Below are 72,089 nucleotides of genomic sequence, written 5' to 3' on the forward strand. Positions count from 1 at the left end.
TCTAGGTCTTCTTTTCCATCTTTCCTTCTTCTTCTACATCCCCTCCTAAGATGCCTTAGTTTGCCCAGTTATATACCTCATTAACCATTTTTCCGTATACAAGCATGGCAATCCTATCACTCTTGATATGATATCTCATTTTCTAATACATGGTATTACATTTGGATGTGGACATACAGGACTCTCAGGCTTGAATGACAGCTGACATCTGTTAACCTAAGAATATAACAAAATGGTGGAGAAGGTCTCGTCCTAGTACTGCAGTTCCTTTGTATCTAGTTAGTCATATTTGTGCTCAGTGAACCTCCAAAATTTGAAGCTATGTTTTCAGTTATAGTTTATCCTTGGTCACAACTCTTTGGGGAGTGGGTTCTCTCCTTCCTCTTACTATATTATCCAGATTGTATGATTAATAACTGAAACAATGCTGTTTTAGTTTGTACCATGTTATGACATCTCAATCTTGAAATGACTGACTGATTGACTTTACTGGACATTACAGGGGAAATGCAGTTGCTCGACAGATACAACGCGATACAGATACAGTGAGATACCAACCTGAGAACATGACTAAGTTGCCTAGATATCAGTATCTAGTGCCACTTGAGAATTTTCAGGGCATCATATATAGCCTCTATCAACCACTACAGAAGAGTACAGGTCTTCTGTAGGTCTTCTGTCATATCTGCCAGCCATAGTTAGATGTCTCAGATATCTGAAGATGTGTTAGATAATGTTAATTACCTATATTTAGACAACTTAATTGTGTTGAAGGTGTCAACATATGAGGTAGTATCTAAATTCCCATTGTGGTCAGTGGAGATCTAGAACTTTTCTTGATTTCATTAATATAGGCCTCCAGAGATATCTGCATGGAGTTGGCAGATACGAAACAGGACTAAAAGAAGTCTTGTCGTTTTCTGATATGGTAACTGAAGGCCAGGAAAAGTACATCATGTCATCTTAAATATAGCTGGACATCTATCTTAGACAACCAAATTGCTTCCTTAGTCAATGCAATCAATTCAGCTAAGAAGATTTACCTCACCCTAAAGAAAATATCTGGTGACCAGTCAACTCAGCATCACTCTACTCTTCACTGACAGTACTGAGTGTATCTCCGCTGACTATTATGGGAGCCCTATTATGGGAGCCCTTAGACTGTGATGTCATCTAACTTACCCCTAGACATTCAAATGTAGGTGTGAAAGTTTAGGTGTGAGAATCTTAAAATGAATCCCACCACATATCACTTTCTTAGATTTTGAAAACTAGATTTTTAAACACTATGTGTAATATTTTTAGATTTCAGAATCTGTTGTGGATTTGAACACCTGTGACTTTAATGCTGTGTGACAGAAAATGTACTTTATCTGATGTGTTTTAAGACAGAATTAATATTGAGTTAAGAATGGATCACTGGTATAGGGAGAGGTGCAAAAATGTACTGAACCTTTTGTCATAACAGTATCTAACTCATGTTCCCTGTGGTGCAGTGCATAAAACCAGAACAAAACAGAACATCTAGCACATCTTTATCTTTTTGTGACTAGATATTTGGCTAGGAATAAACTTACACTGTTTACCCTGATACAACAAATTCAATACTTTCCCTCTTTATATAAGAATCTTATGCTACATTTTATACTACTGGGCTACTAAATTCTTCAACATCTCCCGAATTTTATGCACGAGTGATCTTAGTAACTCCAACTGACTGCACTTATATGGAAAATCAAACATGTAGGGTCGGTTTTGGGTTCATTTCACCTAATTTTTCCATGCCAATATCTGTAGCTGCCCCAGAAGGGCCCCAAATCTGTAAACCGGCATGACTGCAATTCCTCTCACCAACTTCTGACCCACAGTAATTATCTACATTTGAGCTACTCATCCTTTATAGTCTCTGAAGAAGTATAAAAATGTATTGGCAATTCATCTGATGTGTTTTAAATTGTAGTTTTATAATAAGATGTATTCTACTAAGTAAGCGTTCATACCTCTCTGCTGCTTCTAAAGGAAATTGTCAGTGAGTAGTTCAGACTAAGACACTGGTATTACACGTGTATAGACACATGTACGAACGCGTTCCATTAGATTCCACCTATGCAATCCTACTCGATAAAGGCTGTTTAGTAACTCTAAAGTGACAACTTCAGTTTCTGTTATGAATAGTTACTTGATAAATAATGCAACAATACCTTTCCTGTTTGATGGTATCCTAAAGCAAAAGTCAACATCTCTATGATAGAGAACATACTTCATATCTCTATGACAACTAAAATGTTTCATGCCAGTATCTCTGCATCTAAATGTTCGTTTCACTAAATAAACTTTAAATTATTTTGACATAACTTATCTTGGCATTCTGTGCTCTTTCATACCAGTGTTTGAACATGCAAACTTGTACTCACGGAAAGCAAATGAATGCCTGGTTACTTTCTTTCGTGGAATCCAGATAGACTTTACAGATCACAGTTTGGATGAGTCAAGTACAGGAAGTGTTTATAAATGGTGAGAGATCTAGAATAAGAATATCACTATAGATTGTAAACTCCAAAACAGTAAAACAGAACTGAAATAAATAGTAGTTGATATTATCAAGATCTCAGTATAAAAATAGGACACTGTGTATCTCAAATTTTTTTTCATAGTTCATGTTACTATTAAGACATGCTCTGAAAGCAAGGGTTTGTTAATTTCTTGTGCTTCAGTACAGTAGGGTGTTCTCATGGATGATCATGAAAGGTGGAATATATATATAGTTTCTTAGGAGTACAGTTGCCATTCATTCAATGGTATAGAATAAAAAAAAAAAGAGACTTGAGAATTATAGAAAATGTGTTATCTGTAAATGTGAATATGTTAGTCCCTTTCCACTATTCATGTAATATATTTATGGGAAGAAACTAATTAAGGTTACATATCAAAAACCCCTCACATTCTGATTATCTACAGGGCATTACAGTAGATCATGTAGAGATGTCATGTTGTTAATCACATGATTTCTGTAAACGAAAACAGCCAGTCAGTTGGTACCTGATACCCTTCCTCTTGGAAAACAAATTCAGCAGCATCTGAATGTAGCATAACATAAAAATCATTGAATGATACCTGCGGGGCATAAGTCTACTTGAGGTCCAATGGGATTATCTCTTCCTAGGTTGCTGGAGGAAATAAGGGTGCAGAGTATCCTAAGGCATCTCATGATTTAGTCTTAGAGACACCAATTTATCCATATTGTGGGGCAATGAACCAGAATATACCTTAGAACATCATTCTGATGCAAATTCCAGGGTATTTTGTGCTTGGAACTGACAACATTTCGACATAAAGGGTATTCTTAGAGCAACATAACATGGCATTTTAAAATGATTGATTATATTCTTTATCTACCTCTTCTTTTCCCCAACAGACATAACAAAGTTTATGCTGGTATATCATTTCAAAGCATGTGACCAACTGTAACAGACAAAGAAGCTGCGAAGAAATTTTTTCCGAAGTCATTCTATACATCTTTTTGTTCCCACTGGAGTAAATCTTGTTTTAGCTACTGACATCCATGAGAGACTTTCCAGAGATTTTGCTGAGTTTAGATAAGACTGCACATGATTAATGTCACTCTTCAGCTGGATACTCAGCGTAGGGGTATACTGCCTGTATCAGATTCCAAGCCCACACATAGAATTTTTCTCCAGTCTTCTCTGCTGTCATCTGCAAAGAAGAACTACTTCTGTTAACTCCCTCCCTGATGGCAAATAAGATCTTTTGCTTGTAATCATAGCCTAACGAATTAGAAAATGCATCTCAAGGAGTGGAAACAGAAAGCAGGACCTGAATATGGAAATATTTGCACTGGATCTGATCCGAGCTCCATCTAGCTGTGTGTTCTGACAAACACTGCACATCTCAAGGGAAGGTATAAGAAGAAGCAGCACTATTATAAGTAAAAATTTACTACAATTCTGAGTGATAACCTTGTATCTAAAAATAAGAAATTGTATTGAATTCTAAATAAGTAGTTTAGTTGGCTTTCTTTCACTATTTTCAGTTCTTTCAATACCTTTTTTTAGACTTTCCCGTGGTTACCACTTTCTGCGACCTATGACACATGGGTCTCAGTTGTTTAATGCCATTTCTAACACCCTAGTATACTGAAGACAGACATTTGGAACTGGGATCCACAAAAGGGGTGCACTCTTCTGGAGAAACAGCTAGAGGTCAGGAAAGATGTGCTCAGCCATTTCAAAGGGCATAACATCTCCATGAGGCAAATGAATGTTATCTGCTATGTGAAGAAGTGCTTTATTAATACACACTTCTAATTTTCCTATCCATGATTCTGTTTGAAGCAGCTGGGATGAACAGCAAGATTTTTTTCTTCTCCATATAGTTATTTTGCATACTTTTAACATGACTCTTCCTAAACTTTTTTAAAGTTTAGTTTCTCTCCCCAGAAGTTTCTCCAGTATTCATGGAGAAGTTCATGTTATATATATCATACAATATTTTACGTATTTCATACATATTAAAATGTCATACTGATTCATATTAAAATACTGTCCATATTATTTTCCATCCCATTTGCTACTCACTCTAAATTCTTTTTCATCTTTTGGCCATAGCTGGGTGGAGGATGTTTGCAATGAGCCTAAGAATAAGTATGTAAAAGCATTCATGAATGTATTGTTCCTGTTGATATTAGCAGCAAAGGTAAACCTTAGGACTCCAGCTTAAGACTAGCCCTGGTACATATCTGTTTCATGAAGTTTCCATGAATTCCAGTCACTATGTTGATGGCATTAATCTTTGATAAGTCTATTACTGGGTGTTTTTAAACCATAAGATTTAGCTGGCTTTGCTTTATAATTTTGCTGTTGTTCTTAAATGTTATGCAAAGCCACAAAGAATAAGTAAGCATGCACACTTCTAAGAAAAATAAGGACATAAATCCTTCAGTATGGGGTAAAACTATTGCAGTGTGGTGTGACTTTCTTTCCATAAAATTGGTCATACAAATGTCAATACATTAATAGATTATTTAGTTTATATTTCAAATGTAATTTGTTAGGTAAGAACAAGTAATAGATACACAATGTAATCTTTCTAGATCTTTCAGTAACTTTTCCAGCACCCTGGAGCACGTTGCCTGGTTCAGGATGGTCTGGGCAATGCTGGCTGCATGCAGCACCTCAGCACCTCTTCCTCCTCTTAACTCCAGCCACACCGACCCCACGGTGGCAATTTAGGGTTTCGTAGGGTGCCGCGCTGTCACCCGACACTGAGGAGACAGACAGGGTCTTTTAGGGATCCTTGACAGAATGATGATGGTACTAGATTGCAGTTACAATTAAAGCTTTATTTTCTTAACAGGGTATTATGATTAGTATAGCAGAGAATTTATTATTAGAATGGCACAGGTTTTCTACAAGCAGAGTCAATGTAGTACATTCTATAATCAGCATAATACAGAATTTATAATACAATTTAACTTATAATTTCTAATCACCTGGACCCATTGCAGATCGGGTCAAATCTCACTACATGGTTTGCTGTATCAGTATAACAATCATAATCTAGACTCAAAAATCATATAAAAGAATACAAGTCACTCCCTCAATCCTTGGAAGAAGCAGAGGATGGTGGGGGCATTCCTGGTCACCTGGGGGGTCCCAGGTCTCACTGCCCAGCAGCAGCTCCAGTCAAAGTTCCCCACATAGATCTTGTAACTGCTTGATTTTATGGACACGTCTGGGTGCTGTTAGGCTTCCCTCTTCTATGACAGGGTCATCACCACCACCTGGTGGGATGGGTGCCTGGGACCAGAGAGTGGTGGTCAATGGGACAGAGTCCAGTTGGAGGCCTGTGTCTAGCGGAGTCCCTCAAGGGTTGGTACTGGGACCAGTACTATTCAATATATTCATTAATGACTTGGATGAGGGAATAGAGTGCACTGTCAGCAAGTTCGCTGATGACACAACACTGGGAGGAGTGGCTGACGCGCTGGAAGGCTGCGCAGCCATTCAGAGAGACCTGGACAGGCTGGAGAGTTGGGCGGGGAGAAATTTAATGAAATATAACAAGGGCAAGTGTAGAGTCCTGCATCTGGGCAAGAACAACCCCATGTACCAGTACAAGTTGGGGGCAGACCTGTTGGAGAGCAGCGTAAGGGAAAGGGACCTGGGGGTCCTAGTGGACAACAGGATGACCATGAGCCAGCAGTGTGCCCTTGTGGCCAAGAAGGCCAATGTCATCCTGGGGTGTATTAGAAGGGGTGTGGTTAGCAGGTCGAGAGAGGTTCTCCTCCCCCTCTACTCTGCCCTGGTGAGGCCGCATCTGGAATATTGTGTCCAGTTCTGGGCCCCTCAGTTCAAGAAGGACAGAGAACTGCTAGAGAGAGTCCAGCGCAGAGCCACGAAGATGATTAAGGGGGTGGAACATCTCCCTTATGAGGAGAGGCTGAGGGAGCTGGGTCTCTTTAGCTTAGAGAAGAGGAGACTGAGGGGTGACCTCATTCATGTTTATAAATATGTAAAGGGCAAGTGTCATGAGGATGGAGCCAGGCTCTTCTCTGTGACATCCCTTGACAGGACAAGGGGCAATGGGTGCAAGCTGGAACACAGGAGGTTCCACATAAATATGAGGAAAAACTTCTTTACGGTGAGGGTGACCGAACACTGGAACAGGCTGCCCAGAGAGGTTGTGGAGTCTCCTTCTCTGGAGACATTCAAAGCCCACCTGGACATGTTCCTGTGTGATATGGTCTAAGCAATCCTGCTCCGGCAGGGGGATTGGACTAGATGATCTTTTGAGGTCCCTTCCAATCCCTAACATTCTGTGATTCTGTGATTCTGTGATAATACAGAATTCAACGATACATGTGGTTCCAAAGTAAGCTGTATTTCCCCCAAAACAAGCATATTTAGAGAAACTAGTAAAAATAAGTGGACATGTGATGATTTATGGCACTGAAATATTCAATATACACGAACTCCTACTTCCGTTGAGTACATTTACAGGTGGAGACTTTGAAAAAGATGGACTTGGAACAACAAAGTCATAGATAAACAAATGATGTAGCTGTATGGTCTTGGATCAGACTTCTGTGAGCAAGAGCTGTAGAAGGCACAAGTTCCCTACTTTTGTTCAGGAGCTGTCTTGAATCCTAGCCCTTGTGTGAGCTATGATATAGCTATGCATATGCCTAACTGTGTACCTGCTGATCTGGACTTGATCTGTAGACTTGACTTCCCAGCATGATCCCAGACCTACCAGGAGATCCCTGGGCTGGCTGTGCTCTGCTGCTCTGTGTGCTGTGCAACTGTACCCTGGTCAGTGCAGGCACTGCCCCTGTCAGCCTTGCTCTCAGAAGAGTGCTGTAAGGAGCAGCTTTTCCTTGCTGCTCCCTTATGCAATGTCATAGAATCATAGAATCGTAGAATCATAGAATGGTTTGGGTTAGAACAGACCTTAAAGATCATCTGGTTCCACACACACCCCCCCATATCACTGAAATAGGATTTTTATTTTTATTTGATAGGTAACGAAAATGAAATTTTGAGGACATACTGACTTTTTACGTGAAAGAAACAACCACACTTAATATATCCTTTAAAGCTTATGACTTTTAAAAGAATAAACTCAAGTCTTTAGACCACAGCTTTATTACTAGTATTGTTTGCTGAAGATATCAGGTAAATTTTGTCACAAGAAAAATAAATTTGGCTGAGAAATTTCAGTGGTGATATTCAGAAGGGACAACTGGCAACATGAATTAGAAAGAAAGGTTATGCTAAATCTTTTGTTTTTCTCCTACTTGGCTATGATGCAAGCAGAAAGACAATACAGAACATGAGAGAAAAGTAATTAAATGGCATTAGGGTTTTGTTGTTGTTTTATCTTTTTTTTGTTGGGCTTTTTTTTGGAACCTACCCTGGAGAAAGGTAATTGTGCAATTAATTTTCATTTGTGTTATAAAGCTCTTTTGGTTTTATAGACAAATTAAAGGCCATAAAGATATTTATGCTCTTGGTATTTTCATGCGATGGGGGTGGCAATGACTATGGTCCTGGCCAATATTTCAGCTCATAAAGTTTGCAGGAAGCTAGGCTGATCAGCCACTGTATATAATAATCAGCTGGGACTGACCATGGCATTTGGATCTGGATTTTGAACAGCTGTGCAAGTGTTCAGATTCTTCTTTGATTAATCCTTAATTAAATCTGGAGACTGCTTCCCAGTTCTGAATGTAGTTCAGGGTTTCAGTTTTGAATTTTTTCTTCCTCTTAAGGTTTGGGCTTATTCATTTTCTTATTTGTACCTATCTTCCCTTTCACTTAGAAATATGGTGTGAAAACTATATGCTATCTTTCTGGTCTTCACCTATTTCAAACATGTGTTTTTGGGGTGGGTCCAAACAGCTCTTCCTAGCATGTAATTGAGGTGAACACAGAAAACAGTCATTGGGTGTGCAGCAGCAGCTTGGCCTTTGTTGGCTTTTCATTTGTTTTCCTCTTACCAAGGGTTATGGGGAGGGATGTAGAGAGAATAAACTTGCAGGCTGGAAAGTGTGTGTTACATATTCAAGAGGGAGACACCTTTGTCACTAATGCACAGGCTCATTTACAGTGAGGTGAAGTACTTAAAGTGCTAGTTGTGATCTTTTTTATTTTTTTTTCTTCTTTCACCTGTAAATCAGACTCAAGATTTGGAGAAAGAAGAATTATTGCCTACCCGTCTCATTTACGTAATGGGGAAATTTCTGAACACCCTGGATACAGATGTTAAGCTTCATGTACATATGTGTTCATCTCAAATCTCACATTAATCTTGATGAATATTTCTTGATGATCATTCCTGATGCATGCTTCTAAGAACACCGTTGCAATGAAAATAGATTAGGAGAAAGAATATAAATAATTTTGGACTTGTATCTAGCTTGGTGCAAGACTAAAGGAGGGTGACAGTGTCTTTATCCTGGTTTTCTTCCTTTCTGTATTTAATTTGATAGAATGCTACCTCCATCACCCTGCTACAGGTTAAACAACCTCAGAACAAAACACAGAAAATAGTCTGGCTGCAGTGCCAATAAGCAGCATGTAGAAACCTCCTGGCTATTCTGCTTGCCATAAGGAACACATTGCTTGTTTTACCACTTAACATTACGTATATTATCTTTCTACCCTTAGGGTATTTTATGCTGTGAATCTTACAAGACCTTCTTGACTAGATAGCCTTGGGCACTGCTAAATCTAGCCCTTATGACAAAAGGATTGCACAATTAGAAGGTCAAATCTTTTAACAAGAGGGCTCCATGCTCCCTTTTTCATCTCATTGCTGGCTCATGATGTAACTCCTACAACCGTGCCTCTGTCAGAAGTCCTCAGTTTAATTGTATTGATATGTCAGGCAGAAATACATGTGCTGAATACTTCTCGTATGTGGAAGTTAAATCTTTAATGAGATTTGAATGTCTTCAATATTTAAAGATACTCCTGAAATAATCAGTGAATTCTCAGGGCAGGGACTGCCCATGGGGTAGGCAAGGCAGGTCCTCCTTTGCTGGGTCCAGGGGGTGGTGGGACAGGGGGGACCTGCCCTGTCTACCCCCAACCAGGGACTGATGGCCCCAGGCTGGGCTGAAATGGGGTTCTGGGCCATGGGCAAGGATGGAGGGACACCCCAGGGCAGGGCTGTAAATAAACCTCTCAAAAATGCAGTAAATTCTAAAATAAGGTTAGATTTACTCCTACTTGTGATTTTCTTTGTGCAGTGCTCCAGGTCCTGTTGAATAAGTGTGTTCAAGTATTTTTACCTTACTTCTGTACGTAATTGAATTAATGCAGTAAGTGCTTTGCTCCTTTGTTTTAATGGGTGATTTCTTTGTTTGGGTTGATTTTTTTTGTTTTTTTAACATGAGGCGTACTGCAGTGAGATCAAAACTATCATCATAAATGCCACCATAGAAATGAAGTACGGATTACATTTCTAGGATACGTTAGGCAATTAGTTTATCCAGATTCCTTCCTGTAAGAGACAGACAATGTATATATTTTTAGATTCTTAGCTAAATTACTATTAGAAAACCAAAACCATCAGATTTAATATTTTATAATCTTATTTTAGCTGGAGAAAGAGACAATGGTCTTTTTCCTTCATGAAAATCTAGATTTTTCTTGGAATTGTAACCCACTGCTTTGAATCTATTGTCACATGAACGATTAATTACAAAAAATTAACACTACTTTACTGAGTACTATTTTATATTTTTTATCCTGTTTTTATTGGCAGATTGAAAAATCAAATTGGAGAAGTTTGGAAACCTATTTAAATGTGTGATAAAACTTAAGGGAAGAGAAAGGAGATCACATTTTTTCTCTTACAGTTAAAACAAATACTTTAGCATCAACCACTTTTGAAAAAACTGAAAGAATAAAATATCTCTGATCAAACTAGTAAAACAAGTTTAGTGAGCCTATAAGCCATGATAAACTTGCCATCAAATTAGAGGTTTCCTAATAGAGGGTCTCACAAAGTCAGATTCTGCCTATGTGTGAGTGCCAGCTACTACCTCTTTCCTCACCACCACTGCCTTGAGTAGTAAGGGCAGAGGTGGTGGGGCACAGAGAAGATAAGCATGAGAACTACAGCTTACAGGATGAGAAGGTTGGTGATCATTTAGGAAACAAGAATATACACACCAATGCATGTAGCTCACAATGAACTGAATTGGAGACAGAGACTACCAGAAACATTGCTCCATAACACAGCTAAAGAAAATATGATAAACTGGACATTTGAAGTTATTGGAAGATACTGTGTTTTTATTTAAAATCAAGTATGATTAGTTCTTTGTTATTTATTATTGAATGTTATTAGTAATCTTCTTTAATTTTTCTGAAAGAGAAATTAAAGCCAGAAAAGATGAAGAATTAATTTCTCATCTGGAGATACAAAGTGAGTCTTGGAAAAAGGAAAATAGTTCTGAAAGTAAAAAGAACTGTTCAAAAAATGTACAAAGTCATTACTAAAAATGAGTGCTTTAAAGGCACAGCAAAACAGACCGAGGACAAAAGGGTAGTTAAGAGTTCCAGTTGCCAGGTGTTCAATACCAAGGCTGGCTGGATGTAGCAGAATGAAAGAGCTGAACCATCCCACTGTCTCACAGAGCTACAAACAGGGTGAGGTGTGTGCTGCATAGTGCCACATATTTTCTCTTACTCTGTCAATGGCAGACAGTGCTAAGGAGTTGGCTAGCAGCCACAGGCTATATGGAGAATCCATGAGTTCCCAGTGCTGCAGCAGGGAAGCAGCAGATGGTGGTGCATGGGGAAGAGTCAAGCCCTCTTAGCTCTTTGCTTAACCACCAGATCCAGGTCTGATTTTAAAGTACTTAGTGCAGCTGTCCAGTTACTTAGGAGATCCAGATTTGATAAATGTGTCTGGTTTGATAAATGTTAGTAGAGCTGGAAATTGCATTTAACTTAATAAATTCACTCAAAGCTGAACATCCTGTCTGATGGGAAGAGATGTACTTTGTCATTCAGTTTTATAGAAACACTCTGTTAAATAGCTTTTTTAGGCTTCTGTTGCTGCATAATATTTCTAAAAAAAAGAGAAAGAAAGGGGGAGAGAGAGAAAATTCTGAAAATTCTTTAAGATAATAAAGAAGTGAGAAAACAGGTGATAAGATCTATAATATGAAAGAGGAACCTAAACAGGGAAATAAAGTATCATTCCTCTTGCTTTCTTCACAGACGTCTATACTAGGAAAACCCTAGGAAGCCTAAAGTTGCACCTAAAGGAGGCTTTATTGTAATGTCGATGCACCTAGCTACTCGCACAGCTATGTGTTCAACATGCAACTGAAGCTTCTTTTGTTTTCATTATAAGAATAAAAAGAATAATGCATTGAATAATTCTTCTAATATTTTAAAAGTCTAGTGAAAATCATAACTTGAAATCAGTGTTCTGTATTTCATTATGGTACAAAACCCTAAAAGCAGATTTTTTTGTGTATGTGAGTACTGGGACTATCTGTTAGTAATCTGATTGTTTCTAAACTTGAAAACTCATCTTTGATGGAACATAAAAAGAAACTGTTGCTTGTTCTATCACCTTAATTTTCATAGTACTGCAAGTTCTAACACTACTATGAATATTTCAGAACAGTTTATGTTCTTTCCATTACAGTTTGCAAACTTCTTAATGAAGGATACTGATCAGCGTTAATTAGCAGCAGAGCAAAATACAGCACACAACATCACATCATTGCCTTTTTTCCTACTGTTTAATTGCTTACATGCTGAAAAGAGATCCCTTCTTCTACAAAGACGAAAAGATGATGTAGTATAGGACAACAAATTCAAGGGTTATTTCTTTAGATCTTGTGATTTAGTGGCCCCTTATAAGGTTAAATGTTTATTCTTTTACATTAGATGATTATTTGAAAATACGTCTTGTTATTTCCATTAGCCATTTAGATACTGCTGTGTTTATTTGAATTCGTTAAACTTCACTGTATTTTCTCAAAAAAACAACCATATTCCACTATATAGGTTTACAAAGACAAGAAGAAGTATTCTGCTATAGTTACTTAAATTCTTCTCAGGTATGGGGATAATGAATTACAGACGACTGATATAAAAATCCTGATTTTATTTAAACATGTATGTTGAAAATGTAACTTTATGGCATGATTTACATTCAAATGAAATTTTTGTGAATGGACAAACACCAGATAAAAAGCTGTTTTTCAGGATTAGGCTTTTTTTCTAATATGTGATTATAACACCTATAAGCAAAGAACTTAGCAAGTTTCCCTCTCCTTGCAAAAATGACTTTGGAGTGTAAGGATTGCTCTGTGCTTACCTGCATGTCACATTTATTTCAAAGCTCAGTTTACACATCCAAAAAAAAGGTGTTTTACTCCTTCTGAATGAAAAGGTTCTACTTATCTTTATAACTCTAACCAGTACAGCTTTTGAGGATCTTTTAAACAACATTACAATACCTATATGGTCTAACTATAATAATTTTTATGTAGGAAAACTTCCTTGTTTTTCAGTTTTATATTTCTACTTCCCTTTTCCTCTCCTTTGCAACAGAATATTCTGTGAGTTTAGGTACCTAATCATAGCACAGATGACATCAGAGAATTTAAAGACTATGTCAAGCTTTGAGCCAAATTCAAATGAGAGATTACAAGGAAATCTGTCTTCCAATTGATCCTCTGTTCAATTAAAAAGAGGGTTACCAAGATAAATGTGTGTTTGTTTCTGTGTATATGTATATATCAGAACATATATGCATAGTTTGTTATTTAAAACACAGTAATGAACAACTAACTGGGTTGCTTTACAGTTTCTTAGTACTAACTGGGGTTCAAAGCCAAAAAAATATTTTAGGAGTGTCTAAGCCTTGTGAAGAAGCCAAATATTTTTCTGGTGCTTTGGTTGCCTTAATGAACTGGAAGTTACTGAGGCTTATTTTAATCATTTGTGACCTGCAGCTGCAGTTATTAACCAGAATAAAATGTGCATAATGCAAGTTTCAAGAGACTGAGGCTGTCTGAAATGGAAAGGAAATTTTGTTACTTAAAATTTTGGCTCAGTGATGCTTAAAATATATTTATCTCTGCACACAGATATTAAATGACCCATGAATGGAGTTTGATTTTCGTACGGGAGGTGGGAGGAGGATCTTGCTGTGCCAGTCATGAACTCCACACTATCTTGTGTTGCCTGAGGAGATTGGTCTCAGTTGCATACACATTCCTGCATATCCAGCTATGAGAGTTGAGATGATCAGAAGGATAAACGTCACCGTTAAATGCCTCATGACTCAAGACTTCGTTAAAGCGAATAAATATTTAAAATACTTTCTCTAGGGATTCTCTCACTTTTTTGGCCTAAGTATTTAACAGATCCACTGAACGGTAGATCAGGTAAATTGGAGAGCAGTTTCTACTTGCCAGGATGGCATCAGACCTCAGTTTTCTCAAGGAACTGACAGGTGTGGTTGAGTGGTGGCAGCTCTGAGGGACAAAAGAGGTCAGCACAACAGACAGATCTTAAAAAGCAACCTTCTCCAAGGACAGATACTGTCCACCCCAATATACAGGAAAAGAAGTGACCAAAGTCTGATGCAAAGAGACTATATAGAGAAGGTGGAAGCAGGATGGGCTTGACACTAATCACTTGATACTTTACTTGATGCTTGCATTTGGAATACTTTGTCCAGGTTTGAGCCCACAATTCAAGAAAGATACCAACAAACAAGCAATTTCAGTGGAGGGCCCCAAGATGTTTGGGAGCTGGAGCACTCACCCTGAGAGGAGAGGCTTTATTTCTAGTCCTGTTCAGCACAGAAAGACGCAGCAGCTTCAGGGATACTAACAGCAGTCTGCCAGTACGTATGGGGAGGTTATTAAGAAGACAGGACCAGACACCACAGACCTACTGAAGCAGGGAAACAAGGTACTGGTCATAAATTACAACAGCAAAGGTTCCAACAGGCTAGTTAAAAAAAAAAAAAAAAAGAAAAAGGATAATTAACAGAGTGCCCTGGGAAATTGTGCGGTATCTGTTCTTGGAGGTTTTCAAAACCTGACTAGAGAAAGTCCTAAGCAATCTGGTCTGAATTCAGTGTTCATCCTGCTTTGATCAGGAGGTTGTACTAGAGACGTCCTGTGTTGCCTTCCAACTAGAATGACTCTGTGGTTTTATAACTGAAAAGTATTTTTGTACACAATGTAAAAGTAATCCATGAAATGGGTGGCAGATTTGAAGATTCATTTAGAAAATCAGCAGATTAGGTTCCATGTAAGTCATCACCTATTCATTTATGTCGTGCTTCCTTTTAATGACATTCTGTACTACTTCTGTCCTTGTTATCTTGGTTACTGCTTTGAGAAAAGGAATCAAGGTTTCCTAATGCTACAGGCATGAATTCCAAACAAATGTGTTCACTAAGCAGAGAGTGCTTGGCAGTGGTTAGCAGCAGGCAACACAATTTTAATACTGCTCATTGATATCCATATGCTGTCCTACCTCAGTTATCCTCAATTAAGAAGGCAAAAGAGTTGAGTTTGTCTTTGCTGGGTTTCTGAAATATTCTTTCTTGAGGAAAAAAAAAAGGAAAAGGGGGAATGAGAAGAACTAGCTATTTTTCTTCTGCCCCTACAAAATGGCAGGATCTCATTCCTTTATTTGTGCAGAGATGTAAGGAAGGAGAGAGAGTTGAGACCTCATCTAGACTGGGTTAGAAGTTTTGAGGATGGCCTGAATTAGCCAATATTTTGAACAGAAGTTACGTTTCAATCTATAGTTAAGCTTTCAGCTAGGACAGAGCCCAAATGGTTGGGGTTTTTGTTGGTTAGTTGGTTGGTTTGGTTCATTTTTTTTAAGCCTCTGGAACTATTTTTGGGTTTATTTCAAGTTCAAACAAGATTAACATGATGGGTATATAGTTTCACATCTATACGCTGTTTAATTTGGGCTAGAAATTAGCTTTTTGAATGTAAAGACAAAAGTGAATTCACCCAAGAACTGACAGACTTCTAAACTTGTTCACACAACAATGGCAATGAAGAACACCTCAGCACAAGCTAAAAATGGACATGAGGGTGCATAATTACTGACAACATAATAACACGGTTTGTTACAGGAATGCTTGATAAGGAGCTGAGCTATTCTGCATTTCAGTGTCAAATGTCAATGACCCAGACTACCTATGCAATGAAGTTGAGTGTAGATAACATAAAATCATTAACAAAAAAACATTAACAGATGCTAAACTGTTCAAGCTAAATCCTACTGGATAAATGCAAGCTTGAAACTGAACAGAGTCCTGGCTTTCCATTTTTAACTGTCTTCACTATTTCTGAGATGACAAAGTAAATTGTATGGACACAACTAATCTAACCCTCCCAGCCTGGATATCAGGAAAAAATTCTCCACTGATAGGATCATCAAGCAGTGGAACAGGCTGCCCAGGGAAGTGGAGGTATTTAGAAGGTGAGTAGATGTGGTGCTTAAGAACATGGTTTAGTGGTGGACTTGGTAGTGTTAGGTTAATGGTTGGACTCGATCTTAAAGATTCTATGATTCTGTGATACTATAACTTCCCAAAATACATAATAACACAGTCAAAGAAGCAGTGAATTCCTTGGGTGAAGCAAATTATTATAAACTGGTAAGTGGGAAATAAGAGCCTTCAGCAAAGAGACCACGGATTTACATGAGAGTATTTGCAGTTTCTGTGTCACTCATTCTCAGTTCTTTGCTTGACTAACAAGTTTTCATGCAGAAGTCCTAATGTATGATTTGATAAGTCTGGGGGGAATTTAAGGATTTATTCATTTCAGATCTCTTTGAAATTCTCATCAAATCGTTGTACTAAACTCAGTACTATGAAGTCCATCTTCCATAATCTCATAAGCATACGAAATGCACCTGTGGCACAGTGTAATGGAAGTCTGTGAGAAGTGCAGATCTTATCCATCTATGTGTTGTCACATCTGGATGAATAGTTCTGGAGAGCTGTGGTAAGTCCTTTCCACCCTGTGTCTGAAGCAGCTGATGAGATGCTACTATTTAAAGCCCATCCCCACAGATGTATTTAACAAGTCTTTCCAATAAAACATATTAGTGTTCATAAAGGCCAAGCTTTTATTATTCACATTAATGTACCTTTCCAGCTGGAGATTACTATAATAATTACTATATTCTACTTTCTTATCTAGCTTTACAGTACAAAATGAGAGGTCTGGTACAAAATCGGATTTTAACAGACAAACTCTCAACCAAAAAGCTACACTCATGGTTTTTATTTCAGGTATGCTATGCAGAAGAGTTTTAGGACAACATGAAGAGTGTTTTTCTTCTGAACTTTATGATTAGTTTTTATCTGAAGATTAAGACTTGTATTATAAGATCTGTGGCATTATGAAATGAAATAATCTAAACTTTGACATTCTTGCCCTCAGTTAATGAGTCTTTCACAAAGATTATCATGTTCAATTTAGAAGGCTTTAGTGGGAGTTGATAATTTTTTGCTCTTTTAAATTTTACAAGCCTTTTCAAATTCAACACAGAGAAGCTATTTGACTCATCTCAATTGAGTAACCTTCAGCAAGCAATTGTGGCAAAATCTAGATATTTTAGTTAAAATGTTGTTCCTCTTTATTTTGACAACTTTTGAAAAGCATTAAAAATACTGTTTCCAGGTAAGTGAGCAGCATGCTGAGATGTCTGGTGTAAGCAGATAGGATTATAGGTTGAAACAGAAACAAAAATAAAACAAAAGAAAACTTTTCCTGCAGGCAATGAAATGTAAGGAGAACTTCTGTATAGTCACCCCTTCAGTAGCAACTATTTTTCCTCTGTACAAAACAGATAATGGCTTTTACAGTGACATTTATTTCTCTGCCACCTTTTCCCTGAATATTTCTATCCATTTTTTTTCTCAGCCTAAGAAGTTGCATTTTGTCGTGCTCTGTTGTCACTAGGGACTCTAACTGGCTGTGCAGGTCCAGTTAATCTTCGCTACTGTTGGATGACAACAGTTTCATCACATTTATCGCGCTTAATTCACACAAGTCAGCTTTGGATTTTGGTTAATGACATTTCTTAAATTTTGTGAACATTTTCATGGACTACTGAAATACTGTCTCTGGAAAAGGAAAAAAAAAACGTGCTGTTGTTTCCAAACATTTTTGCATTCATTGGTTGCTATACCAAAATATTTGTAAGATTGCAGTCTCTGTAGAAAACCTGTGATTAAAAGACAAATCAACAATAGTTTCTCAAGTAGTTGAAACCTTTAATCTTCAAATGGCTACTTCTAGAGTCTTGCCAAGAGTCACCTGGAAAGGATAAAGCTAAAAATATAAGTACAGGAAAAAGCAAACTTAGGGTTGTTTTACTGTTAATAGAGAAGATGGTGTTAAGTTGTGTTACCAATCAGACTGAAGATGTGGCAGCTTGGGGAACAGCTGGTTTAAGAAATGAGGAAAATTGTTTATCACAAAGAAGAAGATTAAGGGATGTGGGCTTTGAAGTGGGAATCCAAGTCTCAAACTCAAGTCCTTAACAGTATTTATACGCAGTAATAAAAGGTACATTAAATGGCTCTCAACATACAGTCTGGTGACTAACTACTTGGCAGATACTAGTAGTAGATTAGTGGTGAGCCAGTATTCCAGTACCTGAAGGGGGCCTACAGGAAAGCTGGAGAGGGACTTTTTACAGGGGCATGTAGTGATAGGACGAGGGGTAACCATTTTAAACTGAAAGAGGGTAGATTTAGACTAGATATTAGGAAGAAATTCTATACTGTGAGGGTGGTGAGACACTGGAACAGGTTGCCCAGAGATGTTGTGGATGCCCCCTCCCTGGAAGTGTTTAAGGCCAGGTTGGATGGGGCTTTGAGCAACTTGGTCTAGTGGAAGGTGTCCTTGCCTGTGGCAGGAGGGTTGGAACTAGAAGATCTTTAATGTCCCTTCCAACCCAAACCATTATATGATTCTATTATTCTATGACAGCAGATGAAGAGGTTGTAGGCTTTTTTGAAAGGCTTCAGAGGCACTAAAAGAAGTGGCAGAGAGAGACCCATGGAGCATGTAAAACCAGCTATATTAGTTTAGGTCAAAGATACAAGTGGCTTGTCTGTATTAGTACCTAAGAAATTACAAAGGTAGGAGACTAGATTCAGCATGTACAGAAGTTTTCGTGCATAGTCAATCCACAACCATTTGTGTCTTGGAGGCTTTCTGAGCTGTACATCACTTCTGGGTATCGTTGGAGTTCTCTTCCTGAAACACATCTAGTCCATCCTTGAACTACTTTAAACTCTTAGCTTACCAAAGTGGTCAAGCACTCCAAATGCTTACTGCATGTTGTAGGAGGAATCATTCTTTTTTATTTTTAATTATTTCTGATAACATCATTTGATGACCTTACTTTTTGACTTTGTTCACTCTTCTACCACCCCCTTGACTTTGTAGACCTGTATCACATCTCCCTTGATTGCTTTTTTTTTTTTCAGAATGAATAGTTCTAGTTTATTTAGTTGTTTCTTGGATGCAAGAAGGTCCACCCTTGCGATTGATGTAGAGACCTTCTTGAACCTTACCTTTCAATCTGCCATTATATCCCTGAGATAGTGAACCAGTATTTAAGTAGCAGGTGAACCATAAATTTATTCAATGACACAGTAATTTTCTATGATGTTTTGCACTTCATTTCTCTCTTAATAATTCCTGACATACAATTTACATTTTTGTTTTACTCATTTTGCTTTCTCTAGGACCTCTTGGAGAAAGGCTGACAAAGAATAAAGTTACTGAAAAGATTTGGAAGAGAAGAAAATGAGGTCTTTGCTGCCTAACAAAGTTATTTTTGGCTGGAAGACAGTGAGATGTATAAATCTTGAGGTTTTAGGTTTCCTGGCAGAAAAGGAACCGGTGGTTCTGAAGACATCAGATCATATTTGAACTTCCAGATTATGGGTTGTAACTATGTTTCATATTGTTGTAGAAATGATGAGTTGCTGCAGCATTTGAATGAAGAAACAAAAAGACTGCTGTATCTGGCCTGACCACGACAGTCCCATGGATCAGTTGTAGATCAGGACCCTTAATGTTTACTTACCTATTCCACCCTAACAAATTATAAAGTAGTCTAGACACAATATTGAAAAGCTATTGCATTCTAAGGAGTTCAAGCCTTTTGACAACCTGATATTATCCAAACAACATCTGAGCTGAATCAGTAGTAATCCTTAGAAAGGATGCTGCAGTATTGATACCAAGTGTTTTGAAAAATGCCCCAACAACTCATTATAGTGATTAAGTTTCAACGAGTATTTACAGGTGGCTTCCTCCCCTCTCCAGTAAAGAAGGTGCATGACTTAATAATCTTTTGAGGAACAGATTATAAATGCTCTTTTCTTGCCCTTAGATTGTTCAGCCACTGTAAGCAAAATTTAGAATACTGTCCCTGGAACATAGTGTTTTTAACACTGTTGGTCTTGGAACAGCTGTCTGAAGCTTGCTGTCTAAAGCTCTCTCCTCTTGTATTGTTCCTAAACTAAGTTTCAGTGGATATGAAAAAAAAAGCTGAAAAATGCATGGATTGAGAAATGTGATGCATAAGACAATGCTAAAAGAAGAGTTTAACTACTTTACCATGCTGGTTCTGCTACCGTAGCTCCTCCAGATTTGAAAACTCAAAATATGATCTGGTAGTGACTAGTAACATAGCCCTGACTGCTGGAGAACTGGTACTAGTTAAGGTCATCTTGTCAGTGTATTAGACATCTGTAGACCCAATAGGACTTGATTACAAGAATTGCCTACACAAATTTGACTATAGAAGTGGAACTTTAAGTGGTAATTAAAAACTCATTCCCTGGGTTTCTGTAGGTACTTAACACCCAATGACTGTTTGGGTCAAATGATATATACACTGCTTTGGAACACCTCTAATGCAGTACTATATGGCCTGAATGCAGCATTGTGCCTTTGTATACTTGCAATTATCTATTAGAGTGTAATGTTGGCAACAGAGAGTAAAAAGCAAAATTCTCTAAAGGGATGTTTGCATACTTCGAAGAAGTACTAGACAATTTTTACCTTCTAAAGATTTAAAGTATTATTGTTTCTTAAATTATTGCAGACAAATATGATTGCAGATATACTCATCAAAACATTTTGTTATGGCTTCTGCTTAAGTAAACTCTTTGGCATATATTCACAGAATCATAGTATCACAGAATCATAGAATGGTGTGGGTTGGAAGAGACCTTAAAGATCATCCAGTTCCAACCCCCCTGACATGGCCAGGGAGACCTTCTACTAGACCAAGTTGCTCAAAGCCCCATCCAACACTTCCAGGGAGGGGGCATCCACAACTTCTCTGGGCAACCTGTTCCAGTGCCTCACCACCCTCACAGTCAAGAATTTCTTCCTAATATCTAATCTACATCTACCCTCTTTCAGTTTAACACCATTGCCCCTTGTCCTATCACTATATGCCCTTGTAAAAAGGCGCTCTCCAGCTTTCCTGTAGGCCCCCTTCAGGTACTGGAAGACTGCTAGAAGGTCTCCCCGGAGCCTTCTCTTCTCCAGGCTGAATAAGTTCAACTCTCTCGGCCTGTCTTCATAGGAGAGGTGCTCCAGCCCTCTGATCATCTTCGTGGCCCTCCTCTGGACTCATTCCAACAGCTCCATGTCCTTCTTTGGTTGGGGGCCCCAGAGCTGGACACAGTACTGCAGGTGGGGTCTCATGAGAACAGAGTAGAGGGGGAGAATCACCTCTCTCGACCTGCTGGCCATGCTTCTTTTGATGCAGCCCAGGATATGGTTGGCCTTCTGGGCTGCAAGTGCACATTGTCGGCTCATGTTGAGCTTCTCGTCAACCATCACCCCAATCTCCTCAGGGCTGTTCTCAATCCGTTCTCCACCCGGCCTGTATCTGTGCTTGGGATTGCCCTGACCCACGTGCAGGACCTTGCACCTGGCCTTGTTGAACTTCATGTGGTTCGCACGAGCCCACCTTGCAAGCCTATCAAGGTCCCTCTGGATGGCATCTCTTCCCTCCAGCGTGTTGACCGCACCATACAGCTTGGTGTTGTCAGCAAACTTGCTGAGGGCGCACTCAATCCCACTGTCCATGTCGCCAACAAAGATGTTAAACAGGACTGGTCCCAATACCAACCCCTGAGGAATGCCATTCGTCACTGGTCTCCACTTGGACATCAATCCGTTGACCGCAAGTCTTTGAATGCTACCATCCAGCCAATTCCTTATCCACAAAGTGGTTCATCCGTCAAGTCTGTGTCTCTCCAATTTATAGACAGTATCATATGCTTTGCACAGGTCCAGGTAGATGACATCAGTTGCTCTTCCCCTATCCACCAGCGCTGTAACCCCGTCATAGAAGGCCACCAAATTTATCAGGCATGATTTGCTCTTAGTGAAGCCATGTTGGCTGTCACCAACCACCTCCTTATTTTCCATGTGCCTTAGCATAGTTTCCAGGAGGATCTGCTCCATGATCTTGCTGGGCACAGAGGTAAGACTGACTGGCCTGTAGTTCCCTGGATCTTCCTTTTTTCCCTCTTTAAAAATGGGGGTTATGTTTCCCCTTTTCCATATTACCTTCATGCTGTTTTTTTGAAGGAGATATTAGTCTCAGAATATTCAGTTGGAGTTGGATAGGTCAAGATATTTTTTTAGTCCTAAATTAGGAGTTGTATTCTGGGTGCTTAGAATTCTTGGAAGGTCAGGCAGTGGGGATGTCTGACATGAGCCTGCCTATGAAAGAAGGGACTGTCTTCCATGAGGGCACTAGCTGTCAGGATTTGATCTGATAACAAATTCACGTAAATGGATATGCCACTGGCTCTCCCTATGAGCAATCTGACTTGATTAGCTGGAATAATGAACACAGGAATCTCTGCTTCTTTCAGAGCCATGTGTGAAAGACTACTCCCAGGTCAATCAGAAGCACCCTGAGCCTGGTGGGGAGCTTTCAGAAGAGTCATCTTTCTACATGGTAAATTGCTTTTTTGAGGGAAGTGATTAATAGCAATCACTTCAACATTGGAAAATTACTTTTTAAAGCTTGATTTGGTTAGAATTATGTTTTATTTAGCCTTATGAGGTTGGAAAACCATATATAATTTGATATGAAAATCAGGGTTCTTCTTTGGAGAGAGGGAGAAATAATGATTTTTTCAGACTACAACTTAGCATTTACCTCCTGCTGCTGTTTTGTATCTTATTAGGCTCTCTGGGAAACTGATGCATGAGAAAATACTTTAGCATTTCACATTTAAACAAATGTTACCTGACAGAACATTCAGACATTATGTATTTGTAAGAAAGAAGTTTCCCCCTTCCTTATTTCTCAGTCTGCCCTGTGAGCAGAGTCACAGGAGATAAAGGTCGGGTGACGGAGGGGCGAGCACACCATCACACTCCACCCTGTGATGATAGTCAATTCATCTTATTCTCACAGAGTGGTGGTACAGTCACCTCTTGCCTCTGTGCCGTAAATAGTATATTGATAATTTATGTCCTTACAGATCCACGGTAAGTAGGATCCATGGAAGTATTGTTATTTCCTATGTATTAGCTTGTATGTTTTGTGTGGTTGGAGTTGGGCCACCTTTTTTATCATGTACCAAACCTTTATATACTATATGATTGTAAGCAATAGACACATCAATGTTAGAGTTAGTAAAATCGCACCCGGGTGAAGCATGAGATCAAAAACTCCTGTTGCTGTTGGTGACCATACAAGAAGAGTTTCCCTCCAGTGATGTTCTCATCCTTCTTCACTCTTTCGAAGACATGGTGTATCTCTTCTGCATCATGATGAACAGTGATTAGAGTTTTGTGTCCATTGTTTCAGATATGTTCTAGCAGTTGACACAGGTCATCATGCTATAGTAGTTTCTTCTCCAATGGAAGATTCATTCCAGTGGAGGTAGGCAATAAATCTTGATTCAGTGTATAATTGGACTGTAATAATTGATAAGATGTAACAGAAGCTGAATAGTTAGAGTCGCATGCCATAATTTTAGTAAAGTTACAAACAAATATTTGAGTCGTTGCTTGTATCTACAGTAGTGGTATCTATGAATATAAAATCACAGAGTTCTCATACAAACACACCCTTTTCCCAGATATGCAAGTACAGTTTCAGGGGTTGCATCAGCATGTATTTCAAAATAACAAACATTTTGTTCAGTGTCTGGACGAATGTCTTGGTCTTTGATGGTGTATTCTCACAAATAAATCCCTGTTGTTGGTGTACAACACTGTCCTGGTTTGGACTAGGACAGACTTTTCAGTTAAGTTTCTTTTAAGTGACTACTTTCTGAAGTTGACTACATATGCCTGTTGCCATGAGAACTAGGGTCCCTGTTGGGTCTCTTTGTCCCACAGAGGAAGGGACCATAGAGTGCAGCACCTGCGGGGAGGGGTGGACAGGACAGGTGACCCGAACAGACCAATGGGGTATTCCATCTCACCCACATGATATATTCAGTTTAAAACTAGGGGACCATGAGGGTCATGCTTTCTTCCCCTATGGCTGACATCCTGGGAGGACTCTGCCCATGCTCTTGATGTCACTCCTGAACCCGGTTCCCACCTGCTGCTGTGTGTGCTTCGGGACTGCCCAGCGCCGGCCCTGCAGCGTCAGCGGTGACGTGGTTGTCATCGGGGGGAGCTCAGGAGCATTTTTGTATGTAGTTCGTTATTTATTATACGCTTTCTTTTTTGTTATAGTTTATTAAAACTGTTTAAACTTTCCAACCCATACGTCTCTCTCCCTTTTCTCTTTTCCTTTCCCCTCTGGGGAAGGAAAACGTTAACAGAGAGCATATGCCATCCATTTAACCACCTGCCCAGCCTTAAACAGTGACAAATGCCTGCGTTAACATCAACAGTTTGCCATTTGTTTCAGTTTTGTTGGGCCCATGCTCTATGTTCTAATGGATAGAGTATAGCTCCATTGTGATTTAATCCCAGTGCAATGATTGGGTATATGGTGTTTACAGAAGCATTGCATATTGTTAAGACAAAAACGATGGCCTTATTGTTGATCGGGTCATAAGTAAAATTGACTAAGTAATGGCAGGATGGGAATTCTTTCTCAAATATAGTTACGTTATCCCAAATTACCTTTGGAATTTCAGTGGGTAAGGTGCCCTCTTCACCTTCTCTTATAATTGCTGCTACCAGAGTTTGCATCCACAGTTGAGCTTGAATACAACTAAGAGCTAGGGAAACATTATTTTGGGCTGCACCAAATGTGTCCACAATCAGTTGGTGGTCCCTTTTATTAACTCTTTCCCATTGAGGCAATATATCAGATAAAAGCCATTGGTTTGTTCCCAATGCTATTAGTGAAGATCGCAGTGGGTGTTCTAATTTGTTTAAATCACTTCATGTGTTGCTCAGTTTATTCGTGAGTACTTCAGCATCTATACTATTTAAGACTCTCAATCCTGTCCTTAGGAAACTGGTCACATCTCTCCTTGTTCATCCTGGAGAGGTAAGGGTTTGCCCACGTAGCCATGTGAACCATCCTGCATAGGACGTACTTAGGAATGGTGAACAGGTCAGTTTGTTTGTAGAGATATTAATTTGCATCAATAGTTCTACTTGTTTAAGGGACCATGATGGACTAAATAACGCTCATTGTTGGCCTGTATTTTTGATCACAGATGGTCTATTTTAAACTTAAATGGTAGTCCCATGCTATGGTGAGCCCAGAGGCAGACTACAAAAACAGGTTGTACTGAGGTAAAATTGTACCAACAGTCCAGTCCTTCAGCGGCACAAAGTTTTGTATCTTTTGCTGTTGGGTTTGATATAATGTTGTAGACAGAAATCTGAGATGTCTTCTCATGGGTAGACCCATTGATCATCCATCATCCTATTTTAATTTATTTCCCTGCTGTTCCCCAAAGTTGGTGGAGTCAGTCAAAACCCTTAGGATCCCTGCTCCGTTTATTTCCTAAATATACTTCAGTTGCACGCATGACTACAGTTAAGAGGACTAAGTCTTTAGTATTTAGTCCCACGCTTCCGGTATAGGTAACACAGGCTTGGGATCACGGCCACTCTAGGAGCAGCATTGTCAGGGTTTGGACTAGCAACATGAACACATTTATGTCTATCATCCTGCAGGGTGCTGTAACAGAAAATAGAGGCTTGTTTCGGTGGGGAGAGTCTGAACAGGTTACCTCATTAAAAAGAAGGAAAATTCTATCGTACGTTCTGTGCTGCCAAAACAACTTCTCTTATTTCTCCTACTGCCACTGGTTTTATAGCTGGCCCAGCCTTAAAGCAACTTTTGGTGTAATCTTTTTATAGTATTTTCACCATTATCTTCTAAACCAGCTCAAAAGATTCAGAACAATGGGAAATCAGGGTCTTTAGATAAGAAGTGAGCTAAACATGGACTTATTTGGGATTAATATACCTTCCTAATTAGCTCAGCAGAGGATCTATTTTAAACTAGCCCACTTCAAAAGAAAAGACAAGCTTGGGCTTATGGTATTATAAACAGTGTAAAATCTTTAGCTGAGCCTGTTAGTGGCATGAAACAAAACTTCTGCTTTGCAAAAATATTAACCAACTAAGCCTCACAACCCTGTTATTTGACTGTGTTGGGAAAAATAGACATTAATATAGTCATTACTCTAGAACAATTAAAATGATTTCTCTTAAAAGCAACTACCATGAATTATAGTATTTTGAAATAAGCTATGAGAGTGAAGTTGTGTGTGATGCTTTGCATAGTTTTGATTAAATTACATTAAGATACTGGAATCAACAGATACTAGTATTTGCTGTAAAGTCCAAAACTTTGTGAGAGACATTTATTCCCACAGTAGAAGAAGGTTCAACACTGTGTAGCTCAGTAGTAATTGTGCTGTTCCCATTGCTATCAATGGACGACAACCTTGCACTAGCTTAGCTATATAAGGCTTAAGGACTTACCTGGCTTCGTCTAGACTTGTCTGGTCTTATTTTAGCTATTCTTAGCTGAAGCAGAAAGTTGTGCAATAGTTAGGTGACTAGAGTTTAACTTGCTTTCACTAGTTTTATTTTAGCTTTATACAACTAGATAGTTTTAGCTTGAAGAAATTATACCATATGCTGTAAATGTCTCAAAAAGCCAAAGTTTTACATCTAACAAATGTTGGACACAGCCCTCAGAATAGCCATTACAGTTCTGCTCTGACCAGATGCCTTCAAGTCAACAAATATTTCTGCTGTTCACAGGAATAACTTTGGTTTACAGGATGGTTTGCTAGGAAAGGTGTGCAGCTGAAGCTATTGTGATGGTTGAATTTTGCCGGAGCACACATGTTCACCAGACATGGTTGCTAATGCTTTAAACCGTGACTTTTGCTGAAATTAAATTGCAAAAATGCACAGCTGCTGATGTGTTCTGCCAAAAATACTGCAGAGTGGGAATAGTGGGTCTTCTGGGCAGATCTTGTTTTTTTCTGATCCAATCCCTCCTCTTCCTCACCTGATCTTTGAGGGATTTTTTTCCGGTGTTCTTGAGACAGCTTCAAGTGGCTAAACATACTGGAATTCCCTGATACTAGAGAGAGAAATAGAGGAAGACAGGGCCTCTGTGGGAGAAGGGCAGGTGGCAATGGGCAAAGCTAGAGTTTACTTTAATAGATTTTCGCAGCCATGAAGGACTGAGAGGGAGAGAAGGAAATAATTGCCTTTGCTCTGGGCAGATGGGTTAAATCACACTGCCTTGCTCCCACATTTCTCAGCTAGGAAAACAAAATCCTGGACAGCACTGATAGCCTTTTAGTGCCAAACCTAGCCAAAACACACCCTGAGGGATATCTGCTACGTGCACAGGAGCGCATTGTGCCCAAAGCAAAATATACGCACCCCCCTGCCCCAGGCACACACAACAATGAGTTTCTTCTGGTGAGATCTAAGAGGAAGGACTCATAACATAGAACACCTGAGGCAGATTAAATGACAGAGCGGGAAGGAGGTTATAAGCATATTCTGACCTCTTTTCTTAGAGATTTAAAAAAAATATTTATTTTAAACAAGGTTATTTCAGATTTCATGAGATTTTCCTGCTCATCTCTCCTCAAAGCACTGTATGCCAGTCAGTAATACAGGACTGACACTGATGTGTTGGCAAGCAACCTGAGCTGGTAGACTAGAGGTTCTCATGCAGGTTTCTTCTTCTACCCTTGAACAGCTGTTACCCACACCAGGCAATCCTGTACCACTGCTGCAGCCTGGAAAGCGAACACCTGCCTGCTCTCTGACCACAGAGGACTTGGAGGAAACCAGCTGTCCTCTTTAGTTCTTAGTAATTCTTGGTTCTGAAGAAATTGATAAGGAGCATAAATAAAATGGGTGTAGTACAGACTGTCCAGCATGCAGTTGGTTTTTCAGTGTCTGAGAATGTCACCTGCAGAGGAAGCTCCTCTATCTTTTAGTCTTCCAAGAGACAAATGCACTTCACATCCTTAATTAATTTTCTTTCTGACTTTATTCCTTTAAGTGGTATATATCACACCTGTCATTTGGGACAGGTTATCTACATCTGTCTGCAGCACAAGGATACAAATCATTTGGACCCTATCCTAGCTATAGCAGGGCTTTAAGGATCTGCAGTATCTCACAAAGTATATCCCAGGCCAGGTCTTCAAATCATCATAAACCATCTCCTTTTGAAGGAACAATTTACCAATTCTTTCAAATTACATTTCTGGCCCTAATAATGGAGAAGCCTATATCCCATGATAAGTTGCTGTGTTGATAAGGTCTTGTTTTGCAGAGAAGTGTTTTCTTAGATTTTTCTTCGTGTTAAGAATTGATATTAAACAGTAATTACTATTAATCACTAACATATAAACCCCTCCTTATTTCCTTCTAAAATAAAAAGAAAAAAAGGAAAGCTTGCAGTAAAGATTTTTAGCATTTATTTTGATCCTTTCCTTCTGTCATTGTAATACAATGGACAGCACAGGAACTCTGGCACTGAGAAAGAGGGGGTTCCTCTAGCTTTTGAGAGCTGAAACCAACTCTGCACCAGTGTGGTGACTGGGTAACAAAACCTTCCTGGGCCTGCAGCTACAACATTAGACATTTTGCACAATTCTCAACCTTATGTTTGGGAACTCTGTTTTACTCCTTGTACTTCTGCATGAGGCCATTCGATAAAGGTCTGCCATGATTCAAAGCTATCCAGTGCATAGCAGGACATCCTGGCAACATTCCTGTAGGTGTCTGTATTGTGGTATGTCGTTATGAGATACAGAACCACCCAGAACACCTCTTCATGACACTGGTAAGTTTATGGCTATGACTACATCTCCCTTTATGTTCTTTAGTGAGATAAGCTGTGGAGGTAAACCAGACTACAGGTAGAATAGGTATCTTCAGCTTTCTCACCAGATAACTGACCCTGGGAGTACATGACTGGTGGACACTCTGCATGCCAAGCATCTCAGAGGACAATCTTAAGTATATCTGAACCTGACTTTCAATTGTGACAGTAGGAGCTCTGAATTAAGCTCTTACTTGTTCCACCTAGGTCATCTCTGCACATAAGCAGAAGCTTTATAAACTGCCCTGAAAGAATTGACTAAACTCAAATAGACTCACAAGTCTATGGGGTCAGATGGGATCCACCCAAGGGTACTGAGAGAGCTGGCGGAAGTGCTCACCAAGCCACTGTCCATCATTTATCAGCAGTCCTGGCTAACCAGGGGAGGTCTCAGTTGACTGGAAGTTAGCAAATGTGATGCTCATCTTCAAGAAGGTCCAGAAGGAGGATCTGGAGAACTACAGGCCTGTCAGTCTGACCTCCGTGCTGGGGAAGGTTACAGAGCAGATCATCTTGAGTGCCATCACACAGCATGTACAGGACAACCAGGCGATCAGGCCAGGTCAGCATGGGTTTATGAAAGGCAGGTCCTGCTTGACTAACCTGATCTCCTTCTATGACAAGATAACCCACTTAGTGGATGAGGGAAAGGCTGTGGATGTTGTCTACCTGGACTTTAGTAAAGCTTTTGACACCATTTCCCACAGCATTCTCCTGGAGAAACTGAGTGCTCATGGCTTGGACAGGCGTATGCTTTGCTGGGTAAAAAAACTGGCTGGATGGCTGGGCCCAAAGAGTTGTGGTGAGTGGAGTTAAGTCCAGTTGGCGGCCGGTCACAAGTGGTGTTCCCCAGGGCTCAGTATTGGGACAAGTTCTCTTTCATATCTTTAGCAATGATCTGGATGAGGAGATCGAGTGCACCCTCAATAATTTCACAGATGACACCAAGTTGAGTGGGAGTATTGGTCTGCTTGAGGGTAGGAAGGCTCTGCAGAGGGATCTTGACAGGCTGGATCGATGGGCCGAGGCCAGCTGTGTGAGGTTCAACAAGGTTAAGTGCCGGGTTCTGCAGCTGGGGCACAACAACCCCATGCAATGCTAGAGGCTTGAGGAAGAGTGGCTCGAAAGCTGCCTGGTGGAAAAGGACCTGCGGTAGTTGATCAATAGCCGTCTGAATATGAGCCAGCAGTGTACCCAGGTGGCCAAGAAGGCTAACAGCATCTTGGCTTGCATCAGAAATAGCATGGCCAGCAAAATTAGGAAAGTGGTCATCCCCCTGTACTCAGCCCCGGTGAGGCCACATCTCGAATACCGTGTTCAGTTTTGGGCCCCTCACTACAAGAAAGACATCGAGGTGCTGGAGCAAGTCCAAAGAAGGGCAATGAGGCTGGTGAAGGGTCTAGAGCAGAAGTCTTATGAGGGAAGTGGGGTTGTTTAGCCTGGACAAAAGGAGGCTCAGGGGGAGACCTTATCACTCTCTACAACTACCTGAAAGTCGGTTGTAGCGAGGCAAGTGTTAGTCTCTTCTCCCAAGTAACAAATGATAGGACGAGAGGAAACAGACTCAAGTTGTGCCAGGGGAGGTTTAGATTGGCTATTAGGAAAAATTTCTTCACCAAAAGGGTTATCAAGCATTGGAACAGGCTGCCCAGGGAAGTGGTGGAGTCACCATCCCTGGCGGTATTTGAAAGACATGTAGATGTGGCACTTAAGGACATGGTTTAGTGGTGGACTTGGCAGTGCTAGGTTCACAGTTGGACTTGATGATCTTAAAGGTCCTTTCCAACCAAAACGATTCTCTGATTCTATGAAATGGGTAATGACAGTCAGGAATCTTGACACAGAACTCAAGCTGGTAGTTTGGGTATGGTCTTACTTGAGGATGTCCTTTTTGCAGAATTCTTTAAAAATAATACTGTTTTCATAATCTCAAGCCTCGCTATTCTCATCTGTAAAGTTTTCTGTGATGCAAAAAGAACATCCCAGTAAATTTAATTTCAACAAATCATTCTTGTCTTTTGTTTCCTGAGAACAGGTAGGAAGGGACCCCTACAGGAATCACAGCTTCAGGATGGTGAATATGATCATCTATACACAGTCCCAAGATATGGACCATGGTTTTGAACTTTGTTGTGAGTATAGAAAGAAAACCCTTCAAACCCACTGAAACTACTTTTTAAAATGTAGCATGGTTATGATAGCAACTAGAAAACTCTTAAACTATCAAAGTTGGTTTTTTTCTGTCGTAAGAAATACATAGAGGTACCCTGGACGTGCTTTGAGTTTGCTTTGAGTTTGCTTAGAGTGAAGATTAACAAAGGCATTTCTTTCTCTTCTGGGAAGGAAACAAACTGTGTCTATCTGCCACAGAAGTAACACAACATTGACCTGTGATTTTGGCTTCTGTCAGCACCTGAGTCTCTTTTTCTGTTGCTAGAGTTTTTTCTTATCTCCTTTCCCAATTATAATAACTTCCTGCACTCCAACATGTTGTCAAATTGCCTAATGCTTTTCTGAGTAGCTGCCCAGTAGGGATACCTGTTTTGAACATCTTAGATCTTAAAGTTCTCTGAATCACTCTCAAAATACACAGAATCACAGAATCACAGAATCAATCAGGTTGGAAGAGACCTCTGGGATCATCAAGTCCAACGATTGCCCTGACACCACCATGTCAACTAGACCATGGCACTAAGTGCCATGTCCAGTCTTTTCTTAAACACATCCAGAGATGGTGACTCCACCACCTCCCTGGGCAGCCTGTTCCAATGTCTAATGACCCTTTCTGAGAAGAAATTCTGGAATACATCTGGAGTTGGTAGCCATGTTATTGTCCTAAATAAAGACATTAGAATAGAGTGCAATCTGAAATATATGTGAGTGAACAGAAGAGGATAAGGTTAAATTCTCCAGATACTCATACTGCGCAGGCTGTATTAGATTACAGATATGTTGTGAATTACAATATTTACATGGATATTGCACTAAATTTTGATTTTAAGTGTTTGTTTGTGCCATGCAGAAAACCAGTAAAGAGAAATGTGAAAACACTTTAATTTTATTTAGAAGTGTCATCTTCCTCTTGCTGTGTATGTGGCAATAAAACAGAACTTATTCTGATGGCATTATCAGCCATAAGCGTTACAAATTGACACTTTTCCTAGTACGCTCAACATTATAATGAACTTTAACATACTGCACACTGACATTCAACCACTATAAAAATACTTTCATTACAGGTCATTTTGTTGTGCCTTCAGTCACATAGAAATCTAACAAAGAACAATCTACAGACTTATGTTTTATTTTGAAATGTCAGTTTCTATTCATAAACATCCATAAAAAGTATTTGTCCTAATAGCATTTGGAGGCAAAAAATAAGCCAATCTGTGATTCAGGATGCTGTCATGAAGAAATGGTCACTTAAAGAACACACTGAACACACTATATACTGTACGTTTTCTCTTTATTTTAAGAGATAGTTAGTGTACTTTGAGCCCAACCTTTCTTGTTTCTCAAGACTCACAAAAATTGTTCATATATTAAAAATTTATTGCATTATTTAGGCTAACTGATACAGCAAGGCTCCAAGCAGACCTCATAGTCTTCATCTTCTCTCCCCTCGTCTAATAAAGAGTTTTGTTTCATCTTTCTTGGTGGCATGCTAAGTTCAGTTTTTATAAACCTCATGGTGGAAGAAGAATTTTGAAACAAAACAGAGAATTTTTTGTTCAATCTAAATGTTGTGTTTTATTCTACAGCCAGATGTCTTGAGCTGGTGTAGAAACAAGCTGAGCTGTGTAGGGAGTTTATGCCCTAACCAAAAGGCTTTTTGAAAAAATGACCTGATGACCACATCTAAATTTGACCCTTACTAAAGTAATAGCTGTTGTTAAATTGAAAGGCATACTTTTTTTTTATTAGTTCATCCTCTAAAATAAGCTTGAAGTTTAAGCAGGAAAAGGTAAGAGTAACCATTTTACATTGCCTTCTTGAGAACACTAACTGATAAGTACAATCAAATTCCCTGAATAGAAGGGTTTTGTCTTTAAAAAAAACTTTGATTACTACTTACAAACAAACACTGATTTTACAGACATCTAGAGGGTTATGTCAAGAACATAGATCATGAAATCATTGTACTAGTATAATGTACAGTGAGAAACTGAACAAGGTGATGTTAATCAATCAGAAGACTGTCCTGTAATGATTCTGTGTAAAGAAACAGGTTCCTGTGGAGGGAATGGGCATGAAAGTAGCAACTGGGAGAGTAGTTCAGCTGGGTGGGCCAGAAAGAACTGTGCTGGGAGTGGGGATGCAGAGGACAGAAACAAAGGGGCATGGGTTCACCACTATGTCTTCTTTAAATCTTTATTCTTTTACTGTCAACAGTTTGTTTCAAAGCGCACCTCCTTTTCTCATGCTGCTGCTTCAAAGGGAGATGATAACCAGCTACTGATGTCACCCGTTTCTGTAGTTCAGGCAGCAGAAATTCCTGCAATAGGTGAGAAGCAGGGCGGATTTTTAGCTATAAAGAGTGCCTCATAAGGGCCTAACCATTGCAGCATCTAATTGTACAAACAGAACAAGAAGCAGAACCCCTGACTGCCAGTGGGCTGTCTTCACTACAGACACACATACTTTTGCTTCATGTCTTGCCCCAGTAGTTTTGTAAATGCTTCTCTCTGAGACATAGAGTACAACGTACTATGATAACTTCATGATGAAGATATTCTGCTGGCTTGGGATACATGCAAGTTTGAAATCCCACAAGATAAAGAAGGCCAAAAGCTGAAGTCTGCCTGGATGCCAAGCTCCTTTATAAATAATAGACAGTATCTTTGTCTTTATCACCATTTTCACCACAAAGGATTCAGTGCTGCTGAAGTCTGTCCAAGAATATTAGTCTTTCTCTGCCTTCAGGACATAATGCAGAGGAACTTCAATAGACTGATAGATTCCCCTCACATTCCAGCTGCAGGCAGGAAGAAAACTGGAAGTTAAGCCACACCATAATATTAAGCCTTTTTTTTTTTAATTACCTTTTATGATCATGGGAGTTTTAGCATTCGTTTTCTGAGATACTTAGTTCTCTGCCTGCTGTGGGGGAAGTCCAGATTTTGAACCCTGAGTCTAGATTCCTGTCTAAAGTCCCTGCCAGGTTCCTAAGACTGAAGTGTTGCAGTGCCTTTCTTAGCGCTGAACGCCCAGCAAAGCACCTAAATAGATCACTTTTGAAAAATATTAAACAACTTTGCATGCTAAAAAGAGCTACAGAAGTCTACCACAATAATGTTTAACTTCAGAAAGAAAAACTACGTATGTATTAATAAAATAGCTATGATGAAAGTCAGAAAGAAACTGAAAAGAGTTAAGATGTCTAAATTCTCTCAGGTAGGCACTATAGAAAATTAAAAACCACATGTGAGGCAAACTGTCTACAGAATTGTCACAGTTTAAAGTTGGGCCAGCTACTAAAGCAATGGCAGATGCTCTCTGTTAACTCCTTCCCCCGTCCCCAAAGGGGAAGGAAAAGAGAAAAGGAAGAGAGATTTATGGGTTGGAAAGTTAAAGCAGTTTTAATGAACTATAACAATGAAAAAGAGTATAATAATAATAATAATAATAATAATAATAATGGAAATAATTAAATATATACAAACCCAAGATCGAGCTCCCCTGATGACAGTCACATCACCACTGGTGCTACAGGGCAGGCTCCGGGAAGGCCCAGGCTGGACTCAGCAACAGACAGGAACTAGATTCAGGAACGCACGGATTGGGATTGGGAGCAGGAGAAAAGACTGACAGAGCCCTCTTCGAATGCCAGCCATAGAAGATGAGAGAGCAAGACCCTCGTGATCCCCCAGCTTTATACTGAGAATGACGTCTATGGGATGGAATACCTCGTTGGTCGATTTTGGGTCACCTGTCCTGTCCACTCCTCCCTGGAGGTACAATCCTTCTACGGCTCTTCACTCGTAATTAGTGAGGAATTTAGCAGTGATCTTGGTTTCTCTAGGAATAAGTATAAGCATGACCCTTTCTGCATACCATTCTTACTGTTACCTCAGTAATAACTATAAACTTAAAGCGTTATCAGTCCTAGAAGCAGACACTGTCTGCAAGACATGCAGTTAGTTTCAGAAAGTGCAGTTACCTAGAAGAGACTTAGCTGAAACGAAAAATCGCTGAAAAGAAAATTGATTCTGTTTTAGGCCAAACTAGGACATTAATAACTATCTAAAAGGTTAAAAAGAGCTAGTAAACAGATGAGTATAGGGGATTGTTATATACAAAAAAAAAAAAGGGTCCAAATGAAGAAAGTAGGAGAAAAAAGGATGTATGCTGGTGAGTTAAACATTGCAAATTTTGGAAAGTGTTTAGGAGTGACTTACTAACATCATTGAAACTTTTAATAGAGTTTTTTTAAGCCCAGTGAAGTGAGGAGGACTGCCAAAGAATTGTCAAGGATCCAAAGATGATGCAGGTGATAAAGAAACACTTAAGGAAGAAATGAATGTAGTAGAACAGCTAAAAATGTATTCCATTTGTGTTCTCCTGATGCATCTCCATAATGTTTTGTTTTGTTTTTTTTTTTAATGAGGGAACAGTCTAAGGAACTGTCTCAAATTGAAGTGTCAGCAAATGGCTATTAAGATAAACCAATAAAGACATTAACAAGAAATTGACATGAAGAGATGATATTCAACTAGGAACTCTAAAGGTAATCAAATATGAAATTGCTAACTAACAGCTAAAATCAGAAGGATGGAAAGGATCAAATAGAACATCCATTTTAAAAATAGTCCAGAAGAGAATTAGGAAATGAACTGGTAAATCTGATTTAACTTCAGGCAAACTGTAAAGATTGGAACTGGCAGGGGAAAAAGAAAAGAGAGAGAGAGATGAGGAAGGAGGAAGAATCAATGCAGATTCTATAGAGAGCAATCTTTCCATCCAAAATCAATACAGTACTGTAAAAAAATCAATGGATACTTTGGGAATGTTCTCAGACAGTGGAATTTGATTCTATTACCAATAAACTATTAGAATACTCTATGGCAGGCTTTTGACTCATGCCAACTATCACTGTGCTGCTTACAATTTAAGAGCTAATGCAATCCGTAGACCATTCTCTACATGCAGCCACCTGTGTTGGAGAATATGAAACATAGACTGGGCCCTGCTAGTGAATTCAAGTGCGAGGGAACAGTTGTAGGCACATTAAATGTGTTGTTATCAATGCATCATTAAAATTTGAGGATAATGAAGATCCATTCATGGGAATGTACATGCATTTCCAGGGTTTTAATAAGATCTGCCATAAAAGGTCCCTAAAGAAATGGAGCCATCTTAGGGGAATACAAAAATAAAAATCTGTACATGAAAACAGTAGAAAAGATGGGAGAAGGGTATGTACAGCTCCTAGCTGTACATACATGATGACAGAATTTAATCTCACTGCAACTGATGTAGGAAATATTTGATGTTGCTGGGGATAGTTGGGAGAAAAATGGGAGAAAAAATATTCCTAGTCACTGAGAACAGTGAAGAAGGTAGGAAAACTGTTTCATGTTACTGTAAATCATAGAATAATAGAATAATTTAGGTTTGAAAAAAACATTTAAGATCATCAAGTCCTTCCACTACGAAGTCCACCACTAAACTATGTTGCTGAACACCACATCTATATGTCTTTTAAATACCTCCAGGGATGGTGACTCCACCACTTCCCTGGGCAGCCCATTCCAGTGCTTGACAACCCTTTCAGTGAAGAAATTTTTCCCGATACCCAGTCTAAACCTCCCCTGGCACAACTTGAGGCCATTTCCTCTTGTCCTATCACTTGTTACTTGGGAAAAGAGACCAACACCAACCTTGCTACAACCTCCTTTCAGTTAGTTGTAGGGAGTGACAAGGTCTCCCCTGAGCCTCCTTTTCTTCAGACTAAACAACCCCAGTTCACAAAATCATAGAATCATAGAATGGTTTTGATTGGAAGGTGCCTTAAAGATCACAGAATCGCAGGATCAATCAGGTTGGAAGAGACCTCTGGGATCATCGAGTCCAACGATTGCCCTGACACCACCATGTCAACTAGACCATGGCACTAAGTGCCATGTCCAGTCTTTTCTTAAACACATCCAGAAATGGTGACTCTACCACCTCCCTGGGCAGCCCATTCCAATGTCTAATGACCCTTTCTGTAAAGAAATGCTTCCTAATGTCTAACCTGAACCTCCCCTGGTGAAGCTTGAGGCTATGTCCTCTTGTTCTATTGCTAGTTGCCTGGGAGAAGAGGTTGACTCCCACTCCACTACAACCTCCCTTCAGGTAGTTGTAGACTGCAATAAGGTCACCTCGGAGCCTCCTTTCCTCCAGGCTAAACAACCCCAGCTCCCTCAGCCATTCCTCATAGGTCATACCCTCCAGACCCTTCACCAGCTTGGTCGTCCTCCTCTGCACTCGCTCCAACACCTCAACATCTTTCTTGAAGTGCGGGGCCCAGAACTGAACACAGTACTCAAGGTGCGGCCTCACCAGTGCCGAGTACAGAGGGACGATCACATCCCTAGACCAGCTGGCTACACTATTCTTAATAGAGGCCAGGATGCCATTGGCCTTCTTGGCCACCTGGGCACACTGCTGGCTCATGTTTAGCCAGCCGTTGATGAGCATGCCCATGTCTCTTTCCACCGGGCCGCTTTCTAACCACTCTTCCCCTCAGCCTGTAGTGCTGCATGGGGATGTTGTGACCGAACGGTAAGACCCGACACTTGTTCTTGTTTAACCTCATGCCGTTGGTCTCGGCCCATGTATCTAACCTGTCCAGATCCCTCTGTAGGGCCTTCCTACCCTCCATCAGATCGACACTCCCACCCAGCTTCGTGTCATCTGCAAATATGCTGAGGGTGCACTCAATCCCTACGCTTAGATCATCTATAAAGATATTGAACAGCACCGGCCCCAGAACTGAGCCCTGGGGAACACCGCTAGTGACCGGCCGCCAGTTGGACTTTGCCCCATTCACCACCACTCTCTGGGCTCGGCCATCCAGCCAGTTTTTAACCCATCAAAGAGTCCACCCATCCAAGCCCTGGGCAGCTATTTTGTCTAGGAGGATGCTGTGGGAGACAGCGTCAGATGCCTTACTGAAGATCATCTAGTTCCACGCCCCCTGCCATGGCCAGGGATACCTTCCACTAGACCAGTTTGCTCAAAGCCCCATCCAACCTAGCCTGGAACAATTGCAGGGAGAGGGTAAAGGTTAGGGTTAGGGTTAGGGCTAGTTTGCCCACAACTTCTCTGGACAACCTGTGCCAGTGTCTCACCACCCTCACAGTCAAGCATATATAATCTAAATCTACCCTCTTTCAGTTTAAAATGGTTACCCCTCATCCTATCACTACATGCCCTTATAAAACGTCCCTCTCCTGCTTTCTTGTAGGCCCCCTTCAGGTACTGGAAGGCTGCTAGAAGGTCTCCCCAGAGCCTTCTCTTCTCCAGGCTGAATAAGTTCAACTCGCTCAGCCTGTCTTCATAGGAGAGGTGCTCCAGCCCTCTGATCATCTTTGTGGCACTCCTCTGGACTCACTCCAACAACTCCATGTCCTTTTTATGTTGGGGGTCCCAGAGATGAATGCAGTACTGCAGGTGGGGTCTCACGAGAGCGGAGCAGAGGGGCAGAATCACCTCCCTCAACCTGCTGGCCATGCTTCTTTTGATGCAGCCCAGGGTACGATTGGCCTTCTGGGCTGCAAGCACACATTGCTGGCTCATGTTGAGCTTCTCATCAAGCAAAACCCCCAAGTCCTTCTCCTCAGGGCTGTTCTCAATCCATTCTCCACCCAGCCTGTATTTGTGTTTGGAATTGCCCTGATCCATATGCAGGACTTTCCACTTAGCCTTGTTGAACTTCATGCAGTTTACACAAGCCCACTTCTTAAGCCTGTCAAGGTCCCTCTGGATGGCATCCCTTCCCTCCAGCATGTTGACTGCAATACACAGCTTGATGTCATTGGCAAACTTGCTGAGGGCACACTCAATCCCGGTGTCCATGTACCACTCCAGCACCTCGATGTCTTTCTTGCAATGAGGGGCCCAAAACTGAACACAGTATTTGAGGTGCAGCCTCACCAGTGCTGAGAACAGGGGGATGGTCACTTCCCTAGTCTTGCTGGCCACATTATTTCTGATGCAAGCTAGAATGCTGATGGCCTTCTTGGCCACCTGGGTACACTGCTGGCTCATATTCAGCTGGTTGTCGACCAACACCCCCAGATCCTTTTCCGCCAAGCAACTTTCCAGCCACTCCTCCCCAAGCCTGTAATGGTGTATGGGGTAGTTGTGCCCCAAGTGCAGGACCCGACACTTGGCCTTGTTGAACCTCATAAAGTTGGCCTCGGCCCATCGATCCAGCCTGTCAAGATCCCTCTGCAGAGCCTTCCTAATTTCAAGCAGATCAACAATCCCACTCAGCTTGGTGCCGTCTGCGAACTTACTGAAGGCACACTCCATCCTGTCATCCAGATCATTGCTAAAGATATGAAAGAGAACTTGTCCCAATACTGAGCCCTGGGAAATACCACTTGTGACCAGGCACCAATGGAATTCACCACAACTCTTTGTGCCTGGCCATCCAGCCATTTTTTTACCCAGACAAAATATAGAAGAAGAGTTGTAAGTGTATAGATCCGTCTAAATCTTTTGTTTTTCCTGAATCTTGAGAAAATACACGGTTTTCATCTGACCACCTAAAAAAGGATAAAGTATAATTAGAAAAGGACAAGACGGATTGGTCTTCTCAGTCTGAAGATGAGAAAACTGGTAAAGGGGAACAACAGAAACATAATAAAATCAATGGAATACAGAAGAAATACCATTTCTTAGAACATAAGAACCTGATAATATAAACATCAAGCAAAAGGTTTAATTTGCATTAAAGGAATTGTTTTCTCACAACTCAGAATTAAACTGTGGAATTTCTTTACACAGGAAAATACTTAGAACAAATTTATAAAATTAAAAAGAATTGAGACAAATTAGCATCATCAATGTGTATTAGAAGGGTTTTTGTCCAGGTGCAACCTCAAAGCAATCCCTAAAGTGGTGGCTACCAATAACTAGGAAGTAAAATTTTCTTACATATGACCTTTCTTCATGCTGTTACACCTGGCATGCAACTGTGTTTGGAAGAAAAATACCAGAACAGACAGAGTTTTTTTCCTGGACCAGCAGGTTCTACGACTACCTGAAAGGAGCTTGTAGCCACGCGGGTTTTGGTCTCTTTTCCCAAGTAAAAAGTGATAGAACAAGAGGAAATGGCCTCAAGTTGCACCAGGGGAAGTTTAGATTGGCTATTAGGAAAAATTTCTTCACTGAAATGGTTATCAAGCATTGGAACAGGCTGCCCAGGGAAGTGGTGGAGTCACCATCCCCGGAAGTATTAAGATGTGTAGATGTGGCACTTAGGGACACGGTTTAGTGGTGAACTTGGTAGTGTTAAGTTAATGGTTAGACTCGATGATCTTAAGGGTCTTTTCTAAACTATTCTATGATTCTATAATCAGTTTTCTGTGATGACAGGAACAGTCATACAAAATATGCCTAGTTTCTTTTCAAAAGTTACCAGCATGTCTTGTACTGACTGAACTAAAAGCACAAGCACTAGATAATTGTTTATTTTGCTGCTTTTTAAAATAAGAGATCTCGCATCTGACCGATGCAGCTGGTTACATTTCCTTACTTTCTTGATCTATCAGCCACTTTTTGTGTAGGTACACAGGAATATTTTACTCTCTTTTATAATTTCTGTCACCCTTCAGATGATTACAGTGTCACAAAGAGTCAGTGCTGAAGGTTAGTAACCCCAGGACAGAAAAAAAAATTATTTGCAACATTTACACAAGTTGTATTATGTTTTCCTATTTCCTTTTATTACGTTTCTGAACCCAAGGGCAATTTCTTTTACTTTCCTACTTGTGTTTTCATCTTACTGCAACAATGAATTTCTTGCTTGACTACTACATCTTTAACTGATCAGAGCACGGTGAAACCAATTCAATAGTGAGTCTTGATCTCAGAAATATTTTATTAGCAGTAGACCTTGCATTATTTTGTCTGATTAGTTGATGGTGGCACTCTTCCTCCAGCACATAAGTTACCTTCACTTCATCCTCCTGGAAGTAGCTTCTGACTTCTTTTATCCAGTATGTCACTGAAATAAAGGAAGAGTGGTTTGCAAAAATCACAGGCAGAATTGAGAAAAATGGAAAATAGACTAAATTGTAATACCTCTCAGCCATGAAAGACAATGCAAGACTTGTCAAAGGGCATGTTTCATATCATTACCCTCATCTCACCATATCCATCTATCACATGTTCCTCAAGAATTAGCTTTAAATCTTTCAGGTATTAAGAATTCAACTTAGTCTTTAATAATATGCAATGAAATTGCCTGAAAATATTTCACAGCTAAGAAACTTTGGGCCAATATCCTCTCTACTAATAAGTTGTGCCTTCTGAAGACATTGCATAAAGAGCATATTTGGCCCATTCTGGTTTTGTTCTCCTGGAGATGACACCTATAATTTTACTATAATTCAATAAATTGAGCTAAGACACCTACAGACTGCTTTGTAACAACAGCTCTTATAATGAGAATAGGAGCATATTTTGGAGAGATAAAAAATGACAGACCAATTGCAGTGAACCTTAACCATTATAGGTAAATTACACACAACAGATTTTATTAGTTCTAAACTAATGATTGTTATCACCCTGTCCTTTTACTATCTCATGTCTGCTAAACTAGCATTCTTCAGTTGATTAACACCTCCCAACTTTCATAGACAACTATAACATAAAACATAACAGCAGTAACAGCAATTGTACTATAAATGCAAACCTAGAACCAATACGAAATGCTAAATTCATTACAATGTTTCAGTATTAAAAAGAGAGAATCAGACTCACTCCATGGTATATCAAATTACTAGAGCAAATGTTATTTTATTGCTGATATAGTAATAAATTAAGCTTAGAAAGTATTTCATAGGTCACAAAGTCCAACCTCTGCTAATGAAAGATTGTTCCCTACAGGAAATTGTGTATTTTTTCCTGTCCAATTTCAATGACTTAAGTTCTTGAAAGATTTCCTTAATTCCCACAGAAACAGCTCCAAAACATAGACGCCTGATCAAACAACAAGGTAAACTGCATTCCCTAATTGAGTGTAGTTCAACCGACAATAAGAAAATGTTCATTCTTCATTAAGGCTTCATTTGGCTGAGTTCGAAAAGTTCACTGTTAAGTACCTAAACAGCAGGATCACAGAATCAAGTAGTCAAGGTTGGAGGAGGCCTCTGAACACCATGGAGTCCAACTCTCTTGCTCAGAGAAGGATAAATTACAGCAGGCTGCACAGGTCTGTGTCCTCTCAGGTTTTGAGTATCTTGAGAAATGCAAACTCCACAACCACTATGGCCAGTGGCTTCCAGTGTTTGACTGGTTTATTCTTACGTTCATAAGAAATTTTCTGGTTTTCACTTTGTGTCCATTGCCTCTTGTTCTGTCAGTGGGAATCACTGAGAAGAATCTGTCTCCCACTTCTTCATTCCCTCCCATCAGATATTTATAAACATTGCTAAGATCTCCACCACCCTGCCAGGCCGCTGAACCTTCTCTTCTCCAGACTGAACTGTCCCAGCTCTCTCAAACTCTCCTTGTATGAAAGGTGCTTCAGTCCCCTTATCTTCTTTTTGGGTCCTGCACTGAACTCTCTCCAGTATGTCCATGAATCTCTTCTGCTGGCAAGCCCAGAACTGAACATGCTCATTAGCGCTGAGCAGGGAAGAATCACCTCACTCAACCTGCAGGCAATGCTTTTGCTATTGCTGCCCAGGATGCTATTGCCCTTGCTGTCATGGTACACTTCTGGTTCATGGTCAAATTGTTGTCCACCAGGACCACTAGATTCTTTTTTGCAAAGCTGCTTTGCAGACTCTCAGCCTCCAGCATTTACTGGTGTGTTGATTTATTCCTCTCTAGGTACAGGACTTGGCATTTCCGTTTATTCCACTTCATGAGCTTCCTCTTGGCCCATTTCTTCAGCCTGTTGAGGTCCTTCTGAATGGCAGCACAACCCTTTGGTCTTTCAGTCACACCTTGCCATTTTGTATCATCTGTAAACTTGCTGAAGTGAATAAAAAGGTAGACTTTCAAATATGAGTAACAGTGATTTAGCAAGGGCCTGCTGAAAGTTTACACTCTTTTTGATTTAAGTCTTAATGAGGTAGGCATGGTTTGAGCAAATTTGTTCCTGGGGACTTAGATCCTTGGGTAACTGTAATCCAAATGACCCACTGCTTACCAAAGATCAGGGCATAACTTTAGAATCCTACTAGTACAACTTCATGTGCACAGAGAAAATTCTCTCTCAAGTCCTTAAAGTAGCATTCCGTTTCCTGGACAAATACTCATCTCCTATTTTCAGATGTCCAGTTGTCCAATATGTTCTCAGAGGGCTGGCAGATAGGATACACAATATCAGCTACAAGAGATCAGCACACTTCTAGAAAGGCAAACAGAAACCAGCTGGGACACTCTAGCATATCTAAATTGGCACTAAACACAAATACACAGGCAATTAAATCCCATTTCAGGCATCCAAAGTATCTCAGACTCTATGGTAGGTTAGCTGGTGTTTTCTCAACTCAGTCTTGAACTAAGCTCCTAAGCTCTGCTTAACTGATTTGATGAATGCCAGTCTTGTATTATGGAATGCAATCTAAAGCCCCTAAGTTTCCTGTAGAAAAGATAAAATATATTTAGGAATCTCAACATGGTGTTTCACGAAACACTTCAAGGAATATAACCTTCAGCTTGGGAACAGGGCTCTGAGTTCTATTCTCCAAATGTCTTCAGGTAAGATGGAGTAGACAGAAACTAATTGAGTTCTTCAGTTATTGTGTTGTAGAGGCACGTTCCCTTTTGCGATTTATCTCTTACTCAGTGAATCCCTAATTTTGTTCTGGGACCCTAGTGTAAGAGGGAAGTGATAAAATAAATAAATATTGAGTGTTCTGAATCAAATTTGTTTATATGGTTGTACACAAGACTTTCTTCTATGAAGTTAAACATATAAACTGAACTTCCTTTATGGCACGGAGGGCATTAAAGCCAAGTTTGCCTCACTCTCTGGATAAGTGTATGTAACTAGAAATGCAAGGACTAGGGATTTCTGAAGCAGAGTGAGAGAGGTTTTTTTTGTGTTGTACCTTGTTCTCGGCTGGCCACCAGGTGCCCACCAAGCCACTCTATCACTCCTCAACAGGACATGAGGAGAAAATACAATTACAAGCTCATGGGCTGAGATACCAATTACTGTCATGGGCAAAACAAATTTGATTTGGGAAAATGAATTTAATTTATTGCCAATTATTTGTAAACAGAGTAGGACAGTGAGAAATAAGAACAAAACTGAAAACACCTTCCTCGCACCCCTGTCTTCTTCCTGGGCTCAAATTCATTCCTAACTCTTCCACCTCCTCCCCCTGAGCAGCACAGGGGATGGGGAATGGGGGTTGCAGTCAGTACATAACGCTCCATATCTTCTGCTCCTTCCTCCTCATGCTTTTCCCTTGCTCCAGCATGGGCTCTCTGCCACAAGATACAATCCTTCATGAACTGCTTCAACATTGGTCCTTCTTCAAGAACTGCTCTAGCCTGGGTCCTTTCCACAGGGTCTCCCCCTGTGTCTTCTCTCACAAAAGAAAACTAACTGGATTAGAGTACTTTTTTTCCTCTGGAAAGCAGGCAGGGGTCAGAAATGCACATTAGCTTGAAAGCTAATAGTTGGTTAGCATTCAAGGACTGCTTCTTCCGAGCTCAAGATCAGAGCATCCCAGCAGGTAGGAAGTCAAGGAAGGGTACCAGGAGACCTGCATGGTTAAACAGGGAACTGCTGGGCAAACTCAAGTGGAAGAAGAAGGTGTACAGATCATGGAAGGAGGCGCTGGCCACTTGGGAGGAATATAAGTCTGTTGTCAGAGGATGTAGGGAGGCAACTAGGAAAGCTAAGGCCTCCTTGGAATTAAACCTTGCAAGAGAGGTCAAGGACAACAGAAAGGGCTTCTTCAAATACATTGCAGGTAAAGCCAACACTAGAGGCAATGTAGGCCCACTGATGAATGAGGTGGGCGCCCTGGAGACAGAGGATAAAAAGAAGGCAGAGTTACTGAATGCCTTCTTTGCCTCTGTCTATACTGTTGGAGGCTGTCCTGAGGAGCCCCGGACCCCTGAGGCCCCAGAAGAAGTCAGGATAGAGGAGGAATCTGTCTTGGTAGATGAGGTCTGGCTCAGGGACCAATTAAGCAACCTGGACGTCCATAAATCCATGGGACCTGATGGGATGCACCTGCGGGTGCTGAGGGAGCTGGCGGAAGTCATTGCTAGGCCACTCTCCATCATCTTTGCAAAGTCGTGGGCAACGGGAGAGGTGCCTGAGGACTGGAGGAAAGCGAATGTCACTCCAGTCTTCAAAAAGGGCAAGAATCACAGAATCACAGAATGTTAGGGATTGGAAGGGACCTCGAAAGATCATCTAGTCCAATCCCCCTGCCGGAGCAGGATTACCTAGACCATATCACACAGGAACGCGTCCAGGCGGGTTTTGAATGTCTCCAGAGAAGGAGACTCCACAACCTCTCTGGGCAGCCTGTTCCAGTGTTCGGTCACCCTCACCATAAAGAAGTTTTTCCTCATATTTCTGTGGAACCTCCTGTGTTCCAGCTTGCACCCATTGCCCCTTGTCCTGTCAAGGGGTGTCACTGAGAAGAGCCTGGCTCCATCCTCATGACACTTGCCCTTTCCATATTTATAAACATGAATGAGGTCACCCCTCAGTCTCCTCTTCTCTAAGCTAAAGAGACCCAGCTCCCTCAGCCTCTCCTCATAAGGGAGATGTTCTACTCCCTTAATCATCTTCGTGGCTCTGCGCTGGACTCTCTCTAGCAGTTCCCTGTCCTTCTTAAACTGAGGGGCCCAGAACTGGACACAATATTCCAGACGCAGCCTCACCAGGGCAGAGTAGAGAGGACCTGGGTAACTATAGACCAGTCAGCCTCACCTCCATCCCCGGAAAGGGGATGGAACAACTTGTCCTTGGTGCTGTCTCTAGGCACATCAAGGATAGGAGGATCATTAGGGGCACTCAGCATGGCTTCACCAAGGGGAAGTCTTGCTCAACCAACTTGATAGCCTTTTATGAGGACATAACCCGGTGGACAGATGATGGTAAAGCTGTGGATGTGGTCTATCTCGATTTCAGTAAAGCGTCTGACACGGTCTCCCACAGCATCCTCGCAGCTAAACTGAGGAAGTGTGGTCTGGATGATCGGGTACTGAGGTGGACTGTGAACTGGCTGAAGGAAAGAAGCCAGAGAGTGGTGGTCAATGGGACAGAGTCCAGTTGGAGGCCTGTGTCTAGCGGAGTCCCTCAAGGGTTGGTACTGGGACCAGTACTATTCAATATATTCATTAATGACTTGGATGAGGGAATAGAGTGCGCTGTCAGCAAGTTCGCTGATGACACAAAACTGGGAGGAGTGGCTGACACAACGGAAGGCTGCGCAGCCATTCAGAGGGACCTAGACAGGCTGGAGAGATGGGTGGGGAGAAATTTAATGAAATATAACAAGGGCAAGTGTAGAGTCCTGCATCTGGGCAAGAACAACCCCATGTACCAGTACAAGTTGGGAGCAGACCCGTTGGAGAGCAGCGTAGGGGAAAGGGACCTGGGGGTCCTAGTGGACAGCAGGATGACCATGAGCCAGCAGTGTGCCCTTGTGGCCAAGAAGGCCAATGGCATCCTGGGGTGTAGTAGAAGGGGTGTGGTTAGCAGGTTGAGAGAGGTTCTCCTCCCCCTCTACTCTGCCCTGGTGAGGCCGCATCTGGAATATTGTGTCCAGTTCTGGGCCCCTCAGTTCAAGAAGGACAGGGAACTGCTAGAGAGAGTCCAGCGCAGAGCCACGAAGATGATTAAGGGAGTGGAACATCTCCCTTATGAGGAGAGGCTGAGGGAGCTGGGTCTCTTTAGCTTGGAGAAGAGGAGACTGAGGGGTGACCTCATCAATGTTTATAAATATGTAAAGGGCAAGTGTCATGAGGATGGAGCCAGGCTCTTCTCAGTGACACCCCTTGACAGGACAAGGGGCAATGGGTGCAAGCTGGAACACAGGAGGTTCCACATAAATATGAGGAAAAACTTCTTTACGGTGAGGGTGATCGAACACTGGAACAGGCTGCCCAGAGAGGTTGTAGAGTCTCCTTCTCTGGAGACATTCAAAACCCGCCTGGACGCGTTCCTGTGTGATATGGTCTAGGCGGTCCTGCTCCGGCAGGGGGATTGGACTAGATGATCTTTCGAGGTCCCTTCTAATCCCTAACATTCTGTGATTCTGTGATTCTGTAGTGAAGTGGGAGTCGGCCTCTTCTCCCAGGCTGCTAGCGATAGGACAAGAGGACACAGCCTCAAGCTTCACCAGGGGAGGTTCAGGTTGGACATTAGGATGAATTTCTTCTCAGAAAGGGTCGTTAGACATTGGAACGGACTGCCCAGGGAGGTGGTGGAGTCACCATCTCTGGATGTGTTTAAGAAAAGACTGGACATGGCACTTAGTGCCATGGTCTTGTTGACATGGTGGTGTCAGGGCAACGGTTGGACTCGAAGATCCCTGAGGTCTCTTCCAACCTGGTTGATTCTGTGATTCTGTGTGATTCTGTAATTATGTATGTAAATGAACTTCTAATTTAGTTATCCTGAAATACAGCAAGGTTAACTGAATTACACTGAAGCTATTACAACAGAAATGAAAATAAGATACATTTTCATATTGCTGGTATAGAGACGTAGTATGAACAGTATTCAAATGGCTTTCCAACTTGATTAATTTGCAGAGAATGTATTCAAAGTAATACCATAAAATGTGCTTCCTCTCTCTTTAGGCTTCATACATCTGCTTTATGGTTTGCTTTAATAACAAACATTTTTATTGTTGAGGTGTGTAATAAATATGACAGACCACATCCTGCAGCCTGCAAGGTATGAGGAAGAACAGGCTCTGTATGAACAGAGGAGATAGCCTGTATAAGACTAGAATGCTGGGGCTTATTTGTCTTCAAATATGGCTTGTTTCCCTGTAACAATCAATAGACAATTTGCCCTAGGGGCAAGTATTCATTTATGAACAATATCCAAGCTTGTATGATAGGACATTGGTAGTGCCTCTGTGAAAACATATTTAAGAATGGGTAAAATACATTGCACAGCAGCTGGGAGAGAGGAGTGAGAATATGTAAGAGAAACAACTCTGCAGACACCAAGGTCAGTGAAGAAGGAAGGGGAGGAGGTGCTCCAGGTGCCAGAGCAGAGATCCCCCTGCAGTCCATGGTGAAGACCATGGTGAGGCAGGCTGTCCCCCTGCAGCCCATGGAGGTTAACAGTGGAGCAGATACCCACCTGCAGCCTGCGGAGGACCTCACGCTGGAGCAGGTGGATGCCCAGTGGAGGCTGTGACCCTGTGGGAAGCCCATGCTGGGGCAGGGTCCTCTCAGGAACTGTGGCCTGTGGAGAGGAACCCACACAGGAGCAGGTTTTCTGACAGGACTTGGGGCCCATGGGGGACTCACACTGGAGCAGTCTGTTCCTGACTGTATCTTCATAGAGAGATGAGTAAGGGAGAAAAGTGACTACAGGGTTATCACTTTAAGTTAGAGAGAGGCAAAAACAAAAACGGAGTGCCCAGCTGCTGCAAGTGTGTTCCTTACTCTGGTAACTTCATGTGTGAGCAAGCAACTCAAACAAGTTACTGCACTTTAATGAATTGCATGAGCTGCAGTAGTCATCCATGCATGCTGCTATCTTCTTCTGCTTATGAAATAAAACATATGAGCTTAGGCTACCCCTCATCATGTTTCAAAAGTTGTTAAAGGTTGAAGTTAACTCATGCACTGTAGTTTATCAGGCCAGGAATATATGCATGATCAACAGATTGAGAACAATTCAGTCTTTGGATCACAAGATCATGCTTTAAAAAAAAATAACATTTTTAAACAGTAGTGAAACATTTCACTACTTCAGAAGCATTTACTCTACGGATATGTCTATACTGTACCCAAAGTGAAGAGTTCAGATTTACTGTGAATGAGAGGGTGTTGTACACATTTAGCATCCATTATATCTTTTGTCTGCAACCTAAACTAAGGCTGACAGAAATTCCTTTTGTCCTTAAGACAACACACATTTTGAATCCTCTTAGGAAAGACCTGAGGGCACCTTCAAGGAATAATCTCCACACTATTTTCTTTTTTCCCTACTTGATGTCACTGAAATGGCAAATAGAATCACTGAAGGCTACATGCAAATGTTGTTGCCTATGGATTGGGTACATCTCAAATTCCCATTACCATCCAGGAATACCAGCAGGTTTGCCCCAGAGCTAGCCTTTGGGGTGATTCAAAACAAACAAGGTAGATGGGCAGCTCTGCTGGCCTTGAGGCTACCCTGAGGGCTGCTCTGCATAGTAACATAGACACAGCATCTGAGACTCTGCATGCAATCACTGAAGCAGCTTGTAATTTCAGAGCTGCTTCAGGCCCTTGGCACACCGCGTATGTCTTGCTAAACAGTCAGTTCACACTTTCAAAATCTTCAGAAACTGTATACCGATAATCCTGTTCAGCTATGAACTAGAATGGAGATGTGAACATGTTGGGTGCAAGTGAGACAGGATTGATGAGTATTTTAAAGAGGAAAAAAACTAATACAGGGACAGCATTTGGGAGACTTTGCCACAGAGTATAAGGCTGAATGAGAAAGGGTCTGATCCCCTTGTCCTGTATCACTGCTACGTATGCCTGGCATTGTCTTTGATTTTGACTTGTACATTTCTTGCATCCTTTTACTTCCTAACTGTTAGAAAATGATCTCCAGTTTATCCAAGTCTTAAATAGCACAACTAACATCTCAATATTTTTCCCACATATATATAACTTTAAGAAGATATGGAAGTTAAAAAAAAGAATTATAGTTTTGCCCCAGTAGATATCACTGTTTAACAGAATCTTCTCTAGTTGGTCTTATTTGCATGCAATATGTGTAGAAGAAAAGTATGTAATGGATTCAATGTTTTTTTCCTCACTGGATATACTAGTTTATGGGCTTATAAATACAGCATCATTTGTTGAATAGTGCTGGAGAACAAGTTTATCAGCTCATTAAAATCGTGCCAATATAAACTGCAGTTAGTGGAAGAGAAGGCACTGTGTTATACACCTCGTCATTCAGCTAAAGGTTTCTACCATCTTGCAATAATTTAAAATGCCACATTGCAGGAGTTTAATTAGTTTAATTGTAGTTCTTGGTGTTCCAGATGAGTTCAGGCTTGGATAGTATTCTGAATACTTAAAATTTGCCTGGAGTTTGTTTCATCACAAGTTGGATGGCATCAAGTTGCTGCTGGAAAGCAAGAAGCAGTAATAATGTTACGCAGTGGCATGTGATGGGGCATTTAAGCAATCAGAGAAAAGTAACACCCACACACTTTAAATTAAAAATTCACATTTGAAAAATCTCAAAGCAGGCTCTCCTGAATAGCATTTCCCATTAATCCATTATGAAGAGCTATGGACATGTTTTAGGCTAAATCATTTCCCATGTAATTATCCTGTTTAAACAAGACTACTACTTAAAATCCTTGGCAGGTGTATAATATTAGAAATACAAACCCCCTTTGAATTCTGCGTTAGGGTTTATGAATTCATGAAGCAAAGAAATTAAATTCTCAGGGCCTATTAGGCCATGCAGAACCATGAGACGTAAGTGAAGGGACGACTGGAAAGCATCAGACCAAAACTTTTAAATATCTAACAATAAGAATGAACATTACCTTCCCTTGCTTCACTTCACAATACCGTACCTATACAAGATGTCACATAGCCTTATTCCAAATAGTTGCTGTTAATGTCTGGTTTCTTTCAATCTAAACACTGGATTCTGTTTGCTTGTGAATTCTAATTTTTCTCACCTGTGAAGAAAAATGACCATACATAGGAACTTCCGTTTGTGGAAACTGAAAGTCTTCTCTTCCTCTTGCAGATGCTTACCAGTGAATCTTGTTCCTAGTTACACTAAAGAGCTAGACATAGTAAGTGATTTTTTTTCAATATGTATCCCATTCAAAATTGATGTTTGACTTATATTTCCTACTCAATTGCCATGCTTGTTACAATGTGCACCCATGAGAATATGGGCAAATTTACAGGACACATATGACCTGTATTCAAAGTACAAATTACACCATGGGCAAAAGACAGATTTTAACTAGCAACTTGCATGCATTATTGTCATGCAGGCTTGGCTGTGCTTTAGCACATGTTTGTTTGGAGTTTCTGTTTTTAGCACTTGGGGTTCACAATGTTCCTTCATTGTTTACCTAAATTGATGTGAATAGATCACACATGTTTGCAGCAAAGCTCGTATATGTGAAGCTGTAACACACGAAAATTGATATCCTTTTGTACCACTAATATTTTCAAAGAGTAAATGCTTTTTCTTTCAATCTGAAATGTTTCAATCAAGTTTCACTCAAATCAAGTGTTCAGAGAGGGAAGGTTTCAAGGTTTAAATGAATTTGTTTAAGCTGTGTCCTCATCTTTGTTCATTCATTTTTTACGGATATTCTGTCAGCTGAGTACACTACTAGAAGTGTTTGATGAAACAAAACAGAAAGTATTTTCTGCAAATGTTAAAGAAAACACATAGAAGGTGATTTCAAAATTAATAATGGCAAATACATGTACAGTCATTAGTGTTCATTGAGTCAGAAAGAAAAACATATCAAACACAAGATTCTTGTTCAACTAAAGCAGTTTGAACTTCAGCTAGAAAATACTTTCAGTAACTTAGCCATGTATAATGGATGTACAGAATTATGTTTAGGTCACTGAATTTTTTGTTAAAAGCTGTAGGCTTAGTGCCCAATTCACTATATGCTCTCATTTATTCTGATTTCATCAACTTTCCTCAGTCTTATCAAGTCGCTTGATTTCTCCTCCTTGTCTCAATTTACCACATCAGAAAACAGACTAATGTTTACCTTCTCATTTAACTAAAGCTGTGGTTTAAAGGACTTCAGACAGAATCTTCTTTTGCTGTTGTTTTGGAAGAGTAATGTTTGACTGAGAGCCCTTCCAGACTTGAACTGACTTTTACTATTTGCTTATATATCTTCTCACAGTCTGGTGCCCTAAAATTGATGGCATGCGGACAATGGAAAAGCCAATACATTTCCTTGTTTATTTTTTTATGCTTATTGTATGATAATATGCAAACCTACGTGCATCATTTTTTTCTTGGAAAGCTGGAAAACCTGACTCACACTTGAGGAACTGAATCAAAATGTTACAGATTAGCACTGTGATAACATGTGGGGCAAATTACTCCTGCTCCTCACACAGGTGATCCTGGTTTCTAATGAAAGTTTCACTTCAACCAAAGTGATATTTTCCAGTGGAATACTCTCTTTTTTTTCTTTTTTTTCTTTTTTTTTTTTAAGAATGTTCCATGGAAATCTGTTCGCTTACAGGACAATTGAAATACAAGTTACAACAATAAAGATACGAATTGGTATTTCTTATGGTGAGTAATTTTAAATATCAAATGCATTCAAACAGGATTGTGATCTGTGAGGAGAACATAGAAAACAATATATTGTCGCATAGGTTGCTATATTTAGCTGTAATTAGTAAAATCTTTTCCTCTAGAACAAAAAATCAACTGGTATCCTACAGAAAACTAAGGACATATTTCCTTTTCCTAGGGGTATTTTATTCAATTTAAAAGCATGCTAACTTTTTTAGTACTACAATACTTAGAAAATTCTATTGCTATCAACTGTTAAGTTGATGTTGCCTATAGTTCAAGTCTAGTCTTTTTCTGAGAAAAATGCTTGGAGTTACATGTGAGGTTAAGTTCATATGAAATAGACATTTGTCTTTTCTCACTGTCTCCAATAAAGGTAGTATAAATTAATGTCTTTCTAACTGATGAATGTGTTTCATTTTTTAATATCTTTGACTCATGCGTCAAGTTCTGTCTTCAAAAGGCTGATATCTGTCTTTTTGTAACAAAGTGAATATCAAATGAGAAACAGAAGGAAATTGAAGAGAGGAGGTGAAAGGGACAGTTACATTTTTGAATAAGGAGGTAGATTTTAAACTATCAGTGGTGTTAAGTTCAGACAAAAGTGGTGAGTGGGTAGAAGAGACTTATATGGACTTTTTAGTGCAGTTTGACAGGAAATTAAGCACCTTTATATCTGCTCATCTATCATGCATTCACCTTTATCTCATGGTATGTCCTTAGTAAATGGTGACATCTGCAAGCGGTTCAATTAAAGTCACTGTGTTCTGTGTAATGCTGCAACCTGTATGTATGAAAAAAATAACAATTAAATTACATCACATGAATATCACTTCTTTTCAAACAGCAAGTAGTATCAAAACAATGGGTATGTATAACAAAGTTTAATGAATACTGATTAGTCACTTATTTTACAATTTTTCTATGGTCAAAGGTCATTGTAATCTTACAATTCAAGACTCATAAAATTTATGTCTATTTTAGAAAGAAGCCTGTAAAGATTAAACTTTTCTGTTAGCTGAAGTATGTTTAGAATTAAAAGAACAAAATGAATACGTGCTGTTCTTATAGCTTAATCTCATAGTTAAAGGCAGAATTTTCCTTTATTTTAGTGTTAATTTTTTTAAAGGTAAAGTCTGTACTAGGGGAAAATGTTCCACTCCCTTTTCCTCCTTTTTCCAAAATTGACCTGTGAAATATAATTAGAGCAATGTTGGGGGAGGAGGGAATTTTTAGATATTAGTATTAGTATGTGCATTCTGCTCCTCCACCAGATTTCCTTTCCTGTGATATAGGTAAAGTCTTGGCACCTGTTATACTTGATGAAGAGAAAACAAAGAAGGGCATTACAGACAGTAGTCTGACTAAGGGAATTAAATGAAAATTTATACATAAGGCACATCAAACTAACAGTCCAAGGAGACATAGCTATGGAATTTCTAGATCAAAGTATTTTAGTTTTCAGTTCTTTATAAAAGACTTGGAAAGCCTTCCCTGAGGGTGGGGGGAAGAAAAAGAGAGAAAGTTTCTTTAAGATATTGAAAAGTGGGAAGTGACATTTTCTAACTGGCTTACATTTTAAGAGTGTATGCAAATAGATGACTAAGACATTTTTTTCCTTTTTAAATGTTCTTCAGAGGGCACATATTAAGACATTTTAGTAAAAGAGGAGTCCATACTATAGGATTGCTGGTATATTTATTACAGAATCTTTATAACTTCCTCTGACGTGCTTGATTCTTGAAGAAACTTCTGGCCAGATCAAGAACACTGAGTTAAGAGAGATTTTGAACTGAGCTATGTATTCAGTGAGGAAACAATATTGAAAAGATTATTTATCATAGTCTATAAAACTACTTTTGCAAAGAAAGTTTTCAAAGACATTCCAGTTTTACAAGTATCACAGGTATTGCTTATTTTCAACTACAGTTAGCTGTTCTCCATCTCTGCAGAAGACAGAAATCTGGGTTGTAGTACATAAAGGTGATATTGCACATGGGGATATCATGTATGTATGGTTGGTCTTTTGTCTATCCAGTCTTCCCAGAATTTGATATAGTCATGTGCGGTAACACTACAGGCACGCCAAGTGTCACACATTAAATGTGACTCAAAACACTGGCTCATGACTCACACTGCCTTTCACAACAAACAATATACCTTACAAATTAATGCAGTTTTTCAGTACTCCTACATCTTCTTTCCTGATGGGAGTTTGAGCTGACAGTGATGGTCACCGGGCTTGTCAGAGTGAACAGCAGGCACAGTGGTGTACATCTACCAGCATAGAGCATCTACTAGGGCCTCAAGCTGGTTGGGTTCTTCTTATTGGCAGACATCCCAGCATCAGCTTTGCACCTGCCTGTCCCTGCTTATGTGACATAGTGCCATCTAAAGTAGGAAGTATGCGCTTATGTTGTCTGTTGCCAGGCGCACAGCCACTGGAAGATGGGGCCCCCAAACAATCAGAACTGACCACAAGTCAGACCTGACTGGGGTATAAATGAAGTCCTGCCAGAGTGTGAGTTGAGTCAGTCCTCCTTGGATCAGTGAGTTTGCAGTCAGGGACTCTCCCCTTAGATTGGAACACCACCCAAGGTAACTTCCCTGGCATTGAGACCCCTCATTTTATGGGTGAGTGATTGCACATTTTGGGTCATCTTTCTAAAGGATTGTTCATGAAAACTTAGGGATTCTGTTTAGGGCTGTGTAGTCTTATTCCCGCCTGGCATCCAAATCTGTGGTTTACTGTTGTTTGTCAGAGTGCTAAGTGATTTTGTTTAGAATAAATGTCATTTTGAGTGCCTGCCCTGTCTGTTTTGTAGGTGCTTCCACAACACTCATTTGTGGCACATTGTAAGGACTACTTATATGCGTCTGCCGGACTGAATTCTTACTATTAACCAAGAGTCAAAAAAGGATTGAGAGCAGCTGATGAGGTATAAAGATCAAAACAGATGTGATGTTAAAGCCTGTGAGCTCTAATGTGAGCAGAATTAGTAGTGAGTAGGTCCATGCAGACTGTACACGTGTTGAGTGGAGATTACGAGTTGAAGTGAGTACTAATTGTTGTACAGTGGTATAACATTTTAACAGTAGAAAAAATACTCAATAGAAAGCAGGTACTTCCATCTTTTCAATTACTTCAACATGGCACTCCATTGCTTCATATTATTATTCATAACTTTATGTAAATACACTACAAACTTTGTAACTCCATTGTGCATTAAAAATAATGCTTATACCAATAATTAAAGCACACCTCTACCCCAAGAAACGTAAGACTTACACGGATTGGTATGAACAAATCAAAACCACAGGTCTCTGAAGAAAACAAATAACCAGATATGTAGACCAAGACATAGTAAAGTAGACAAATCTCTGCCAATGAGAGAGTGAGAGCAAGTGAGCTGACCATCAGGGTCACATCTGCTCTGCTACAAAAAACAAGAGCTGTCCAGTGACATGTATTGACTACATTAATTCAGCAACTGAATGTGTTGAATGCTGAGAGTAAGGGATTACACTCACAAAATCTTGCTATGTTTTCTATGTCTTTGTAAAAGATTTAGTAAGAAGTCCATGTCCTAGTACTTTGTGGCCAGCTTTTGCTCTGGTAGTATGATGATGCCCATTGTAACAGTTCTTATCAATGCAGTAAATTGTAGAAAACTATCTTTGGAAAAAAGGGCAGGCAGCTCAGGAAGAATACAAGAATATTGCTAGGTCATGTAGAAGGAAAATTAGAAAGGCAAAAGCTCAACTAAAACTCAATCTGGCCACTGCAGTAAAAGATAATAAAAAGTGCTTTTATAAATACATAAACAACAAAAGGAGATCAAGGGAATATCTCTATTCCTTATTGGATGCGGGGGGGAACATTGTGACTAGGGATGAGGAAAAGGCTGAGGTGCTTAATACCTTTTTTGCCTCAGTCTTTCACAGTAAGACCAGTTATCCTCAGGGCAACTGCCCCCCTGAGCCAGTAGACCAGGATGGGGAGCAGAACAGACCCCCTATAATTCAGGACGAAGTAGTTAGCGACTTGCTGAGCCACTTGGATGCTCACAAGTCTATGGGACCAGATGGTATCCACCCAAGGGTACTGAGGGAGTTGGTGGAAGAGCTTGCTAAGCCTCTGTCCATTATTTATTATCAGTCCTGGCTAACCAGGGAGGTCCCAGACAACTGGAGGCTGGCCAATGTGACGCCCATCCACAAGAAGGGCTGGAAGGAGGATCCCAGGAACTACAGGCCTGTCGGCCTGACCTTGGTGCCCGGCAAGGTCATGGAACAGATTATCTTGAGTGTGATTACACAGCACCTAGAAGACAACCAGGGGATCAGGCCTAGTCAGCATGGGTTCAGGAAAGGCAAGTCCTGCGTAACCAACCTGATGTCTTTTTATGACCAGGTGACCCGCCTAGTGGATGAGGGGGAGGCTGTGGACGTAGTACACTTGGACTTCAGCAAAGCGTTTGATACTGTCTCCCACAGCATTCTCCTGGATAAGCTGGCAGCCCACGGCTTGGACAGGTGCACTCTTCGCTGGGTTGAGAACTGGCTGGATGGCCGGGCCCAGAGAGTGGGGGTGAACGGTACTGCATCCAATTGGCGTCTGGTCACTAGTGGTGTCCCCCAGGGCTCAGTACTAGGCCCAGTCCTATTTGATATCTTTATTGATGATCTGGATGGGGGTATCGAGTGCACCCTCGGTAAATTCGTGGACGACACTAAGTTGGGTGGGAGTGTAGAACTGCCTGAGGGTAGGAAGATTCTGCAGAGGGATCTGGACAGGTTAGATAGATGGGCTGGGACCAATGGTAGGAAGTTCAACAAGGCCAAGTGCCAGGTCCTACATTTTGGCCATAACAACCGCATACAGAGCTACAGGCTGGGGGAAGAGTGGTTGGAAAGCGGCGCGGTGGAAAAGGACCTGGGGGTATTGGTGGACAGCCGGCTGAACATGAGCCAGCAGTGTGCCCAGGTGGCCAAGAAGGCCAACAGCATCCTGGTGTGTATCAGGAATAATGTGGCCAGCAGGACTCGGCAAGTAATTGTCCCTCTGTACTAGGCACTGACGAGGCCACGCATCGAGTACTGTGTCCAGTTCTGGGTCCCTCACTTCAGGAAAGACATTGAGGTGCTGGAGCGAGTCCAGAGGAGGGCAACAAAGCTGGTGAAGGGTCTGGAGGGTATGTCCTATGAGGAGCAGCTGGGGGAACTGGGATTGTTTAGCCTGAAGAAAAGGAGGCTGAGGGGAGGAGAACTTATCACTCTCTACAACTACGTGAAAGGAGGTTGTAGCGGGGTGGGGGTCGGCCTCTTCTCCCAGGCAACTAGCAAAAGGACTAGAGGACATAGCCTCAAGCTGCACCAGGGGAGGTTGAGGTTAGACGTTAGGAAAAATTTCTTCACAGAAAGGGTTATTAGGCATTGGAATGGGCTACCCAGGGAGGTGGTGGAGTCACCATCCCTGGAGGTGTTTAAGACAAGACCAGATGTGGCACTTAGTGCCATGGTCTAGTTGACACAGTGGTGTTAGGTCAAAGGTTGGACTCAATGATCCCAGAGGTCTCCTCCAACATAGTTGATTCTGTGATTAATTAGAAAAAGGACAATCTAAATCTTTATGGTTTTGTGTATGTTTCCAGTATGGGTTTCTTATTGAGCTGGTTTTGCCATTTGTTAAGGAATTCAAACAAAGATAAATAGGGAGTATTTTCCTCTGTATGGCATGTTCCTTCTTGTTATGTCTCTATATATACACCTCAGATTGTTTTTCAAATGGACTGTTTTTGTGAAAATATATAAGTAGAGACTGATACGTTGTTGTTTTGGATAACTGCCCAAAAAGGAGAGAAATGCGAATTCTGGATGCCACAAAAACATGGATGAAGATAACATAGGGGGACTTTTTTAACCTTCAGGCTAGAGCAAAGTATGTGGAAAATAAACTACAAGAAAAGCTGTGGGCAGATTTCTTACAGGAAAATTACAAACCATGGGTCTTTTTATTTTTTATTATTAGTGTAACATTTTTCCTCCCTCACTCCTTCTCACTTTATTCAGTTCTCATAACTTGCAATGAGTTTAAAATTAGACTGTCTTCTAAACTCAGAGAAAGTGTCATTGCACTTGATCTACAAAGAATGCAGCATGCTTCAGAGTGCTGTATAAATAACATGGAGGTCTGATTCTATGTTTAACCTCTTGAGAGGTGTCAGAAGGAGCAGAAAGATGATTTCAAAGTTATTTTTATGCTGCTCAGATTTTGCTTTGACTGAGAACAGATGATGTGTTTTAACTATTTTTTCTAATAAGCCGAATGTCTACAGGTTTGAAAGTTTATGATAAATCTCCTTGCTATACTCTGCATGAAGGAGTGCTATAGAAAGAACTGTTCAAGTACAGTGTAGTTTCTGCACTAGGTGAATCCTCTGCTGAAGAGTTAAAACATCTGTACTCCACTGGAATGATTTACACGCGGAAGATTTTAAGAGTCCAGGTAGTCCTTTAAAGACCCAGAAGGGCAGCTGACCCTGTTTGCCAAGAAAAATTGGTGCCGGAAACGGGAAACCACATGGGAACCTGTTTTCCAGCTGGCGGATTTAAAAAGCTTCCAGCTCAGAAAGAGGATTCGTCCAGAGGTAGCTTATTAGCTAGAGGACAGAAGAGACTAGCTGCCTGATTTGAAAGATTCTAGACATTGTTTTCTTTTGCCCTTCTCTAGCGTGGAAGGGATTTCTCTCTTTGCTAGCTTGATGGCTAATGAAAGTCATTTGTGAATTCTGTAGCTGAACTGCTCTGGTACTTATATCAGGCTTTGACCAGTGAACAAACCCTGCGCCACAAATTTTTGAATCAATATGTTTTAACTCAAAGGAGATTAGTCACAGAGGCTGGTTTTCTTGGTTTGCTTCTCTCACTGAGTTTTCTTTACAGTCAACAGAGAAACAAAGCCTTTTCCCATGCAGGGCTTAGAATACCAAAGTTAGGATAGTGTAGCCACCCCTGAGGACTTTCTTTTCTTTCTAAAGGAGGTTATTAGATTACTTGTTACCTTCAGCAGAAGTATGTCCTTTTGGATAGATTTCTCTGTGTAAGCTGCTCTAACAAATGTGATGCTAAATATTATGTCAATATTAAAAGGGTCATTGAAGCAAAATTCTGTGTGCTAAATTAATCGTTTCAAACTGCTGTCTATATCTTTGTGTTAAAATTCATAGAAAATCTTCAATTTTGTCTAAAGAAAAAAAGAATTTAGACAAACCAACAGCATCTAGTGTAGAATTATGAATATGGAAAGGGATATCCACAATCTATTTTAATATTCCATATAATCCACACAAGAATTGTGTTGTGGGGTTTTTTAGAAGGAAGGGAGTAGTACTAAAACTGCTGGGTTTATTTCAGTGTCCCAGTGATAATAGAAAACATCAAAACACTTATGTTTTAAAAGAAACATATTTTGTTAAATGTCTTGTTTCTTTGTTGGTTCAATCATCTGGATGGATTCAACTGTATAAGGCTGTTAAATCTGAAAATGAAAGATGAAGTGTGTCTCCTTCAGCTTACAAACATTTGTTATGACCCTTGTTGTAGTAAACATTTCAAAGAAGAAAAAACATTATCCCCTCTTTCATTTTATGTGGTAACTTGAATGAATCTGATACTCTCTGTAGTAAAAAGGTCTATACTAAGAATATGGCTATTTGCCATGCTGGATTGGACTAGTAGATCATTACTCTTATCATGTTTAGCTCCAACAGTAGACAGTGCTTAAAGATTATGAGAAGTATGAAGAAAGCAAAAGGACCTGGGGAATCAGCAACAGATTCTACATGACTTCATTCAATCTAACATCATTTCTTATTAGAACTATTCTCATCTCTGAACAACTCACAGTCCCAAAGCCAGGTACTATGACATTTGTCTCTATTTGTCTTTTTATAAGCTCCCTTTCTGTGGATGCCACACAATATTCCTATCATAAAGTCCTTCTTGGGAGACTAGTTCTTGTGTGCATGAATTGCTATTAATCCACTGTGACTTCATCAGGCTTTTCCAGAGACCCATAAAAGTCAATGCATGACCATCTGAACTTCTGCATATTTTTTGTGTATTTGTATAATTGGTTTCAGTGGAATTCATTGCACCCGACCACTAAAAATCTATAGTGTACACCTCTATGCATACTGTACTCTACTAAACCTCTCCATTAAAGAACAGTATTTGAATACATGAACTTCACTCTTTTCATGTATTTCAATAGGAATCTGCCAGCGACGTTTGTTCTGATGTGAAGTATGTCATTAGCATTGTCTTCTAACATTTGAACCAAGGTTTTGTAAGAGGGAATACTGTCTGAGAGCCATTTTGTGCTGATTGAACTGTTCTCGGATAACATTTGACAGACAGCAAAACCCTTCTGTTCTCTGAATTTGCTTTGGCAATATGCCTTTTGATTTTCTTCCTTTGTGGTCACACATATCTGCTACTTCCTATCTGTGTGGAGCTCTGTTATCTCTCATCTCTTTCTCATTCTGTCTGCAAATGATTCTGTCTTTTGATCTTTCTTCCTTATGCTCTGATTTCTTATTGTCTCCATTATATCTTTTCTCCACTGAGCTTTTGTTGGTTTTTTTTTTTTGTTGTTGTTGTTTTTTTCTCTTTTCTTTTTTATTCTAGTCCTATTACTTCAGTCCAGCAAATTTGGTCTTGAACTGTTAGTCTTGCAACTATCTCTTCCTCTGCCATGCATTCATGGTCAATATCTATGTCCAAAAGTCTGGGCTCTAGATATTTTTCTGCAGCCTCGTATCATGTATATCTTTAAAAGTCAGTGAGTTCCACAACAATTTTTAGCTTCATCTTTACTTCCTGAATCTCTACTTTGCAAAGCTCTGCCAGATGATACTAAAAATACAAGCAGCTTGTATGTTGTCTCTGAATAGAAACCCTCGTATCATGCTGATTTTTTTCACATCAATTTATTTCTGTTGCTTTTTCTCCCTCCTTAGATCACTGACAGCATTGTCTGTGGACATCATCACCTTCCCTTTCTAGCAGATATATTTGAAGGGGAAAGATACCAATTTGAAAAACTATCCTCTAACTCCCTGTTTTTAGTACTTTTTTCACCACTTCACATACCTATGTAACTGCAGTGTTGTACTAAAGCAGAAAATTTCTTCTTAACTTGGCTGGTAGCCATTTGACGGTCCAAATTCTGAGCCAAGTTCTTTTTATATGAACAATTTTAATTGATTGTATTCATAGTATTCATCAAAATGACTGATAACAGTAGCCAGGTGTATATTCAAACTTCCTTAATGGAGCTGGTCAAGGAATCAACAAACATGTTTAGAGTGAATTTGGAAATTAAAGGCACTCAGCACTCTACTCCAACTTTTTGGATTGAAATATTTATGCAAATTCAAAGTAACTTTAACAAAAAATAAAATCCTGAAGATTTCACTGTTCTTCACCTAAAGAGTTCTAACCCTGTAATTTTGACATATAATAAGAGGTCAATGGGGCACAGTCACTGGAAGAGGTTTCACATACCAACTTTCAGGACTGCATTCTTATTTTTCTCTGTATTCAACTTAGTTTAAACCTCTTAGCAAAGCTTAATTTAACTTCGGAACTTTAGCCATCATTTTTTAAATTCAATTTTCCTTCAAACATGGCAGATATCTCTCAAAATAAATAAAAGAGTCCAGCAACTGTCAGTTCTTATCCACAATGTTAACTAATACATAGTCTGGTGGTGGAAAAGCTGGCATTCTCCACTATGTTATTTAAAATGCAACACTGTTTGTATTGGCAGTGCTGATTAAAGAGCAAACTTTTAACATCACAAAATCAAGGTCAATGCAAATGAAATAATTGTACATATATAAATATATGTATGTATACATGTCTATATATTTTTATATATATGTAAGGGGAATTTGTTTCTCTGTGGTGGTTTTTGATCACCTAAATTTCATAGACTTTAAATAACACTTAGGATTCATTAAAAAAACTAATCTCCTTAATATAAAGCATAAAAGAGGGGGAAAGTGAAATCACTGAAAATATTACACCTACTGAGAATATTTATACATTGGGTTTCGAGATTTTATAATATTTTTCCTCTCTTTCAAAAAAATCTATGTTTGGGATGTCATCCTTTTCAGAGAGGAGGAGTAGATTAATTGGATGATAGAACCAGCTATGTACAAAGGGCCACATCCCAAAACTGCCAAAATCAAAGGATATCTTTCCATTGATCTGCTTGCTAAAGTGTTACCAGTTATTCACAGTACAGGAAGTAAGATAGCAGAATAAAAACAGAGAATGCTCTCTCTTTTTTTTCTGTTACTTAAGTCAACATCTGACATTTACAGGCATAAAGCTTTTCTGGGGAGGTAAAGATATTACTTAAGTTGTCAGAGGCACTTTAATCTCAGCTACTCCTCTCCCTTACTATAGTTGTAAGGATATTAATAAAATCTGGGGAAAATATCATGCATTTACGAAAAGAAAATAGTTCTAAGTGAAGGCTATTTTCAGTAGGAATATAGTTATGAGGGATTATACTTTGCAATAACTTTCAGAAGCGTTGGAACTAAAGCATGACTTAGTTCAGGTAAATTCTGCTTTTGAAAAGCTAATTTTGAAGCAAGTAACCTGTACATTATTAACGCAATAGATTCCGGTACGATCAGTAGAGCAAGACTGATTCATATCTTCTAATGATTTGTTTTTACCTTTTCTTTCCTTTTTATTCTGAGGGAAAGTCAACAGAAATCTGATTAACAGATTGTATTTACAGAGCTATATTTTACATTTAATCTAATACCTGTGAAGACCTCTTAATTTCAGGAGCATTATACAAGGCTGTAAGTCACCTCAGGATTTGATTCATACCTTCTCTACCCATCTGGGTATGTCTTGCCTGCTGGTTAGAAATAAGGTAGAAACATTTGGAACTGAAGTCTTTTTGGCAATTAGAACGGATTCTCAATAAATGTGCTTAGCAGAATCAGTGAGCAGCTTTCTGTAAGATGTTTAGTTGGAAATGATTCCTCACACCAGAAGAATATGCTAAATGAGTAAGAAATCCTGTTTCAGACAGTTTTTTGCCAGTGACACTGAATTCACATGAAGAGAGGTCTCTTCTGGCATGAGAAGCTGCAATAGTTTTACCCTTCTCCCAAACACACACTCTTATCTCCTTTGCAATTACAGTGAGCGTGGCTTGTTTTTTTCAGTAGCAAGAGAGTCTCTTAGCTCATGCTGAAGTGAAAGAGGACTGGCATTACAGGAAAGATAGATTTTGACGCTATAAAGAGATACAGTAATCTCTGACAGTATGCCAAAGATCAGTGATATTCAAGTGTTGGTTCTTATCCGAGTTGTTAAATGGAGTTGTTAAAGTTGTTAAATCTTCAAATCTAGAAAAATTAAAAATCCACAAATTAGTTAAAATTATGAGAAATAACAGCACTTCGTACTGAGATTCATCATGCCACTTTTCAGAAACAGAATGTTTAAGGTTCTTATTTGTCTGTACAACTCCTCTGGCAGCGTATTTTTTCCAACACTTTCATGTCCATGGGTCTGTTCTGTTCTAAGAGCACATTCATACCAGCACAGAACAAAGCTGAGGACAAAAAGACATACCATAACATCAATTCAAATGTCTTGACTACAACCAGGTGGTTTAGTACATGTAATAAGAGCCTGACAATGGAGATTTGAGCATGGAAAGAGAACAAAGAATTTTATTACTCTGTTACAGACATGTTGTCAAGCAAAAAAAAGATTTTTAAAATTCTTGCCTTTGTATCTAATTCAGCTGGAGAGCCTCATCTGAGTTCCACTAACTGTCCTAGACAAAGTCATCCCAAAAAGTCAAAGCTCCAACTTTCTATCTGATTTGGAGCTAAAAAAACAGACATATTTTCACATGGTATTTGCTTAACATTTTTTCAAATGTTCTTTATTACACTGAGAGAGAAGGTCAGAGCTGAACTGTTGAGATGGATTTGTTAAAACTTTCATGGAGGAAACTTGGGTCTTATGCAAGGTCAGAATCAGAATTTCATTTGCAAAATCCTAGTGAACCTAGGCAAAACTGTGGATTTTGAACGGATGTCTATGAAAGGCCTTATTGTTAAGGTACAACAGAACTTTAATCCTATTTGATTTGGACAATGAGTTTATTGGCCTGATATTAACTTTATAAACTATCATGTGAAAAAATTCCAGTGTCGTAATTAAGGAAACATCTCTGTAGCCCTACTAGCCTCACTATAGAAACGAAGAAAAATTTGTACACAAACTGACAAAGGATTAGTTTGAACAATGAAAGCAGAATACTAAAATCTCAAACTACATAATAGGTCTTTAAATACAACTTCAGAAAATGTCACTTCTTTAACATAGACTTCACTATAGGGCAAATCACATCTACATCTAAAACTATGACATGTCTGGAAAAACGCTGTGTTTTCTGTGCTGTAAGAAAATAGTTCCACAGGATTAAGTATGATTTAGAAGCATATCAGTAAATCTGACTCAATCTTCAGTCTAATAGCCTATTTAAATTGCTTACTGGGAGAAGCCCAGGAGAGAAAACTATGAAAAAAGGAAAAAAGTTTAAACTTTTTAAACTTCAAATTAGTAATTAAGTCAGTTTCCTATAGATGAGAGTATCATGAACCTGACTCTCACAGGACACCTCAGTCAATTTAAAAATTTGTTTGCTATATCATCTCACAGGAACCATGATCCTCCTGTCAGCATCTTGTTTTCATATCAGTGTCTGTGAAAAATAATAAATTATTATTTTCTTAGTGAAGATTCCACACTACCTAATTGTAGGCTTTTACGCTGTAGGGTAACTATGGACTAATTTCCCTAAATTCCTATTAAAAAAGGGGGAATTCTGCTGCAAAGGAGTATTTTGAGGTCATAAATTAAGTTCCTCTAGAAGATATTCTTTTATTCTGCTACCTTTATAAGATAATAAACCTAGGCTAAGGCATGCTGTACCTAGTGGTATGAAGTATAAATACCTCTCCTAACACTATGCATACATAAAACCAGAACTGCCATAGGCCCTACTGGAGTAGGCCTCCAGTTCTTTCCCATTAGATGCAACCATACCATGCAATGCTTTTGATATAATGATCAACTCCATTTTGTAACTAATTTGTATTTTGACTCTGTTAGTTATAGAACCTCACTAATAAAATGATAAGAAACCTTTTTTCTTACTTCCAGTACAAGTTTATGGTGGTGAAAATATTGAAAAAGTGACTGGTAGACAGTAAAAGAAAAATATACTTCACTTAAAACATTCATGAAGAGACATGTTGAAAGTAGAATACTAAAGTTGTAGGGAAAGGTTCTCCTTCATGTAATAAACTGTTGACAGGAGGTATCATTTATTGAGCAATCTGAGACACCATCCTCCTTACTGGGATAAGACTGTTTTCAGCTAACTTTAGCCATCTAAAAATTGGATATTTAGTCTAAACTAGCCAGTATGTTCCTTGAATGGCTACAAAAATTAGGTACAGGAGAGTTAGGTTGCATTTTTGTCTTTCTTTTAAACACCTCCCTTAGAATAGATTTATATGGAAAGTCTCCCTCTTTGTAAAAGAACATTGATGCCCCATCCCTGGAAACATTCAAGGTCAGGTTGGACAAGGTTCTGAGAAATCTGATCTAGTTGGAGATGTCCCGGCTCATTGCAGAGGGGGTTGGACTACATGACCGTTAAAGGTCCCTTCCGACCCAAACTATTCTATGATTCTATGATACACACCTCTATATAACAAATATACAGAGAGCCTAGTAGACTCTCTAAGACTAGAAACCTACTTTCAAACAGTTGTAGACAGACAAAATGAATCTCATAATCGTATACAAAGTGGCTTGCGGTGGAGGGAGGAGAGGCAAATATAACACATCTATCAGTGGTAAAGAGATTTCTCAGCATAGAGAGAACATGGTTCCCACCAAAAGCAGAAATTTGTTCCTAGCTTCTGAAGGTGAATTAATTACTCCATGAGACACATTTTCAATTAATTCCAATGTTTCCTTAGATGTCAAAACCACTAAAGGTTTACCAGCAAGTGTTGCTATATATATTTGAGTATTGCTCCAGTATATCATAACCAAAACTCCCCTCTTTAGATGTATATGCCAGTAATATGTAAGAGAAATGTTTTATATACATGAGATGTTAGGGGTCTGAGAGCATCAAGAAGCCCCAGTGGCCCTGACCAGCCTCTCCTAGAGACCCCCACCCACACCCCTTCCCTGTGGGGGCTGCCAGCTCCCAGTTCACCTGCCCATAAAGGGCAGCCCCTGTGCCCTACCCCTGGAATCCAAAAATCTTGATTTCTGTTGCTTTTTTCTCTGAAATATTTGGGTAAAACACTTTAAATGGATAAGTTCTGTGGCCAAACCGCATTTATTTATATGATGCTCATTTCCTTAGTCTACAGTAAAATGCAGCATTCCTATAGTCACCAAGATGCTGTGGGATTTAAAACCCCACGAGCATCACTCTACTCTGCACTCTGTTCTGCACCTGAATCCCTTGGACAGTAGCATAACATTTCACAGAAATGTTTTGCTTATTTGCTTCTTAATATAGAACTAGTTCGTAATGTAAGGTATATATAAATGCCTTTGTGGTGAAAAGTCACCAAAATGTCCCTGACTGGTTAATAATGATTACAGTCGAAAAAAGGAGGCTAAATTGGGGATAGTGTGGCAGGTGGCAAAGGCCTCAGGGGCTTCACCTTGCATCTGGCTACCATTTTCATTCTGCAAGGGCATGTGAGTGAGAGTGTGTGCTCCAAGGAACCCTCTGTAATGAAACAATCTTCTACAGAAATGAACTGAGTGTAATGAGGCTAGCCACTGGGAGCTAAAATATCAGTGGCTGTCAGTCTGGGAGTTCACTCACTAAGATCATTCACCAGTTTTGGACCTCCATGATGCCCAGTAAATAGGGTTATGGAAGAATTCCCTCCTGTATTGTATTTCCTTGCCTAAAGGCACTCCTGTCTCAGAATACACAGATCTCTACTTGCTTGTCAGTCCCCACTGACTTCACTGAAGGCACACAAAAACAGTACATAGTGAAGCAGCATCAAACTCTGCGTAAGCAGAAATGAGTAAATGCTTTAGCTCATGTCAGGCCATATGCACCTTGGTTTAAGATACATTAGTGATCACAAACAGTCCTGAAGGCTACATCTATGTTAGTGAATAAAATATGATGATTCTTTAGCACTAGAACAAGGAGCAGCACATGATACATGTCTATATCATTAAAATTTCATAACTTACAGCACAGAACAGTCATGTGCAAAGTAGCCTGATCAGTGGTAATTCCTGAACAGTGCTGAGGAACTGTTCAGAAACATGCAAATTGGCTTGAATCAAAGCTATACTACGGATCATCCTAAGAAAATCAAAAAGTGACCAATAAGCAGCCTGCTGGAAGAGGTGCTCTTAGTCAGGAAGAAGGTGCTAAAGTGGCTCTGTCAGCTGCATCTTTCATTTTCTGTAGAAAGTGAGAGTGAGCTAGTGAGTGCGTGTGGATTAACAGGAAGAGGGGCAAACTTGACCCTCTGAAATGGCACATATCAACACATCCTAATTCATGGCCATGTCCTGGCAAGGCAGTTCTGCAGTGGTTCCCGTCCAATGACCCATGAGTATACGCTCATTTCTTAAGATGGACCATTGTGCCAGTGCATGTGTGAAGTCTGTTTACTGGCACGGGTACTACCGGTATAACTGAGACTGTTGTGATAGCTGCCAAATATCAAGAAGTAACATCCACATCACTACTGTGAGCTCAGGAGGTGCTATTATACCTGTTGATGAGGTCAAATGGCAAGTTCCCATGAGTTTCCTAGGTTATGAAGCAAATTGTTTTGTACGGTGACCACTAAAATCCCATTTTTCATGAAGTGCAGAACAAATATTTTCAAAACTCTGTATAAAGATATGTTTAAAATATTTTATTTCTTATGTCTTCCATGTGCAAGTAAGTTTTTGATTTCCCATTTAAATTATTCAGAAATAGTCTTATTGATATTTAAATATGTTCCTTGAATTTTCTGACTTTTTAAACTCTTTTTTTTTTCAATTAGGAGCATAAAACTGACCACTTTAAGTGGAACACTTTTCACCTTTCTCTCCAGCGGGAGTAAATAATACAGCAAGTAATTAATACTGCTTTTTTACTGTATACTGTCCGTTGCAAATTCAATATGTGGGTTACTTCTACCCAGCAACTGAGAAGGGATAAAGGTTTTTGATATCATGGAGGAAGTTTAAAATCCCAGAATTTAGGTTGGGAAACTGCAATTACTTCAAAACAAATAGTGATTAGCTTCCTTCTCTTTAAGAATACATAATGTCAACTATTTATTAGAATCCAATCTCCATGTACATAGGTCTTCACTTATTACATTATTTCCAATACAAATATGAATCAGTTACTATATGTAGTTTTCAGATACTGCAGAGTATTGGATTTTAAACAAGAAATAAAAATACACTATTTACACCCTAAGAAGAGAAAAATGAAACCAATTTGTCACCCCCTTAATTTACAGATTGTATACCTGACTTCTAGCGAGACTGTTCAGCTGCTTCTAATTTATTGCAAATATTACTTCTGAACTGATTCTATATTAGTTGCTACACAAATATAAGTTAAACTTAGTTGCAAACAAAAGCAAATTCTATATGGAATTTGGTTCGTTTTCAATAAATATAATTTTTTGCTGTCATTGAAGCAATAGTTCTTTTGCACTACTATTTCATAAGTAAGCGGAATTCAGACTTAATAGATGTTAACATAAGGTGTAGTCCCCCACCCTGCTGAAATTAGTTACAAGGTTTCCAATGAATCCTGGGGCTTATGCTTCAGGCATAAGTCTCATACAAGCATAAAATTGGTTTGTCTTGTGGGATATGATCCCTGAATCTCTCGGTTTTCTTTTGACACAACAAGCAGGGCAACCTTATCTCTTTTTGGTAATATTGACCGACTGATCTATCTATCTATCTATCACTTTCCTAAATCTTATCCATATTCTTTCTTTGAGATCATCTATAATCAAACAAACCTTGAGCATAGAGCTAAGGCTGAGTTGAGTCACCGTTATGCTATTCTGAAAACACTGACTATATTTAAATTTTCTTCTTGTGTTTTTCATCAATGACTAGTTTGTCCTCCGCCAGCTCCCTATGTAATACTCAGAGGAATGCACAGCCTGAGAAATAGGAAAGTAATTTGGATTGTGCTTGTGAACCAGACAATTGCAATGCTGTGGTATAAATATCAATCATGTTTTCTATCCTGTGATCTCAGTAGAAATTAGTTTAATATTATCAAACAACGGAACATGGGTTATGTGCAAAATTCTTCCCTGTTCCACACTGTGCAAGGTGCTGTGCAAGTACAGATGCAGACATAATTCCTGATCTGGAGAGTTTTTAATTTATTTTTGTATAATGATACAAAACCTATTATAGACAAAGCAAGTTATTCCATCAGTTGACAGTACACTTTTTGTTAAATAGCAAATTGTGTTCTGTTTGCTGCTGGTTTTCCTGGATATTTTTATATGTTTTGGTCAGCACAAAGTTACAGCTCCATGGGCTTTATAGCCAGCCTTTCTGCAGCCATCAGTGACATTCAGAAATTCACAGGGAAATTAAAAAAAATATATCAGTGTGGTTGATCAAGTTTGGTTTAAAGACAACAACTGGAGGAGATAAAGTTTTTTTATCTGTTTTTTTTTTTTTTTCGTGTTTTAATGTAATCTACACATCATTTAACCTTACAACAAAAGGTCTACTTGATGGTAATGTTTTAACTTGTACAATGATACCTCCTAGAAATGCTAACAAAAAATTAGTTCCCACTGTGCTGTTTTGCACAAACACAGGACACAGCTCTTGCTGTTCACGACAGACAGGCATAGTGGTCGGGAGGACAAAACACTCTAGGAAGCTATCTTACACTCACACTTTAATAAGTAGTTGTGTGGAGTTAAACTGAGCTAACAGTCACACACAAGTCAATGACTGACAGTTCACAATTCTTTTTACATAATCATGTACAGCAACATGTGCGAGAGACTATTGCAAGTGTCTTTTACTTCCTTGAGAAATACCATAACTGCACTGAATCTCTAGTTATTGATATAATTACTAGCAAATGTGCTTTCAAAACTCTTGAGAATCAACATCCAGGGTTTTATAAGACTAGTGTACTTACTTCATAGTTTTTGAATTTGTGAATAGCTTCAAATCAACTTCTAGCAGGCATTTCTTGCTATGCAATAGTCACAAAAGCATCTGCCAAACATAATGTGTAATGTTTAACTTGTAGTTAAGGAATACAAAATTATTGTAGAAGTATATCTGATAAAGCTGAATGGATAACTTGTATTGTGTCTATTTCCAGTTCTTAGTAGGTTAATAATTCTAATAAAGTACAAAATCAAGTCAAAGCATAGATACTGTGTTCCTTACATGAAAATTATTTTCAGTGGTGGAATTTTAACATCTAATCTCTGACTACCAACTTTGTTTCCAGATTTGTATACTTATTTTTGAACTGGATTACTCTTCTTTTATTGTCTGGTTCCTTACAATCTCTTATTCAGTCAGGAATTCAAAACAGGAAAATGCAAAATAAGATAAAAATTTTTAAAAATATTAAAAGGTAAATGGAAACTATTTCTTAGTAAAGTGTATGTAACGGATTCTGTCATGTAACCTTTCAATTCAATTTCAGTCTTGTGCTCTTTTATTCATATCATCATTGTTATTTATGTCAGTGTTAGTTTGCAGTATGTGATACATGCATACCAGTAAGAATATTCTGGAGTCCTCCACTTCCTCAAAACTGCTGACTGAACAGTATGTGTGGTTTCTTGTGGAAACATCAGTAAAAGCAGTTTCCCAGGTAGTAAAAACTGATGAAATCAAGTGAAGAAAAAGTAAACCACAGCAACAAGTCATCTGTTCAACATCAGAGTTTTGCATTCACTGTCACAGTTTTGCTCAGCGCAAAAGCAGGCACATAGGTCAACTGGAACATGAGAGGGAAAACTGGGAATTCAAGAAGCTACACAAAAAGAGAAACACCAAGAAAAATGTGATCATTCATTTTAGAAGTGTTTTCTGATTTTATGCTCAAGGGCAGTTGCTTTTTACGTGTGTGCGTGTGTGTATTCATGTATGCGCTTTTGTGTGAGGATACTGGATCAGATCATCTGTCCCATTGTACTCATGTGTTAGAACAAAGTGAGAAAGAAGATATCACGTGGACACATTCACTGCTATTTTTCTTTGGCTTCTGTTCCCATCAACTTAGCAAGCTAAACACAGTCAGGAGTTATGTGCCTCTCAGTGGAAAACTGTGAAGGAAA

At 39.7% G+C, this 72,089-nt stretch overlaps 2 pseudogenes; both read right to left on the reverse strand.

The window, feature by feature from the left end:
- Window positions 1-23,204: 23,204 nt before the first annotated feature.
- On the reverse strand, window positions 23,205-24,233 carry LOC137663471 (uncharacterized; annotated as a pseudogene).
- Window positions 24,234-24,295: 62 nt separating this feature from the next.
- LOC137663472 (uncharacterized) lies at window positions 24,296-39,302 on the reverse strand (annotated as a pseudogene).
- Window positions 39,303-72,089: the final 32,787 nt, after the last annotated feature.

Source organism: Nyctibius grandis, chromosome 5 (assembly GCF_013368605.1).
Source record: "Nyctibius grandis isolate bNycGra1 chromosome 5, bNycGra1.pri, whole genome shotgun sequence".
Taxonomy (NCBI): domain Eukaryota; kingdom Metazoa; phylum Chordata; class Aves; order Nyctibiiformes; family Nyctibiidae; genus Nyctibius; species Nyctibius grandis.